The sequence below is a fragment of the Chenopodium quinoa genome, unplaced genomic scaffold, assembly GCF_001683475.1.
Source record: "Chenopodium quinoa cultivar QQ74 unplaced genomic scaffold, ASM168347v1, whole genome shotgun sequence".
NCBI lineage: Eukaryota > Viridiplantae > Streptophyta > Magnoliopsida > Caryophyllales > Amaranthaceae > Chenopodium > Chenopodium quinoa.
The window spans coordinates 2,297,582-2,366,450 of NW_018744988.1; the positions used below are offsets into that span (position 1 = coordinate 2,297,582).

Genomic DNA, 68,869 nt, shown 5'->3' on the forward strand with positions numbered 1-68,869 from the left:
TGTCTTTAGAAATTCAAATAACCAAAAATAAGGTAAATGGCACAATCTAATTACAGTTAGGGCATGTTCTTATACGTTTATTTTCATTTCAATTCAACTCCTAATTTCCTTCTCTTATAAAATATTCAGTTCAGTTCAATTCAGTCTATTAGAACAGACCCTTATAATTGACTAAAATTTTTTAGTAATTTAATTTTTCTCATATTAAAATCCATTTATCGAATGATATGGACTTAGTGACTTACCTACAGTAAACAATGTCAATGATATTGTACTTTATAATTTTATTAATTTATTTTTTGACTAGCAATGATGTAGTACTTCGTATAATCTTGAATTTTTTTTGTTATTTTCCAATATGACAACTTGACAAGTTCTCTAAAATCATACTATTAAAAAAAGCTACCAAACCTTAACCACCAGTCACCACTATATATTACAGTACAATATTCTTTTACTTATCTAGATTTTGATTTGATATCGAGTTCAATACTTTTTTTTTAAATATTTCAATGATCTTTAAAATGCTGTCGATTCGCTGAAAGTGATACTACTAATCTAGTACAGTAGATAAATTGGAATAATAATAATAATAATAATAATAATAATAATAATAATAATAATAATAATAATAATAATAATAATAATAATAATAATAATGTAGTCCATGTAAAATGCAGTATTGGGTTCGACTTCGACTTTATGCGACATTTGGGTCCATAAGGTCCATAGACATCTATTCTAGATTTCTAGCTTGAACAGTTTCAATTTTTTTTTAATTTTTTAATTTTTTTTTTTGTCAATTAAAGTTTTAGAGCTGGTATTCAAGACTTTAGGTTGAATTTCATCAATTAAAAAAAATTATTAAAAAGTTTTGTATGTTTTTCACACTGTTAAAATGCTACAAATTAACATAACATAATTACATACAACATCATAATTTAGCAAAAGTTTTGGGGAAATAACTTTGACGCTCCAAAAGTTGTTTTGACACTCGAGAGAATAATTTTTTGTGTTATATGGCCAATCCGATAAGAAAAATGACAAAATCTTTTAGACTAGGATTGCCAAAATCAATTTCCAGTGTTTGATGCATATCATACACTCTTATAATTCTTTTGTACATAGGCCACGGCCCACGGCTCGTTCCACATCCATGGCATCAATTGCCTCGCCAGCCTTCCCCGCTATTAATTTTGACTCATGAGTTTTGTCTGCTGTTATTGCCTATTGGCAACGCAGGCTGATGCACCAACACAGTGATGCGTTAGCAGACGGAACATAGTTTACATCATGAAGTTTAAGGGGGGCATGGTTGTACAAAACGCGGCAATTACTTCATTTCTTGTTTTGTTGCTGAGAAACATCGGGATTGTGGTTGTTTATAATCTTTATATGGATCATCTTCTGGTTAGTGCTGGTTACAAGGCAAATAGTCTAAACACCTAGTTTGATAGAGATTCTACCATGTAAATCGCCATTGATGTCCTAGGCATTAAACTTACCGAGTTTACTAAAAATTTCTGCAACACTTCCTGCACTCCCTTTACCGCTTTATTGTAAGACAGCAGCAGATCAAGATGCTCTTATTAGCCATTATACAGAACTAGTTCATGGAAGGATAAAAGAAGGTTATGGAGGGCTTTTTTTTTTTTACAATTTTCCCATAACTATACTCTGTATTACAACAGTATCAATAATTTTAAGAAACAAAAAATAAAACCAGTTACAATTTACAATTGGAAGGAAATGAATGCTAATGCAGATGTATAACTAGTACCCGTATTGTCTAAGTAAGAATTTGAGTGTAGCAATCATTTAAATATTTAATCATCCTAACAGCAAGATCGGTTTTGCTTCAGTTCTGCATGACTGCAAGAGATAGACCCCAATTAGAAAAATTTAAGTGTTTAGCCTATCACATAATAAAACCAACACTTAAAAATCAATTAGGAGTAATAAATTCGCAATCCTTGAAACAATTTCCTACAGGCAAGTTGATTTAATGAATGCAACAAGGAAAAGATAATAACATCAAATAAATAAAATGCAGCAAATCAGAAACACACTCATTGGCTCAGAAACACATTCATTGGCTCATTGCCTCACATTCCCTTCTTGACTAAGGCCGAACCTTGGTTTTTTAGGATCCAATGAAAAATTATTCTTCTGCCCAGGTGAATCAGGCATTTACATGTAAAGGATCCTTTGGGTGCACTGCATTTGTGCAGAAATCATCCAGTTAAGTGAAACCACAGAAGAGGCAGAACACCAGTCTTAGCGCCATATTCCTAAATGCCAGTCAACTATATGGTGCATCATAAAACCCCATCAGAGTTCACAAGGAACAGGGTGAAAAGGAAGAGAATTCAGCCATGCGGCTGCTCACCTCATACAGAAGATGTATAGGTAAGGGAATCCTTTAAACATCCTGATTTCTATTGTTAGGCACTTCAAATTCATTCGTATCCACGACATCCAAAATTTAGAATATCATCATAGCCAGGTACGTATATTCTTCCAAACTGGTGTTGATGGCAGTTGGCCAGAAATCCAGCCCAAAATGATTTTGGCCAAATGCCAATTATTCACTCAATATCCGTGTTTTGACTTGATGTTCAGGAAAAGATTACCAAGGTATTTTTGTTTCTTGACATCCTGAACACTTATATTAACTAATTGGTCCAACAACCACCATTTATATCAACTTAGCTATATTATAACTTCATACACCACTTCACCTCCATTTACCTTTAAGTCCACACATTATATTCCACTACCCTCATAGAGAAATGACACTGTAGTCAAAGAAACTTCTGAAGATGAAGATAGAGGGACAGGAATCATTGCCAATGTTATGCGAAGGGTCAGACTTCCACTTAACTAAAGATAAGCATTTATCTGATTTCTAAATAGTAGAAAAAGAAGTATTATGGGTATTGGCATTCAGAGGACGAGATACAATTTGTTTTGTTTAAAGATCTCGCCAAACTTGTTGATTGCTACCCCTGCTTTGGACCTCCCCTCTCCTCTCTAAAGTGTTTGTCTTAAGAAAAGACAGATAGGTATATTCACTAAATGCTGGGAATTTCACAATTTATCTCGCATATGGCCCAAAAATCACTTTGTTATTATTTAACAGGCAAGGCTAGCCTTAGTTCGAGTCTTTGACTTAATTGGAGATGACACAATCACAATGCTATGTAAAATGAGTGCCCCTAAATTGACTCATAAAGTGGTCGCAAACTCATTTTGCTAATTTATTATCAACAATATTCACAGCATCCAGGAATTCACTACATCTACAGCCAACCTTACAGATTGAGGACATAAAAACTCCAAAATTACGCCTTTCAGCAATCAAACCTTTCACTCACTTCTTGACAGTGCAGTATACATAGCAACTACTTAGTGGAAAGCAGTAGGGAGACAGCACAAATTTTATATATGAATCATTTGCAAATAAGTGAAATAAAGTACCTTTTAAAAATAGTCAAAGTCATAGGCCAAACCATGGCACCTGCCACCTAAGATGGATAACAAAACACATTGAGCAGATCAAAATGTCTAGTCATCTACAGCTTTATCCATAAAAGTGTGTTTGCCGCGAGCTTTCTGAACCTGCAGACAATTGATACTTAACATCACGTAAAGCAATAACATCACGTGCACTTTAACACACTTGCTGATGTTGTGTTAATGACTTTAAAGTCAGTACCTCCTTTTCCCATCCATATTTGACTGCAACGATGGCCAGAAGCAATATCTGTATCACACTCCCACCAAGCATTCCAGCCCAAATTCCCTGATCATTTGGAAGGGAAGAAAAGAAAAATAAAGGGGCATTGTCAGTCATCTCAAATACTCTAATCAGTAAATTATTTATCCTTATTTCTCATAACCTCCAAGGGTAGCATTTTATTATTACTCCCTCCATCCCAATGGATTTGCTCCAAAGAAGAATTGCTACTCTGTACTTTGTTATGTATTGGTTGGATATTGTTGATGAGCGAGGAATTGGTGTGACCAAAGTAGTGATGTGAGAGTAAAGTAGTGGACCCTTATGCCATTTACGATATGGAGCAAACTCAATGGGACATCCAAAAAAGGAATGTGAGGCAAATCTAGTGGAACGGAAAGAGTACCATTCAAAGCTGTATATACTCACCATTGACAAGTTTGGAGATTAGTTGATGCTAAAATTTTGACAAAATAGGAGATAGGAGTGCATAAAAAGCTTTAGTTACACTTAGGCTAAGCCCAGGGGAAAAGGACTTTGTGGGTGTGCATAATTAGTCTATTAGAAGTAGCTTAAGGATGGGGCCAGAGAATTTGTTAGAGGTGATAGAAGGAAAGGAAGTCAGAACGTTATATAGAGAGGATATCAGGGAGGACAATGAGAGTACTGTTGGGTTTATATTGCTTTAGCTCGTAGTTGAGACTTGAAAGTGTTCATCTACTCAAAGGACTGGGTTTGGGCTGTAATTCTCCTTAGCAATTATTTAATTGCATTAATACAATCACCAGTTTTCTTCATAATCCTGTTCTTCCTCACATCTAAATTCTAAGTTTACAGTCTATAAAAACTTACCATGTATCCAAAGTTAAGCACCCGTCCTATAAAAATCCCAAGAGGGAAGCCCACCAAGTAATAGCTCCCGATGTTTATATATGCTGCCAACGCTTGCCAACCTGATCCAACTGCTATGCCTGAGGAAAATCATTGAATATGTTAGACGATGAAAACAACACAGTCTCTTCAAAGCATTTTTCCAATAAATAAAAACAAATCACCTAAAAGAACTGGAGGGATGCTATTCAGGAAAATGGTGGGAGCCAGCAGATATGCTAACTTGCAGACAACAGAAATCACGGATGAATTAGGTGTGAAAATCATTGCTAGTTTGTCTGGGATAGCTAACACCAGTGAGGAGAATATCAGTCCTATGATTAACGATGTCAGCATACACACTTTGGCTGCAAACTTGGCACCACTGACATTTCCTGCTCCCAACTCAATGGCTACTCGAACGCTGTACACCAAGAATGAAATAATTCAGAACTTGACATTTCATTTTCTGTAGTCAATATCAAAACAAGAACATTGGAAATGTAAAGAAGTTACCCAGTGGCAGCAAGTATTCCAAGAGGAACCATAGACTCCCAGCCAAACAGAGTCACACTGTCAATGAAAATCCACCAAACCTAATTAGGTAAGCACTTTTCAATAGAATATTCCATCCATTCCATATTACCAGTCCTCTTAACAATTTTTCTTTTTTTTTTTTTTCGTTTTACAAAGAATTAGTATTCATATAATTGAATACTTTGCATTAGTTTTCTGTCTAGAATTACAATTAAATAAAAAAACTAGACAGTTTGGAGTACGAATTTCATCACCAACACAACTTCATAGACAATTGGAGAAGCTGATTAGACTAACAATATGCATTAAGCAAAGCAATGACAAGGATCCATGTCCAACCATATAGAGAGAGCATCAACAGCAACATGTGAGCTTCCAGCATCCCCAGACGCTATAACCAGCAACCGATAATAGACATTTTCCAATCTACAACACATTGAAAATAAGAGAAAAGATCATATAAATTATTTGCTCATTGACTTATAACACCTGCAAAAGAACATAACATTAAAAAATCGTTTCATCGATAGATTTAAATTAACTAATAAGAATTAACTCATTAACATAAGTGAATTTAATATCAGTCAAGCCTATAACTAACTAGTTTCAGATGGAAACCTTGAATAGAAATCATATCATGCAGAGCTAAACCATAGACCAAGTGCTAAATTAGAAAAGTAGATCATGAGTCAAAATACCTACAGGACCATGACACCAGAAGCCAAGGCAAGCTTGAAGAAGTCCCACAAATCAGTAAAAGCAAGCCATGAGAAACCACTCCATGTCTTAGGACACCCACCATAAAGAACATACCCATACATTATAAAAACTGAGAGCCACCAAGAAAAATCAAGAGTAAGGGCAGTCCCAATTATACCAACGCCAAGCTTATAAACAAAAAGCCAGCTAATAATGGCATGAACTCCCAGAGCCACAGCAGAAGACCAAGCAATAATAGCCATTTTTAGTTGACTCTGCAAGAATCTCTGAAATGAGAATTGAAATACAAAGCTCAGGTGCATGGGGATCAACCATCTTGCCACTAAGCCAGTTCGTTCTGCCACTTCAGCTGATTGGCCAAGAATCTTCAGTAGAGGTGCAGCAAATATGAACATGGGAAGCAAAAGAATTGCACAAAAAGAGAGAACTACACATGAGCGCTGCACGTAGAGGCCTAGCATGTGGTGCTGTCTAGCACCATAGGCTTGCCCACATAATGTCTCCAATGCAGTTGCCATTCCTATCTGAACATCATAAATCAATTTTTAAAAGTTAGCTGAGACCTTTCTTCCCCATCTTACATAAGCTCCAATAACATCTTAATGTTGCTGTTTCCCCAATTGTATTCCTCAATCCCTATGTCCTTGTGCCCATCATATTTGTATAATAAAAATATGGATATGGCTTATGAGGTTGTGACCATTTTTACATGCTATAAATTCATATTCTAATTTGAACAACAATGCTTGAATATTAAGTCCACTTAAGCTATAAATAACATAATGTGACAGGGAAAAAATCCCCTCAACAACTCTTTAACTAATTAACGATTTATTTTCCTTCATGTTTATATTATTAACACCTCCAATATTAGTAATATCAAAAATGGTTACTATAGGATTCGGAGATGTTGTATACTCCGTATGAGAGAAACAACTTATAATTGTTATCTAGAGAGATATATTTTTACCTTTATTATCCAAGGTTAATGTACCGTAGGAGATAATGAAATATTATCAATGAAAAGAAACAGGCTAGGTGTGAACATATATTAAAATGAATCTACTTTACACACAAGATCATCATAGTTATGAAACCTTTTACCATGAACAAACAACATTAGAGTCCCTAATTAACCTCAATCACCCACAATAGGCATCTTCAACCTACATGAAAAAACACACTCTTTTGTTAAGCATGAACCTCCTTAAGCACCCATATATAGACCTTACCTTAAATGTACCTAATTTCCTTAAAAATAAATACCAATAGAATAGCAACTATATAATAAGGAACTCTTCTCCATTACATATAATCGTGGATGTCAGCTAGCTTAGCAGGTAAGTAAAGTTGTAGATGATAGTCATTGGTTCCCAAGACCTAGGATCGAATAAAGTTCAAGACTTCAAAATGTAAAATCGAATCTTGTCAATATCATTGTCCGTTATCACTCTATACAAAAATCAACTAAAAACCCTTAAACATTTCAAAAACCCCAACAAATCCCACTTAGTAAATTTCATCAAAATCAATACAAAACCCTCAAATACAGCAATGTTGATAAAATTAAAAGACAAAAGAAGAGACAGAAAGAAATCATACCAAGAAACCGAAGCTAATGGAGATAAGAAAGGTGGTAGCAATGGAAAAAGCAGCAAGATCAAGGTCACTCAAATGACCAGCCAAAGATTGAGTGATAATAGTAAGAGAAAACATAGCAAAACGGCAAAAGATGGAAGGCCCAGCAATCTTCCATATCTTTTTGAGCTCTTCCCATGTCTTTCTCTCTTCTCCAATCAAATCATCTGTATTTGTGATTCTTCCATTAACCATATTGTTGGGGTTATTGGGGTGGAGCAACAATGGGTGTTGTTGCTCCTCTCTCATACTTTGAAATCTGGGATTTTGTCAATTTTCTAACTTCAATTTTGTGTTTTGTTTGTTGCTTCAACAAATGGGCATTTAGTTTATCAGTTTATGCGAATCAAGTGGCGGGTTCCGTGGCCTTCTTTTCGTTTATTACAAAATTTTGTAATTTAGTGTTCTCAATCTTTTGATGTTTGACATTTTTTTTTTTTTTTTACATATTTCAACATTGGTATCTTGTCTCTTTTAAATGCTATCATTTCAGTTTCACTAATCTATCCACATAGTTCTTATCTCTTTTAAATGTAACACTTTGACTTTTATAATATATATATACTCTACTTTGATTAGCATTGCTAAATTATATATAAGGAAAAATATAGTCGTGATCTTGTCAAATTCGTCTCAATTTATAATTTATTAATATCAAATTTTTTTATAATTTTTCTATATTTGTAATTTAAGATGTAGTATTAAAATTTTAAGGAATATGTCATATGTAGTAGCCTTAAGGTTATGTGTAGGTAGGTAAAAGAGGAAATTATTAATGAAAATATATTCATTTTTTTGGTGTTTAGAGAGCCACAAGGGCGAATGATGAAAATTGATCTTAAGATCACCTGGAATCGGGAGGGAAACTCTAACCACTTGAGCTATCCTCACTCTCAATGAAAATGTAATTTTGCTAAAAGCGAGTATTTACCCAAGTTGAAGCGATAAAACTCAACTGAGCCTAAGTTAATTGACCTTCATTTAGGGCCTGTTCTCATTGACTGAAATGAGCTGAGCTGATGTGAACTGAACTTATTATAGCTGAATTGAACTGAATATTTTATAAGAGAAGGAAATTAGGAGCTGAACTGAACTGAAAATAATCGTATGAGAACAGACCCTTAGTCATATGAAGACAATATTAAATGTACCAATATCATTACCAAATTTGTTTTGCTCATTGATTAAAATATTGTTTTGGTTATACTTGAGTATGTTCATATTTAACTATTTAAGGGGGCATTTGGTTCACATAATTAAGGTAGAAGGTATGGGTTTAGAATGATTTAAACTCATACCTTATGTTTGTCTTATGATTTTAAGAGTTTCAAACCCATACCTCAAACCCCCAAGGTATGGGATTTAGAAACCTTGGGGGGAGGTGGGTTTGGCTCATTCCCATACTTTTAGGTATCAAATAAAAGAAAAATGTTGCATTCCATAAGCATACCAAACATATGGTATTAAGAATCAAGTTCCAAACCCATACCACTATAGTTTCATTACTTATTCCAACCCCATACCAGTTTGCGAACTAAACGCCCCCTAAGAGCCTAGATCTAGGTTTTCAAGAAGCAGAAAAGAAAAAAGAGAACCACTATCAAATAAATTTAGAGGCCTTAAATTTCCAGAAGTTAAATCAGGTCAATTTTGGTTCTCTCAACATCGAATTATCTAGTTTCGATCATTGTTTGGTGTAGATATTTGTGTAAGAGTTGGTTTTTCTAATTATACTTAATAGAAGAAAGAAGCAGATTAACAGAGCATTATACATTCATTCAACAATGAACAGAATTGATTCCATCTACTTAAATTTACAAAATTGGAAGCTGTACCACTACAAATGTCACTAGAGCCACAAAGTTGCAGGCAAGAAATCAGATGTCCCTTAATCCTCCTAACCTAAGAACAACAATTAGTCAGCTTCTCTAATTCCAACATTCTTCCCCCCAAAGTAGCAACTTCTGCTCCTTTTATACTTTCCTGGTAGACTAATGAGAATCACTAGAATCTGCACGAAGAATGTTCAGGTAGTTGACCGGTCAAAAGGAACACGGACAAAGAGCCTTCCATGTAAGCTAACAACAGCAGAAGTATGTAGTGGATCTATCCTCACCGGAAAGATAACAATCTGAAAGCCATAAACCACACGGAATTAGTCAGATTATAACCCTTATTCTTCTTCCTCCTATCCCACTCTCTTGCAATCAGGCAAAAGACTGAGGGCTTAGGTGTAGGAAATGCAAGCAAGTTCGTTAGACCACTAATCTCTTTTCATCTGTCTAGACATGAGTGGCCGTTCCAGAACATAATTTCATGAATTCTTAGACATAATAAGAGATACTAATATATCTACAGACTTGATAACATAAACCCACCACTTAAGCCAACACATAGTGAAGCTGCGATGAGGCTAAATGATAAAACCATAAGATTAAATTTTCCAATGACATCACTAAATAATGATTTTACAAGCATGTCATAAGCGGAAAGATCTAACGAAAATTTGCCAAGAATGACACCACCTTTGCAAGGTCTTCCCAAAATAGAACAACCTTTGACACATATCCGCTATAAATGGAACAAAAAAACCAATGACCTGTTGTGCAAGTTATAATGGACACGTGTCATATTTTGATAGGTCAAAGATTTTTTAAAAACATTTTTCTTTAAAAATATTGATTTTAAATTTTTTAAAAAAAATTAACTTAAAATTAAAAAAAACAAAACTGAAATTAAAAAAAATAATAATAAAAAATAAAAAAATGAAAAAATGAAAAAATAAGAAAAAAGAAACCCCATCCTATCCAACCCCCTGCTAACAGCCACCCCAACCACCACCTCTTCCTTCCCCACCCCAGCCACCACCCTTTCTCCCTTCCCCACCGCCGTCTTGTGCTACAGACACCCTCCCCTTCCCCCTGCCGGAAACGACCCTCCTCCCCAACAGTACCGCCAATTACCTCACCATTTTTAGATTTGAAACCATTCACTCAAAACCTGAGACACACCTTTAAAATTTTGAGTTTGATGGCCTCACTTCCAGTTGACGGCGACGCATTGTGGGCAGTCATCGACTCTGCTGCCGCAGCTTCTGACTCTTCCTCCTCTCCCACCACCACCACCGTTTTCTGTAAACCATGATCAACCCTAAATCACACTCCCTATTTCAATTCTCCACCCAAACCTCGATTCATCAACCCTAATTCTCCTCTATATATCCCCAAATCTCCCCCAAATTACGCAATTAATAGCTCAATTAGGGTTTCTTCTGATAATGATATTCGCCATTTTCGTCGCCCGGAAAAGATGTCGAGAATTTCCTCCCCTTGTGTTTTATCAAATTTGCTCAACTCTTCAAAAACCGTGTTGGGTTCGATTAGGATCCATAATTGGACCAGCATGAGATTGGAATGAAGATATATTAGAGGCAATGGAAGACACTATTTCAAGTGAAGATGCACAAGAACTTTTTGACATCGCTTCTGATAAATTTCAAGAAATGGCAGCTTTGGCCTTGTTCAATATGGGCAATGTTCATATGTCCAAGGCAAGGAAGAAGGTATCCTTTTCAGAGGATCCTTTGGGTAGAGTAGCCCTGATTAGTGAGGAAGGAGGAGGTGGTGGTTGGGGTGGCTGCCGGCAGGGAGCTGGGTGGGGAAGGGTTTATTTATAAAATAAAATATTTGTAAAGTTTTTTTTTTAAAAAACAAAATTGTAAAAAAAAAAAAAAAAGTTGGCCACTTATATTGTGACACGTGTCAATGGTAGCATGTTAACCAGGTTACCAACAGGTCACGTTCCATTTATAGCATATATGTATCAAAGGTGGTTCTATTTTGAAATAATCAAAAGGTTGTTCCATTTACGAAAGACCGATGAAAGGTGGTATTATTCATGGCAAATTTTCCAAGATCTAAAAATCTGCAGGTTCTGGAAAAGCATGCTTTGAGGATGATCTAATGGACTTGTAATACAAAGCACTGAACCACTAAAATCAAACTCAGGGGTTGTTGCAATTTACCTTCCTAAATGGAGTGATGCCCCAGGGATTGTCAAGCTGCTCTGGCTGACCAGTGATGACCAGACGACCAGCAGGATCAGACTGAACGCGGACCTGAAGCATTAAGAGACAGAAAGAAGGTGAAGTTCATTTCATCAATTAAAATCAAGAGACACACCTTTTGAATAATATGCAAGAAAAGTGCACTGATCAGGATTATCCTGACATTGCACCTCATGAACCAAGCAACATGAGAGTCCTTTTAGATAAAGGAGGCCCTTTAATGAAACCACAATATTAAGGAATGCCAATGAGCATTTATTGATGTATGAATGATGAACAAAATTTAGATACCATACAAAGATGGAGATTGCAGATAACATTGCGAGGCCATAGCAGCCCAAGAAGCCCCAATCTTTTCACCAAATGTACAGATGCAAGCATGCAACTTGTATGCCTATGTGTTAGATTTGAACTTTACTTCATAATAACTCACTCTAACGTAGATATCTTATACTCCCTCCGTTTTTTAATACTTGCTCCACTTCCCATTTCTGACCGTTTTTAAATACTTGCTCCATTTCCTTATTTGGAAAGCTATTACAATATTTAATTCATTTCGCTCACCTAGTGGACCCAACATAATTCATATTTTTATTAATTTCATATTCTCTCTCCTCCAATTCTTTCTACTACTTTTGTTTTTTACAATTTTTTATTATTCCACCTACCCCACTACCTCCATATTTTATTACTTTATCCAATTTCTCCTAAAACTCCGCGCATAAAGAAATTGAGCAAGTATTTAAAAACGGAGGGAGTATACAACATACTCAGTACCACATAAAACTTCATAACTGCATTTCAAAACTGAGCAATCTCCCCATTCTTCTCCCTACATTGATATGCCTATTGACCATTGTAAAGCAAAGCCTATGATGCCCATATACCTAGCAACTTAAACCTTTCATGTATATATAATAAATATATTTGTGATGACAAAATAGCATTACCCAAGCGACCAAACCATATGAATTCTGAAGGTTCAAAAAAGAGAGTTTCATATTTAGTAAGTATTTTAATTAGTAAAAACAGACATTTTCAATCAGAAAGTGAAAACCTATCTGCAAATATAGGTGAATATTTTTATGGAGAACAGGGATGCAAGAGAAAGAGAACATCAAGCCAGAGAATTAAAAGGAAAACAATCTCATTCTACAAAAGCAAAATACAGTACCTCCTCTCGAAGAAGCCCAGGAACTAAGGCATAAACCTCATAACAATCTTTCTGCAAGAGAAGAGGAAGAAATACAAACCAAACCATCATCAGCAACAAGACGCACTTGCTTGGAGGGAGAGAAAGTTATAACTGAGTTATGTAGGAACTAGGAACCAGTCTTAGAAAACTCACACTTTCTTTGACATTAATTTTCACCCAATCAGCTGGGGGGCCGACATCCAGAACTGTTGGCACCGTCCTGAAATTAAGAGGGAAATGTGGTCCATTAGATACATAAGTCAGGTATGTTTGGCAAAATCAAACATAATACATAAATTCTATCCATCAGCTTTCTCCCCAAACTTTTTGCAGCTGGTTTCTGTAATATTTTTATTCAATTAATAGTCCTTAACATGTAGCAATTAAAGTTGTTACAAGTGACTGAGAGACTAAACAGAGGCAGATCTTTTAATATTTTGTTTGGTTTAGCCAGAAAGGATATACAAATGCTATGCTCAATCATGTCTATTTATTTTATAGGGTCTTCTGTATTTGTATGTATTGAGGAGAGGGACCAAAAGGGGTCTAAGAGGAGAGGGGAATCTGGGAATCTCAACTGTTTGTTTGCTTCAGGCATCTCATTTTCTGCAAGCTCCGGATTACTTGGTTTCTTCTGCTTTACACCTGCATCACATAATCATGCAAACATATCAGCAACGATTTCAGTTAAACGCGTACATAAAAAGCATGATAAGATCCAGCAATATACCAATATTTTTCAGATGCTTTTCACGTTTTTGTGAAGAATTGATGCTCTTATCCTGCAAGCAGAAAGCATTTAATGAAATCTCAGGAAAATGAAGATGAACAGAATATCAAATTATGAATCTCCAAACCAGAAAGTCAAAGCATCACAGAATCTTTTCACAAATATTGACTTAGAATTACCTAACATAAGTACATGCAAATAAAATTCCAAATAAAGTAAACTTAGTTACAAAGTGATATGTACTACATACTTATATTGCTGGTCAGAATTAGAGGCTTAAGGGAAGTAAGATATTCCGAGAATATACTACTTGAAATTGATTAAGATAAAATCCTCTACAAAACAAAAAAAATTTCACCATCCCCATGATCCAATGTGCTTCGAGCCTCCTCCACCAACCCAGGATGCCATCTACTACCACCAGTGCTACACTTCCTGCCATCACCCATTACCCTTGCCAGAATACCCTGCCCTTGTTGGCCCCATAAAGAAACCGCAAAAGCCCTTTACCAGTTACCGCATTCTGACAGCAACAGGTGAGCCATCGCCAGTGCATTCGACAAGATTAGGAATGTAGCAGAGCTGAGCCCAGCTCAGAGGACTCTTCAACTCTGCTTGGCTAGTCCAGCAAAGCCAAACAAATCTCTTAAATGGGTGAGGCTAAGCTCAGTCAGGTTCAGGTCAGCTTGCTAAAATAATTAAGTAAATATTTGCAATATATTTTTATACTGTAAAATTGTGATTTCTTTCTTTGACATCTATCATGTCATTAAATTTTCTAATAACAAAAATCAAAATCAAGAGCCAAACCTCAAGTTCAAAAGCTTGGCGAGCATTACATCCCCACTTAGCATTTTACACCTCTAAACAAGATTAATAGGAGGAAACAAAGGAAAAAAAGAGAAGGGGAGTTAACATTGTAAGGAAAAAGGCCTTGGGCAGCTTTGGAACAAGAAACTCTGAAATCAACAAGTATAAGAGATGGGGCTGAGAAAGAAAGCACAAAAGGGAAAGAATCTTAATTTTCTATGGGTTAAATCTAGGCGATGGGATGGGCATTGGCTTTGTTCCATGGACACATAGGCAAGAACTAAGAAGAGGAACTGAGGAGAATACAACATGTCATTGAGAGAAGGTAAAGGGAAAGGACAGTTTTTTAAATATTCTTTTTCGGTTTTTCCCCTTTTCCCTTCTTGTCCAAAATATCACATTGCTCAGCTATAATATATTTAAACCATTTGATGGAAGATTCTCAAAATACTTCTTATATACAGTAGTTCTATTCTATTGCCTACTAAATCCTAAAATGTGCCATCGTCTGTACCATATTACAATTCTTATGCATATACACCAAACGATGCTAAGTATTATAAAGCCAATTCTCCACCATTGTATACCTTAATAATGGGCTCCCCTACTTCTCCCAATCCAATGTCCCGCTGAGCATGCCAACCCTGCATTGCACGAGCAGCAGCATCTCTCCTCACCCTTCCTGAACTGGCTTGGTAAGCATTTCCCTAAAACGGAGATTCAACACATCAGAATTTTGCACCATATCATAAGTAAAGCTAACAACAGCAGTCTTAGTCCCAAGATGATTTGGAGTCGGCTAACATGAATCGTCATAAGGAATTGTCCACCAAAAAATGGAACAAAGATGCAAAAGAGATACTCCATTCCTTTTTGTTTGTCCCGTAATCCATTTTGGGATGTCCCTTTGAGATTGCTCCATTACCTTATTTCATAATTTTTCCCACTTTGCAACCCCTCTTACTCTCTCCCTCTACATCTTCATCAACCCCACTTGCAACCCATGTGCACAATTTTACCTTGCTTCTCAAAAGAATGAACTTTGCTCTATGCAACAATCAAATAGGGACGACGGATGGAGCAAAATGAAATTGGATGAAAATGATAGTGGACGAAAAATGAAAAAATATATAGTGAGCAAAAAAAATGAGGATAGCGTAAGGTGAAAACCCAAAAAGAGGATATTAAAATAAAATTTTGAAACAGTTTTATAAAGGACTAAGGGGTGATTAAAATTAAAATATAAAAAAGTTAAACAAGAGTAAATACACATAAAAAGTTTGAATAAACTTAACGAAGAAAAATAAACAGAGTTTGCAAAACACGATGGATTTAGGTAAAAGAAACGGAGGTAATACATTTAAATTATAGAACTTTTCCCTCTAATCCGTCCTATCCAACACCATATTTTCCTTAATCTCCAAAAGGCTCATATCATTCTCAATCACCCTCCAAGTTTTCTTAGGTCTTTCTTACCCCTCGGGATTCCATCACTTTTTCATTCTTCAAGTTTCCTTACCTAAGCCTCACTTGATCTCCGTCATACATGGCCAAACCATCAAAGGCAACACTCCCTCATCTTGTTCTCAATAAATATAAATCACAAAAAAATGTTACCCTAAATTCAATAAAATGGTAAGCAATAAAGTTGCAGCAATTCCCACAACAGTAACAAAAGACCATATGACTTGTCCTTAACATGGTTTGCCGGCTGTCTTTAACGTGAGATTTGAGACCAAACAAATCCCGGAATCTGATGAAGTATTCCCCTTCCTTATCTTCAATCCATGTTCTTTAAAGTGTGGAAGGGTCCAGAATGATTTTCCAAATTTCAACCACTAAACTTACCTTACAAATATAAAGGCACAAGACTACAATAATTTTTTCTAAAAAAAATACAATGCCAAAAGCTTGACATTTTTTCTGTTTTCTCATCTCGTCTTGCTTGCTGCACAATAGAAAATTCCTAGACCACCTTCTACCAGAACAAAGAATATAATAGCATCTACTTATCATGCTTAGATTGCTTTAGAAACGCAATAAAGGGGGAAAGAAAAAAAAAACTGATGCAATTTGAATGAGAGCTTTGTGCAGAGGTCACTCTAGCTCTAAAGGCCAGGAGCTAACCCAAGGAAACTACAACATGCAAAAGATTGCAGAGATTCCTACTCAAGGAAAAGCCACTCTGGTTGTACATGGGCTTATTTGAAGCAAAAGCCAACAGGAGATCACCTATTTTCCCAATCCGATGATGGAATGTGCTAATTTTTAATAAGAAAGCATCACAGAGCTTTCAGAAAAGGGTAAATCAAATATTTATGTATCACATTAGGACATAAAGAACTATAACTTTTTTTTGCAATTACCCTTTTTAAGGTTTGTAGGGATAAATAGCCTATACTACGACCTAGGAGTGGCATGAAAATGAGAGTTAAACACAAATTTTTTCTTTTTATTTTTACGTGTCATCTTTCCATCTAAGACTACCCGGAGATACACATTTAGATCTTCTACGGTTTCCCTTCCAAGTAAGTTTTGTCTTAGAGATTGCTCCTCTGACTTAAGGAGTTGAGGATACTTGGGATGAAAAAGAAAGCTAAGGCACCTATGCTACCAAAAAGTTAAAAAAAAAAATTAATAAATAAATAAGAGAAGGAAAGAAAAGAAACATATAAAGCCCAATAAGAGGCTTTATAAATATTGTCAGAATGATTAGCACAAAGTCAGGGTCATAAGATCCAAGTAAAAAGACTTAGCAATATATAGACTGAACTCATAGCAACTTGATTAAATGCGAAATTTGTAAGATGAGAAGAAAAAGAAAAAGAAAAAAAAAACACACACAAGTACACAACTACACAACCACTCTTTATAAGAAATTTTATAATCTTGAAGTCTACCTCATTTTCAGCAGATGGCTCAGGCATTGTTGCATCAGGAAATTCAAGCTCACCAATTTCTCTTTTGTGTTTTTCATATTCCAGAAGTGCCTGTACAGAAAGCAAAAGCAACGATAAATCCATTAAATCTCTGGTAAATTGTACAGCAGCTAAAACAGCAACATGGAGTCAGTAAACCAATTTGTAAATTGTAATTTAAGTATAAAATATAGTTATACTATATGTGTACCAAAAGAATTTCAGTTGAAGTATAAAAGTTGATTAAATCCTTCTTAGCTGCCTCAGGAAAAGTTTTCTACCTCTAGCTTTGAGACTTAATTGGTTCAACAAGAGGGTACCCAATTACACACTCAATTTCAGAATGCAAACCATGTATAAGTTCATCCTTGAGAACATATCCGCAATTAATGTTATACTAACTCCGTTTCTTACTATTTGCAACAAATGAATTTTTTTTGTCTCACAAATGATACCTCTCTGTTGCAAATAATAAGAAGCGGAGGTAGTAATATACAACCGAGATTGCACTTCGCACAATACAGTAAATCACAGAAGTACAGCACACAAGAAGAACGATAAAAAGGAGAATCATAGCCATATCTTTTTACAAAGGCATTACCTTCTCATAGAAAATTCGAAATGTCCAAGAAACTGTAGTGCAGGTCCTGAAACAAAGAAAATAATTTATATAAGTTATATGTAGAGAAAAACAGAAGAATAATATGCCTGACGTTGTACAAATTCAAGTCTCCCTGAATTATGAATAAACAGAAAGTCCAAAATAAAATGCAGTTTATTCACTTCAAAAACTGTTAACTTCTGACTTTTCCAGCACATACAAGCAAAAAATTGATAAACAAGGCATTTCTTACTTGGGCGGATGGAAAGATTCTCCAACTTGCCGCCACAGCTTGTATGTGGTAACCTGTGAAAGAAATGGCAATGACTTTAAAAACTTTCTATATGAATCCTTTGTTCATGAAAGAGGATATCCAATTTAATGTAACTAGGAATGTGAAATCAATCAATAGATCTACATTCGCCTTATACCATTACAAACAAACAAGAGCTTACAAACCCTTGCACTTACATTATAAGCGTGTAATAGGCTAACCTACAAAAGGGTAGTTTGGGTATTTTTAATAATATTAGTTTACCAGGTTAATATTCCTTGGTATAAATAGAGAGGGAGGGGAAAGAAAATGGTAGGCAGAAAGTTGGTGAGATCCCTTGAGAGAGTTATGGCCCAAAGCCATTGTTAGAGAGTTGTGAGCTAAACTAACTATTGGAGACCAATAGCTTGAGCTATTAAACATTTAAACCTATCTTTTGTAATCCTTGCCATTTTCAATCAATATCCAAGCTTTAATCTTTTATTGTTGCATTATTAAATCAGAAATATAAACCCCAAAAATCAGTTCATAACAAAGCGGAAGCTGAGAAAAATGACAATGTTAAACTAACTTGACGTAGGGTTTCCCATTTTGGTAAAGGTTACAATCATGGTCACAGTTGTGCAACATAGATTCATACTTTATAGTAGTGTCAAGCAACGCGTTGACATAGATGCTGCATGATTTTCATTTTTTTTTTTTTCAGGCTGTTTCAGCCAGTAATAAGCCTGCACCAACCTATATAACTCTAAATTGGTTGCACAGTTAACATCAGTTCTGTAAGTTATGATATGCAATGTTTGTTTCGTCATGCAATGGAAAAAAACTTAAACCGCAAATGCAATACAAGGTCCAGCATATCATTCTTGCACATCAATAATATGATGTAAAATTCATGTATAATATGGGGTAAAAAAACAAGAAAACATCCAGATCATGCAACACAGCACAAATAGAAGTACAAGGGGATAACAACTAAGAAACTTTATAGTCTCTAGAGCGGAAAGTTAGTGCCAAACCCTTGAAGAGCTAAAACATACATGAAAGCACAGTATATACTAAGAATGACAATATATAAGACTTGAAACAAAGAATCTGCAAAAGGAATCATACCCTGTCATATCCACCCAATTGAATCACAGCTCTCCACAACCTAAGCAGCACCGAAATAAGAAATTTCTTTGTCAGCTGACATGTTTCACATACTTCATATTTAACAAGTAGTAATTATTAATTAAGCAATTGGAGTGAGAGGCAAACAAGTAAAGGAGCATACTTAAGGCAATTTAGAGGCTCTCCATAAAACTTGTGGGGCTTAAATTCCATGTATCTTTCCTTATAAAAGGCTTCAAGCTCTTTGATGAACTCGGCTTGTTCTTCTTTAGTCCCGGCTTCCTCATCCTCTTCAATCATCTACAAGTAATTCAAACAAGGGATTGTTTCCTAAACCACATTCGATAATAACAAAACAAAAACAATAATGCCATATACCTTTCCAATTTCCAAGTACTAATAATTGATTATTCAATTCAAATCAAGGATTTAATTACCTTAAGCCTCTTGGCACCATTACTAGAGCGCCCACCACTGGCATCATGAAACGTTCTTATCAACGGTCTCCCTGAGGAGGACCGAGGCGTTGTAGGGTCCCCACCAACACCATTTTGGGTCTTGTTATCAGATGCTCCACCTGCTTCATGTTCTTCCCCGCCGCCACCGCCACCACGCGCCCTCTTCGACGAGTTATCAGTCCCATTGACACTCCCATTCCCATTCCCATTTTCATTTTCATTTCCATTTCCATTCATATTTCCATTCCCATTTGCAGGAGGGCTGGTTTGATTTTGGTCAGGTGAATCACTCTCTTCAAGTTCAGGTTCTTCCTCAGGACCATCATCTACATCCATCTCACACTGACTCCTACCCATTTCTTACTCCTAACAATAAAATAAATAAATTAAATTTTTTTAAAAAAATTTGTTAATCACCCACTATTATGAACAATAATTGAACCCCAAATTTTTAATTTAATTGTTATGCACTAATATCATGAACAATTGAACCCCAAAAAAATGTTTTTCCAATTAGGGGTTTAGTGGGTTCAACAAAACCCCCAAATCTGAGAATTTTCTGAGTTGTTCAGTATAAAAAAAATGAAGAACCAAAAAAAGAAAAACCCTTTTAAGGGGGCAACAAAAATAAGAATTTAGACAACAATTTACCTAAAAGCGAGTGACAATTTCTGGGTTTTTGCGATTCTGAATTCAATTTATGGGGAAAGTTTGATTTACCCAGAATTATTTTGCTCTCAATCTTCTTTGTTCATCATTCATCAAATAAGGGGAATTAAAAGAGAAGTTAATGAGGGAAATAGAGTGTGAAAATTTGGTTGAAAAGGCTGGGAAATTGAAATGGATGAAGAAATGTAGAGAAATACGTACGAAAATCGTAGTGTAAATGTGTAATGCTTCCAAGTTCCAACTATGAGGTCTGGGCATTCGGCAAGGTCGAATATTGCTTTAGAACAATTTTTTTTTTTTTTCAAAATTGGAAAAATCTTTGCCTAAACATAGAATAATATCAATTTATTAAATATTATTAATAATACATAATCAATCCATGATTTGGTCATAAATTTCTCAAATGATACATCAATTTAGAGAATGTAAAATTATCAATGTGGCCATATTGCCGCCACACCATGTAAAGACTTAGGCCGTGTTTGGTGAATAGCTAAAAGCTAAAACTGGTTATATTAGCTGATTTTGACTAGCTGATTGTATTAATTGATTTGACTAACTTATTTTAATAGCTGATTGTATAGAGTGTTTGGTAAATAGCTAATAGCTTAAAAGTGATTGAGTATGTGAAATAACCAAATAAGCTAATTGTGGGGTAGGTAGTTTAGGTAGGATTTTAAATTAAATGAAGGTATAAGTGTCATTTCACAATAATTAATGAATAAGCTAATTGAAAAAACTCCTAAAAGAAGTCTTTTCAAAAAGAGCTTAATTAGTGGAATAAGTTCTTCAAATAAGCTTCCCATCAAACATTTTGAATTAGCTTATTTAATAGTCAATAAGCTAATTTTGCTCAAATAAGTTGTTTACCAAACACAGCTTAATTATCTAACGTCCCGGCGACACTCGTTAGCTTTTACCTTTATAATTAGTATTTAACGCACATACTAGGGAAAAAATATACTTATTATATAATATAGATGTATAGTACTTCTTATATAACTACAAAATAGGTAAGTCTTGTAAGTGGCTAGCCACACGATATAGTCATATTGGTTTATAAAAGTAATCTTCATTTAAATGTATGAGTAGTCTCATTTTTTCATAAGAGTAACCCTATCTTGTTCATTGAAGTAACACAAATTCATTATACGAGTAAAATCAAATAATTTAATAATAAGTAACCCCATTTTGTTCATTCGAATAACGCACATTCTTTTGTTTTAAAAATTAAAAGAATAATTCCACATATTTAAGAGAGTAACCCCTTTTTCTTATTTAAGTAACTTACAACGTTAAAGTTACCTCATTTGCTCATCACCATGACCCCTATTACTTGTATGTGATTAGTGAGCCAGGATCTAATAAAGGTCTACCTTGCACCCATCTCAATTAGGTGAATGAGTTTAAGTTTGGCGGAGTGATTATATATAGATGAAAACGAGTAAAGGTTTGTTGGGTGATGGTGTTAATTTCGAGAATGTACTTGAAAAGTTTGAAGGCTTCTTCAGGGAAAAGTTTTCAGGCTTAACCAAAGTGGAGCTATATAGTATTGCTTGTAATTTTGTGGAAAGTAGTGTTTGTCGAACCTAGTTGGTGGTTCACTCAAACTCAAAGCTATTGGACTCAAATCCTCTACCTTGAACTTTGGTCAAACACCTGAATTTGGCCTATTGTAGCAATTCACATCTTTTTTGAAGTGATGTGAAACCTTCTTGTTCATTTTATTGTAATCATACTTAACACTATATATACTTATAAACGCTTAGTCCTTGTATCAGGGGATATGATGTTGAATATATGGGATAAAAAGAAAGACTCAGCTATTTTAGGTTTTAAGTTTGAAGTAAATTTTGAGGTGGAGATTTTCAATGGTGAGTTAATAATCACATACTACTTCCATAAATATTGTGGAAATTAACTATGCCCTTTAATCTAAAGAGTCCTAAGACCAATATCACACTAATTATGAGTTCAACAAACAATAATGATTACAAACAATAATGATTATAAGACTTCTAAATGGACGTATCCATAAGACCACAACCACTAGCCAACAACAGAGTACAAAATGGTTGTAGAAAATAATTTCTAAATGTGATAGTTACAGATAATTATTTGTATTTATATTTTAAGACGTTTTCTAATCCAATAGTTTGTTACTTGTCGAATATATATATAGGAGTAATTATATTTTAAAACTACTTTTATGATGTTATCATGATTTTAATTTGATGCTCTCGCGATCTCACCTCAATTTTATAAATCGCCATGTTGATATATAAACATGTTATTTTTTTGGAAATAAATTCATCACTTTAATTTGTATTACATATACACTTGCAAATTCACAACTTTATTTTATCCATAAATCTAATTGTATAATAAAAATTACAAAAAAAATAATATATAAAAAGTTTCTTCATTGAGAATATCCAACATCATTTTGTATAATAACATTTGTTTCCCATGATTTTTTTATTGGTTACAAGACAAATCAAATTTAATATACTCCGTTCATATTTACTTAATTTAAGTTCAGTTTAGTTTAGCTCCAATCAGTTCCAATTAGTTCAGTTCAGCTCCTAATTTTCCTCTCTCATAAAATATTCATTTCAGCTCAGTTTAGTTCAGCTCCAATCAATTCAGTTCAGTAAATGTGAACAAGCCCTTAATATATAAATATAAATAACAAAAAAGTCAAAGTTTTATGTGTATGTGTGTATATCTAATGGCTCAAGTTCCTTAAACTATCACTTTATAAGGCATCAAACATATATAACTTCACTCACTCTATGTCATACATAAAATTTGTTACAACTCACAAACCTTTTCAAGTCTATCATCGATTAAATTGTCTGTTTAAATTTCTAAAACATGCGCTATTTAAATGAGTTTTCCTCTAACCCATCTACACCACCTCCAACGTCCTATTACACGTATGTCTCACCACCACCACCAAATCATTACATGTACACCTCACCTCCTCCTCCATGTAGTCCCCCACATTCGGGACATCATAAATCATCTCCACCATCATGGCCACCTATAACTAGAGTACCACCAGTATCACCACCACCTTCGCCACTGCCCCCATATCCACACAACCCATCACCACCCTCATTATGGCCCCCATCTCCACACGACACGCCACCACCCTCACAACCATCTCCACTTGGCCCACCACCACCACGATCACCCCCACAACCATCTCCACATGGTGCATCACCACCATCACTATCACCCCCACAACCATCACCACCCGGTCATGGCACATCACCACCGTCACTATCACCCCCACAACCATCTCCACTCAGCCCATCATCACCACCATCACTATCCCCTCAACAACCATCACCACCTTCACTATCACCCCGACAACCATCACCACCCGGTCAAGGCACATCACCACCCTTGCCCTCAGCCTCACCACCACAAAATCATGGAATCCCCCCGCCAACATCATTACCACCATCAGCACCACCACCAAGGGGCCAACATGCACCCCCACCACCACATGGAGTGATTGTTCCTCCAGTATCCCCACCTCAACCACAAGGTGGAGGGCCTAGCGGCGTTGGTGGAGTTCCACCAAAGCCCGCAATCTACTCTTCACCACCACCTCCCACTTCACCTCCAGGGCAACATACTACTAACAACACTGCAATAATAGTGGGTGCATCTTTAGGTGGCTTCTTCTTCCTTGCGCTACATTAGCCATTTGCCTATGTTGTGTAGCTAAGAAATTGAAGAAGCCTACACATGTACCTCCAGCTGCTACCACAACTGAATAAACCACCTCCATCGGTTACGATGGCGGTGGTGCTGCTAGCCTGCTAGTGGAAGGCTGGAAGCGCGGCCGAAGGAAGTTACAACTAAGGTGGTACAAACTGTTTTTCCCGCCTACAGTATTGTTGTTGAAGCTACTAAATAAGCAAGAAGAAACTTCCTGAATGAGTGAATCTTTGACTTTAATTTTTGTTGTTGATAATTTCTGTTGTTTGTATGCTTGAGTTGTGATTATTTGGTTGAATTTCATTTGATCATGTTATGTTTATCAATTTGTATGCAAAATTCAATTCAATTATTTTGGTCATTTAAAATTGTAATAATGTAAAATTGAAATATGGCATCAAAGTTGGTTGAATGTTGGAGAAAATAAATAAAATAAATTGTTTTCTTGCAAGATAACAGCTCTTTTGGAGTTTTTTTCACATAAATTTAAAGTGTGTACCTAAAAAGAAATGTTTATTATTGTGGTTTATTTATTTATGGTTATAATTTATTTTCTTTAAATTTAAAGCAGGTTTAGGTAAAGTATGATAAGTACGGCAGTACGCCCCCTCAAAAAAATTAATTGTATGATAAGTACATTTTTAATTTTCAATTATTTCCTTGTCAAAAATTTTTTATATTTAACACTAGCACTACGTACAAGATGCGCAATTAATTAATAAATTATTTATTTTAATTAATCCTGATCACATATTTTGGACGATACCATTAGAATACTTAGATGCAAAAGTGTTATTTTTGTATTTATTCTCCTAATTACATTTCTATTCATTAGCTAGGATGTTTATGGTTGTATTTTTTCTACTCTTCTCAATCCATACATATTAAACCAGATCAAATCCTCCATATGATCTGATCATAAATATAATTGAATGATAAACCCTAAAATCAACTTTTAAAAACTTATGATTTGAGAGGATCAGATATTACACAATCAAATAGATTACAATTAAAATCATATATATGCTTTTCCTCATCTTAGGAAAAATATTATATTCCTTGATTTGGGCCAACTCAAATCCAGATTATCTAATTTTAACAAGTAGAATTCACACACTAGGTACTTTAAGTAAATGAATATTCTATAACATCCTATTCTATGATTCTATATCAGCATTTATATTTATAGATTCTAAATTGATTCTTTCCTTCTTTTTTTGTTTCTTGATATCTTTAGCCTCACCATAAAAATAAGAGATGAATCCCCAAAGTGAAAGAGCAAGAGATAACCCCTTCTCTACTTGAAACTTCTCATGGTAGAAAAACACGGCGGCTATCTCCGTGATCGGAAGTGCAACCGCTATAATAATTCCGGACAACAAAGAGGAGCCATAGTATATGACCCCGGCCGCCCCTAGGTAGAAGAATTGCCATAGAATTGCACTACATACTAGCACAACAAAGTACATGACAACCCCAAGTTTGTACACTTGCACTTCTCCTACATAACCCTGCATAATATAAAAGGACAATTTTTATTTAAACCAACTATAATAGACAAAAGCATAAAAGCTACTTCCTTTCTTTTTAGTTGACACGTTTTTTTTGTCACGTTTTCCAATGCACAAATTCAACTATTAATATCTTAATTGCCAATAAGAAAAAAAATTATAAAAAGTTGATATTGTGAAACTATATATCGTCACGAATCTAACAAGATCCCACGTAACTATGTTTTTCATTATGGATAAATCACAAAACACAGTCAAAGGCAAAGGCATATGTGTGAATAGTGCTAAAGTCAAAACGTGTAAACTAAAAAAACGGAGATAGTAAAAGTTAGTTAAGTGGTCAGATAATAATACGGCTATTAAAAAAAATGATTGATTACCTTGTAATCGCCGCTAGCAAGCATCCCAATAGTGCACATTGCAGTAGCAGAGAATGATAGCACAAGCTGAATCTCCATTACCAATTCATAGTTAACAGTTTGTTTAGCTCTTTTATAAGTGAGTTCAATCATAGGAAGCATAAGAGCGAATAAGGCAGAAGAAGCTAGGGTAAAGAAGAACCCTAAGTAATATTGAGCACTTGATTCGCCCGCGGGTTTATCACTGCTAGCATGAAGGGCTAAGACTATGGCTGCGAAGGTTAGGAGAGCAACCGCGTTTATTGAACATGCTGTGAATTTTTGCCTGACTAATAAGAAGGCAAAAACTGCTGTGAAGGCTAGTTGGGTTGCTAAGATTAAGGATGATGTTGAGACTGGTATGTGTTTTACTCCATATGCATAGAAGTAGTCTGCTGACCCTGCTACTAGTCCTGTTACATGGATGTAAACTTGGTTAAAAAGAGTATACACATACAAAATAATTATGGTAAATTGAGTTAATTATGCCTTTAAATGATAAATCATGTCATCTAGAGTAGTAGAGTGCAAATGAACAAAGAAAATAAGTATCGTCTAGTATATATCTATCTCTAGAGTAAAAGATTAATCGAAAATTAATTATTATTGCTAACTTATTGGTTTACTCGTCTCATTTTCCTACTTATTAAAGGGTTTCAATTTACTTGTCTCATTTTCTTATTTAGGGTGTCTCGATTTACTTGTCTCATTTCTTTCAATTTTTATTCTCTTGAGATGACCTCATGACACTCATCCACCCAATTTTTTTTCACTTTTGTAAAACTTGTGCAACTAAGCAAATAAATTGAGACGAAAGAAGTATCAAATACTGAAAATCCAACTAATCAATACCCATTTATTTGCACAAACCAAAACTATAAACCCGTTTCCAAATGACATTAATAACAAAATCAACTAGTTTAATTACACAAGATAACAAAGGACCAAACCATAACAATTAACAAAGACATTAATTCCTACAAAAAGGAAGGTGAAGGGGGAAAACTTACCAACAACAGCAGCAAAACAAAAAGTGCTAGGCTTGATGAAGAGGAGCTTGGCTTGCGCAGGATGAGCCGCGCGCCGTTGAAAATAAGCAACGAGGAGAGGAACAATCATCATAGGCCATCCTCCAGTTTCTAAGCAAGATGAAAGCCAAATACTCTTGCCACCATGTAGGTAGTACAACCTCATAATAAGTGGACCGCCGCTTATTCCTATTGCTAACATTATGCAATTTAGTATCAACAAATATTGCTTCATCTTTGGACTCATTGTTGGACTTTCTATTTCCATGTTTTCTCCAATGTTATCTCTTCCTAAGCCTTTAAATCTGCAATTTTTGTTACAACATTTAATAATAAGCCCATCTTTACCAGCCAATAAGGGTATGTTCGACTCACACGATAACATTTGAACTGAATATTTTTGTTTAGTGAGAATCAAGTCTCAAACTTCATTTTCTTTTGTATGGTTCCTTACCAGAAAAGTTACATAATAACGGAAAAAAAGTTAGAATAAGGGAAAGGGTGGCGGAATTGAGGAAAAATAGAGAAAAATGTAACATTCTTTAATTTCTAAAAAAGGAAAACTTCTTCCATCATTTATTAGAAAACTAGCTATTTTCAACTTGATAAGAAAATTGAGAAAAACTTTTCCTAATTAAAAATGAGAAGCTATCACATCTCAGTATAAACCAAGATGAGTATGTGCCAAATTTCCAACATCTTTGACAGCAATACTAACCAAGATGCGTTACAAATAATTACATATACTTTGTATTTACATGAATTTTATTTCATCATTTATCAAAAAAAACAATAATATGAACAGATATTAACAAGTAAAAATTTATGCACCACTCATTTTGATATCTAAGCAAAATAGTGCAAACATACACAAACCATAATACGAAGTACTTCCATAGTCTCTAAATGTTCTTGTTTTCAAAAGAACATTTAGAGACAAGGAAATACAAATTAGTGAAATAGTATACGCGTACCTAAGAAACACAAGACCTTCAATTAATTTGTCGTGTTTGGATGTAAAATTATTTTTAGCCTAGGAGCCACAACTTTTATTGTTTATATCCTTGGTAAATTATCACAAAAAAACATAATGGCATTTCAGTATACACCAGTGCACCACGTTTATGTGGGTCAGTTTTCTAAAACCATAATACAGATATTTTCTACTTTATGAGCAAAGATACAATATTATAATCTTATCTTAATAAGTATATCGCCGTAAGTCGCCGGTAATCACGTTTCTTTTGTGATATAAATACATATTCAATATGAGTATTTAATTTTACTTTGTAGAGAAAGTCAAATAAAGGTAAATTAAAGAAAGTACAAGTCGTTTTTATTATTGCTACGATTTTCCTTTTTAGAGTCTATTTTTCAATTTTCTTCCATCTATATTCAATGTTACTATCAAAAAATAAAATTATTGCATTTTTTTAGTGTAAAGAAAGTGCAGATAATATAGATGGGGTTTGATCCCACATCTTGATTAGTACCCCTTACCTCTAAAACAAAATTATCGCGGTCAAAAGATGAGCAAGAGAATTATAGTGAATATTGAATTTTAACCAAATAAGCTAGTTTAAATTAATTAGGCTAATTGATTATCTTTACATCATAAAAATAAAAGTTACGGAGTAATTGATTATTCACGTCGCATTATCATTCATAGCAGCTTTGAAACAGAATTGTTTTACAATCTACACTAGGGGAAATAGGGTTTTAATTTTAAAGCATTCAAAAGCCCAAATTGATTTAATTCAATTGGGATTATTATGAAAGTGTTTCCAATAAAGCGAAAATTGATTTCCCACTCATAATTAAAAATTTATTTCGTCACTCTTTTATAAAGCACTGTTTTGTTTATTGCACATGTTACAAAGTGGAGTGTTGAATTCAAAATTTCAAGTGTGAAAATAATTTCACAAAATATCATTCCATCAATTAAAAGATGACAGAAATTCGAGACGGTTATACACTTTTGTACTAGCTAGTGTTGATATTTGTTAGGTTCATTGGTTGCTCATGGCCTTTATTAAATGAGCCCAAAAAAGTATAAATTAGCCATAAAAAGATATTATTAGCCAGTGGGCTCAAAGCCCGCTACAATATTATTTCTAAGATCTAAATGTTATTATTTGCCACTTGCTAGTACTCCCCCTATTTTTATTTAAGTATCTCACTTTAATTGATAAGGGTCAAAGCAGTGTATATGGATATTGTCAAAGTTAAACCGACACTTAAATCAAAACGGAGGGAGTATTTGTAGATACTTCCCTATCAATAATTGTTTCTGACCTAAAACAATATCATATTTATTTTGGCCACGTAAATCGATAAAAAGTTTCCTACCAGTGTTTCATATCAAAGTATCATGTTTTCTATTGGAGTAATTATTTACATTAACTACCCGTTAAATTGACAATGATAATTATTCTATATGAGAGATGATAACGACTTTATATAAAACTAACAATAATAACATTCAAGACATTGATACGTTTCCTTATAGGTCCTAATAAGTTGAAACAAAATATAAGCAAAGAAACTATAGTACTACGTATTTGAAATACATGGCAATAAAGTTGTGACCATAAATTTTGTTAATTGTCATATCCATCCTTACTACTCCGTAGTAATTATCGCCTTTCAAACATATCATTCTAGCGGCGTGCAAGTGTGCAACCACAAAAACAAAACTACACCACAAAATTAAAACACTTCCAAACTTCCCACGAAATTTGAATTTTCCAAATCAATTATAACACCTTAACAATATTAAATATATAAAAAAGATTCAGTCTTTTTAATTAAAATTTTCAATAGTACTTACTTTTGCTAAGATATTACTTCTATTTTTATAATAGTGATAAAATAAATATTAATGGATACTCTTAGAGTTTTATTAGGAAACTAATTAAAAAAAGAAAAAGAAAAAGAAAAACAAGAGTCTTATTAGGAAAAGGAAAATTGTGGTAAGAAGACATAAAAACAAACAAGAAGCAAAATTAGGAAAAAGATAATTGTTACGGTTGCGTTGTTTTCTACTGAGTTGTTTCCACTATATTTTATTAAACATAAATACACAATTGCTGTATGACATTATGACACCTTTTGTTGCGTTAGAAAGAGTGTATTCTGAAATGAGAAATTTCATCTATTTTTGGATGATGATAATGGAACAAGTCTTTGTGGGGATGTACGGGAATCTTTATACTCTTAAACACACGTAGATGGTGAATCTCGAATTTGTGAGGTAATGTTAATTAAGTTTAACTAGCCTTCTAGCCCGTGCAATGCACGAGTTGTTCACGAAAATTGCATTATTAAGAGATAAATAAGGAAATATTGAGTACTAATAAATAATTATGAGTGTGATATGTAACTGAAAACATAATTGAACTATTGAAGAAGAAAAAATTTTGGGACTTTAATTCAAAATGAGGCTTATTAGAAAGAAGGTGAAGGGACTTAAATTAAAGAGAGAAAACAAAAAGAATGAATTGAAGAGGGGAGATGAAGATGAAGTGTTTAATGAAAGTGTTAAGACAAATAGTGTAATAAAAAATTAAAAATGTAAGATGACATGTGGCACATCGGGTTGAAAAAGAAGATAGGGAAGTGTAATAAAATGATGACATATGTTTTTTTGGTTTGAGTTTTTAAATACTAAATAAATATAGATTAAATTGAAATTATTTCAAATAAGTTCAATTAATAGGAATATACACTTCTTAAAATACTCTCTTCATTCTTGAAATTTTAATTTAGGGTTTGTTCCGATATACTGAATACAAAATGAATCGATCAGAGATGAACCGAACTAAACTAAATAAAGCTGAAATGAATTGTTTATGAGAGAAGGAAATTAGGAATCGTACTGAACTGATTGAAGTTGATCTAAACTGAATTTAGGCGGAACATAACAGGCCTATACTCTCTAATTTGGAGTGTTTTAAAATATTTCATAATAAAAAAAAACCCTTAAAGATACTCCCTTAGTTTTTTTTTAATGCATCGGTTTAACCGACATATTTGTCGAGACACAACTTTGACCATTAATATCTTTAATTGTCTATTGGTTGAAATTTTAACAAATTTATATTATGAAACTAGACTTATGACTAATCTTATGATATATTATATTATTATCAAGTAATAATAATATTTATTTATTCAATAGAGGTGAAAAAACAAAGTTAACCACAGTATGTGAATGGTGCAAAAGTCAAAGTGATGTATAAAAAAAAAGGAAATATTTTATGTCTCATAAATAATACCCATTTATTGCACATAATAAGAAACGGAGGTAGTACACTTTTGATTACTGACTCTCTAATGAAGACTAGCCATTATTTTCATTCCAAATGTGTATGTGTATTGTGATTGACCTGTGAACTCTAAGCAGTGATTCAATGAATGATCTCGAAAGAAATAGACGATGGAGGGTCGGCGGACCTAGAAATTAAAACACCCGAGAAAAAAAAAAAAAAAAAAGAATGATGTTACAAGGGGGATTCGAACCCTGATCTAAGTAAACCTGAAATTGCGCCCTTTTGACATATTGTTTCTAGTCCACTACCAACTTTTTTTTTTTTTGACGGGCACTGCTCAAATTTATTAATTGCAAATGTCAAAGAGTACAAAAGCCTGAATTCCATCAGGAAAATCCTCTAGCCATACACGATAGTCATCAAAACTACTACTTAAGCGAGCTAAATGGTGAGCCACTCGATTCCTAGTTCTTCGAACCCATGAAAAGGAGCAAGCCACACAAGAGGCAGCCATATGAAGAATATCCTTAATAATCAAGCCCATTGTAGAATCATCTCCCCTCCCTTTCTTCAAAGCATTAAAAACACTCTGACAGTCGGTCTCCGCTATCAAATTCCTATAGCCTGCATCCATGGAGACTTGAATGGCATGTCTTAAAGCTAGACATTCTGCTACTTCCACGTCCTTACCTCCTTCTACCTTTGTGCACGTAGCTAAGACCACATCACCCTCCATATCTCTAACTACTCCCCCTAACCCAACCCAATCAGTATAAAAAATCGTAGCATCCGAATTGATTTTGAAGATACCAGGACTTGGTTTCTGCCACTTAGAAAAGTCCTCATTCTCCTCCCTGTCATGCCCTCCACTCATCTCAGCCTTCTCACATTCATTTACCATTTGCAGAGCTTTATGAATAATTTCCCCCCTCTCCCATCTTCTCTTATCGAACACCCACGCATTCCTACTGCACCAAATCCCCATAAAGTACACCAGAAAATACTCCACCACCGTTTATCCTTACGAGCTTTGGCCAAATGACAACACCATTGTTTAAAACTATCACCATCAAAGTCACTTACATGAATTCTAAGAGGGGATTGAAGCCAAACAATACTTACACATGAGCACTTCACAAGTAAATGGAACACCGTTTCCTCATCATCCCCACACCTAGGACAGACAGGATCAATTTTCATTCTCTTATGTGAAGATGAGGCAACATTCTGCTTTTTCTCACTCGGAATCAGATTATAGGCACTTCGAACAGAGAAATCTCCATTTTTTGTATGCGTCCAAGACCACCTATCACCCACATTGAACATTGAAACCAGAGTCTTTCTTATAGCACTAGCTTCCATACTCGAAAACAGATTCTCCAGCGTAGCAGCATCCCATCTACCATCCTGTAAGAGTTCACTCACCAAATGCGGTCCCTGGTCAGTTGCTCTACTACTAATGTCAATTCGAAAGTCTGGAAGTGAAGGAACCCAGGGATCCTTCCAGATATCAACTGAAGCACCATTCCCCACCATCTTTCTCACGCCTTTTTTAAGCACCCACCTTGCACTAAAATAGATCTCCATGTGAAACTTGCTGCAGGGCTGACAGTTGCATCCAAAAAAGATGAATTAGGGAAATATTTCCCTTTCAATACCTTTGTCATCAAAGAGTTTTCATTCGTGAGAATCCGCCATCCTTGTTTAGCTAAAAGTGCATCATTAAAAAGCTTCATATGCCTAAACCCCATTCCTCCCTCTTTCTTCGGGTAGTACATCTTTTCCCACGCAATCCACATGAGCTTCCTCTCTTCCCCTCGTTGCCCCCAAAAAAACTGCCTACATAACTTTTCTATCACCTCAAGAATACACTTCGGCAAAGCGAAGCATTGCATTGCATAAGAAGGGATAGCTTGTGCAATGGCTTTGATAAGTACCTCCCTTCCCGCTTGAGAAAGAAAATTTTCTTTCCACCCTTTAAGCTTTTTCCAGAGACGATCTTGAATTGATTGGAAAATCCTCTTCTTTGACACTCCCACATAAGTAGGAAGGCCAAGGTATTTTTCATGGTCATCCACCGCCTTAAAGGTTAACTTCGTCTGAAGCAAATTTCTCTTTGCAAGCTCCATATTTCGGCTAAAGGACACCTCAGATTTATCCATATTCAATTTTTGTCCGGAAGCAGCTTCATAGATTGAAAGAATATCAAGCACTTCTTCTACCTCTTCTTCACAAGCTCTAACAAAAAGCAGACTATCGTCAGCGAAAAAAAGATGACTAATAGGCTCCACCCTTCTTCCAACTTTAATACCATGAATGCTTTTCTTCATCTCCGCATCCCTTAAGAGAGCTGACAATCCTTCGGTACAAATAATGAAAAGGAAGGGTGATAAGGGGTCACCTTGTCGAAGACCACGGCTCGGAGAAAACCATCTAGAAGGCTGCCCGTTGACCAAGATTGAAAAGGAAGTCGATCTCACACACCTCATGATCAACTGTACAAATTGACACGGGAAGCCCAATTTTTCCATCATTTTCTCCAAAAAGATCCATTCTACTCTATCATAGGCCTTATTCATATCCAATTTCAAACCCATGTAGCCTTTCTTCCCCGTCTTCTTTTTCCTCAAATAATGAAAACACTCATATGCCACTAAGATATTATCCGTGATAAGTCTCCCGGGGACAAAACCACTTTGTGTTTCATTGATAATGTGGGGAAGAACTACTTTCAAACGATTAGCAAGGACCTTCGACACCAATTTATATAACACATTGCAAAGGCTAATTGGCCTAAAATAAACAGGAGACTCACAAATCTTCTTTTTTCGGGATCAACACCACATGAGATTGATTATAGGAACCAATGTCGTCACCATTATTTAAAACCCCTAACACCATGTTGCACACATCCTCTCCAACAATGCCCCAATATTTTTGGTAAAAAATGGCAGACATCCCGTCAGGCCCCGGAGCCTTGGCGGGGTGCATTTGATCAAGGGCCACCTTCACCTCATTTCTCTGGAATTGCCCCGCAAGCATAGAAACCAAATCAGTCGGCACAGTTTGTGAAACTTTGTCAATGACCGGATCACAATCCACCTGGTTCCCCGAAGTAAAAAGCTGCTCATAGAAACTCGCAAACACCTCTGATATTTGCTCTTCTTTATCATAAGAAATACCACCTTCATCCTTGATTGTGGCGATATGGTTTCTGGCAACTCTTTATTTTGCTTTTTGGTGAAAGAAGGCCGTATTTTTATCCCCACTAGTGATCCAATCTTGCCTACTCCGTTGACGCCAATACAATTCCTCTCTCTTTTCAAGATCGTCCATCCGATCATCAAGGGATCACATCTCAGCTAGGACATCCTCCGTTTGCTCCTCCTTCATCAAAACTTCCATCCTACTCTTGCAATCTCGATTCTCCTTAGCAAAATCGCCGAAGTTCTTTCTGCTCCAAGCTTGAAGTTGAGAGGCCGTATTCCCAATTTTTGCAGCAACTCCCCCTCCTCTAGTCCAAGCCATATCAATTAATTCAGCACAATAAGGGTCCCGAGTCCACATCTCCTCAAATCTATACATCTTCTTCTTTTTCTTTTTTTCTTGAGCTTCAGTTTTTTTCTTCACGCATAGAAGAATTGGCAGGTGGTCAGATCGCCTCTTCGTGAGATGATGAACATAGGAACCCGGGAACATGTCTTTCCACTCTACATTAGCAAAAAAACGGTCTAGCCTTTCTCGCAGATTTGCCTCTCCGCCATATTATTGTTCCAAGTGAAATCGTGTCCCACGTACCCAAGGTCTACAAAATTACACACACTAGCAGCCTGTCTCAAAATCTCATCCTCCGCAACATTGAACACATTACCCCCTTGTTTTTCACATTCCATGAGCATCAAATTGAAATCACCTCCGCAAACCCATGGTGCATTATCCATACCAGCAAGTCTTTCAAGCAAAGCCCCTGTTTTAAACTTGTTTTCCTCTTTTGGGTGCCCATAAATTCCGGTAAATTTCCATTCATCACTGCCATCACTGATGATTCTAGTGTCGATATGATTCAAAGAGAAAGATTGTATAGAAACATCAAGACACGGTCTCCACAAAATAGCAAGGCTCCCTCTTCTTTTCCTACCTTCACCCTCACAACTTACAGCAAAAATATTCTCAAAACCCAACTTAGTTTTCACCCTGTCCATCTCAAAGGATTTCATCCTAGTCTCCGATAAGAAAATCATTTGGGGATGTTCAGTTATTACAATGCGTTTAAATGCATTCATTGCATAGGCACTCCCCAAGCCTCTGCAGTTCCAAGAGAGGATGAAAGTCATGGCTCACCGAGAGCCCATGACGTGGGGCCCGCCACTTCTTCAAGTCTCTGTGTAATATCCCTCCTCTTCACAGTAACTCCAGCTTCACTTTCAATCAGCTTCCCTTCAATTATCCCCTCCTCCCTCTCTACCCTTTTAACTCCAGAGCTCACTTTCCCCTCTCCAACAGCACTACTCCCTCCCTTTTCTAATTTTTTCCAGGTTCTTTTTTTCTTGCTACTTCCTTCATTCCCCTCATAGCTATCTAGATGCATCATTTCAGCCTCATTATCCTCCCCTTCTCCAATCATATCATCCCCTTTATTCATCTCTACATTCTCAACAGTATCCTCGACATCTGTGTAAATTGCTGTAGTAGCTTTAGTCACCCCAATCTCACTCATTTTTTTTGTCATCACCTGCACTGTCGGATCATGTTGCTTTTTCTCACTTTCTTTTGGTTTAGTAACAAAAAGCTTCTTTGCACAGGAGCTAGTCATCTGACCATGATAGTTTTCTTCAGAATTTTTATTCACCTTCCATGGGGATGCTTTTAACCACATACCATATTTAAGGACAGCCGCCTCCGAGTCTCTACATTCATCACAATCCTTTACTCCATGACCGATCATACCACAAAAAAAAAAAAAACAAAAAATGGGAGGTTTTTCATATTTTACATCAAAGGTATCTTCCATTCCACCCCTCATCTTTAGTTTAACACATTTACGCAGAGGTTTTCGAACATCCACTAACACTCTCAACCGAATTGATTTATCAATCCCCAATGAGGTCTAACTATCCATTTTGAGAAAGGTCCCAATTTTGTTACCCAGCTTTTCGACATTATTCACATTCAATCTGCTTTTGAATGGCAAATTATACACCCTCACCCACATAGGCAAGTTAAACACCTCTACATCAGACGGTTTCTCATTACTTCCAATTTCTCCGAGAACTAACGCATGACGGTCGAAATGCCATGGTTGGTCCTCAAGAACCCTTCCCTTATCTCTCCAATGGTAGAATTGGAACATGAAAAGGTTTTCCCAATACTACTAATATCGACACCGTGTTTAGGGTTCCACACCCCTTTAATGGTACTTATAAAAGCATTAACATTAACAGAACGTTCAGTCCAGATCTTACCTACTACGCTCAGTTCGACCCTAGCATCCTCATCTTCCTCCTCTTCTACGTCCCATTCCACAGCATCATCATCAGTTTGCTTGTCGATTGTGTCATTGTCCTCCAAAGGGCTACTCGTACTTTGATAACCACTCTTACTTGCTTCCTTCTCTTCTAGAACTATATTGTTTGCTACTACTATTTCTTTAGATGAATTCTCCATGGAAAAGCAATAAATCTTCTCGAAAATTCGAGAAGAAACCTTCACACAAAAGGAAAACCTAGAAACCCTAGAAAAAACCCTCCCAAGAGACGTGCTCTAGAGGGAACTCCACTACCAACTTAGCTAAAGGCAAAATTCTTCTTTATTTCTTACACTCAATTTTATATAACTATTTTCCCAGTTTTTTTTTTTTTTTTTTTTTTTTTTTTTTTTTTTTTTTCTGAAATTTTTTTCCTCTGCTTTTTATTTTCGAAAGTGAGGGGACAATGTTCCCCCTTGTTCCTTCGTAGGTCCGCCCATCAGGGTCCGTGATGTCATTGATTTCTCGCAATTTCACAACATCTTGTGTCTTAACAAAAATCTATTTCATAAACTAAATTTCTTAAAGTTGTCCCAAAATTATTTTTTAATTTTTCTAAGAATCAAAGCAAATTTGTGCACATGAGCTTTATAGAATTATCCATGAAAAGAGAGATAGAGAACAGTAAATCTTGACAATTACCACGTATAAATGTTGTTTTAGCAATTACCAATTTTTTTTTTCTTTATTATTTTTTATACTAGTACTACAAGTATTTTTTAAAACATCAAAACTTCCCACCTACTTGTCTCTGAAATGTGATTTAAAGTGAGGCTCACTAACTACTTTCTCATCTTATTTCCCTCCTTTTCTTTCTCTATCTCTCAATTTCTCATACCCCTATACTATATTCCTCTTAAAATAGGGGAAATACATAATAAACTGGTACACACGCAAAGTTTGCAAGTGCGACCCAGACCTTTTATCTAACATAAAGTCTATTTTACACATAAATAGATAAATTGGTACACACGCATAGTTTCGTTCTCCAGTATTGAAAGTTCAACATCCATGCTTTCATAGTCAGAAAGTCTCAACTGTTTCACATATGTTCATCACTTCGACTAAATGACATAAATGTTGTCAAAAAAAAAAAAAAAAAAGACTAAATGACATACATGCAAATGATCATCTTGCTATCAGAGTAACAGACTCACCTCAACTAGGGGTGAGCACAACCGGGTACCCGGTGAAAAACGAAGGAACTGGTCTTGGAACTGGTTTGTACCGGGTCCTAGATTTTGGAACCAGACCCGGAACCGGGTCCAGAATATTTAGAACTGGAACTGGAACTGGTGGTAACCGGTTCTAGAACCGGGTACCCGGTTACATATCCAAAGGAAAAATCAGATTTGATCGATAAACAGAAATTATATTTATTTAAAAAAAAATACAAACCTAAAAGTATTATATGAAAATTGTAGAAAATAAAGATGAAAAAAAGTAGATCTGAGCATTTAGAGAATGTACAGTAGCAAACTCGAGTTATATTACATAATCATGGCTTTTTCATAAATTTATTAGCCTGAAATCACACAAATCATCCCTAAAACTCAGAATAATAGAGTATGTAAGCTTGATTCATCTTTAATCTTCATCTGTTTTCGGCCTCTTCTTCACCACCTTTATCTTTTACCTCTTTCTATTGTACAAATAAAAATTAAGGATGGAAAAAAGTGGATTTAGATACAAGAATTTGGGAAAAAGATAAGAGTGGAGTGATTAATTTAAGTTGGGTGAAATAATCATCAAATTGGAGTTTGATGTTTGACGGATGAAAGTAGAAATTATGAGTGGTTTTTGGTGGGTGATGAAATGAAAAAAACATGAGTTAAAAAAAAAGTACTCCTTAAATATATGGTGACTAATTAGGTTAGAAATAAAGTGTGGGCTAGGAAATTATAAGGCCCAATAGATAATTATGCCCCATATATTCAGAGCAGGCCACGAATAACATATTTTTAAAGCAATGCAACCAGTTCCGGGTATCCGGTGGGTACCGGGTCCGTAAAATCAAGAACTGAAACTGGTACCAGTTATAACCGGTTCCTGATTTTTGGACCCGGACCCGGAACCGGTTGCACCAGTTCCAGTTCTGGACCCGGCGGGTCCTAACCAATTCCGGGTCCAAAACCGGGTACCCAATAATTTTGCTCACCCCTAACCTCAACCATATAATTCACATAAAGTCGTCATATTTATCACATGTATACCCGACTGCCGACATTAGCTAGCATCCACATAACTGCTACCCGCGAGTAGCTTCTAGCAATCTTGTCAAGTAATAATCGAGAAGAAGATCAAACTTATAGCCAGTGAGTGTAATTGATTCATGCCACACCAAAAATTAAGATCAGAACGCAATTTCCATTGTTCTTATCAGATAGAGGTATATCAAAATCAAATTCAATTTTTGATGTGACTAAATCATTTCCGTGAATGAGTAACATTTGTTATAGTCTATTTTATTGATAACATTAAACTCACTTGGAAAAAAATGGCATTATTTTAAAAGTTCAATACCCACTTGATGATAAATTTGACAAAAATTGAAATACTATCAAATTTAATTAAACAATATTACTTGTACTATGCAACAACCTTCTTCAACTAATTAATACACAAAAGATGCTCCTAAATTATTACACATATTAACATTATCTTACCTTCATAAAAGCATCGGAAAGTGTAATATACATAGCAATATCACTTTTTAAGTGTCCAATCTTTGAACAAATTCAACAATTTTAGCAACATACATTTCGTATTCAGGCAATTCTGGAGCACTGTAAAAGAAATGACCAACTTTTGGATACTCAATTAATTCCACTTCTTTCCCGGAGTTTCTCAACACATGACAATACTTCATTCCCCAATCTTGCAATATGTCTAACCCGCCAACAACTGTGAGTGTTGGCGGCAGTGGCGGACTTGGGCTTAGACCTGGTGGGTCAAGTGACTCACCAGGCCCAAAAAAAAAATTTAAGTTATTTTAAAAAAAAAAAAAAATTAAAATCAGTTTTCCCCAAAAACACCAAAATTCAGTTCAAGACTTCAAGCCCTAGCCTTCTTCTCTTCGCGACTTCGCCTCATCTCCATTCTTCAGTTCGCCTCTTCGCTTCGTCCCAGCCAGGCAGCCACCGTTCTCTTCGCCTGGTGGTCGGACGTCGGTGGTCGTGGACTCCGTCCTCTTCGTGGCTTCTCGCATAGTCGCATAATCGCATTTCGAAATCGCTACTCGCTAGTAAGTTGATTTCTAATTTTTATTTTTAATTTCTAATCTTCAAATTAATTCAGTCTAATTAGTTAATTTTATTAAACTTTGGTTTAAACTTTGGTTGATTTGTTAATTTGTAGTTGGCTGTGCTGCTGAATTGGCGAATTGTTGTCTTGCTGAGTGCGTGCCTCGGTGCCTGAGACTTGAGTGCTGCCGACTGCCGTGCTGCGGTGCTGGCCGACTGCCCGTGGCCCTATTGCAGTGCTGCTCCGCCTGCTCCGCTGCTCGCCTCCGCCTAGCAAGGTAGGTAATCAACTAATCATCAATTGATTCTTTTTGTGAAATCTGTTTTGTGTAATTGTGTTTTGTGTAATTGTGTTTTGTGTAATTGAAATCTCTTGAACTTATTAGTTATTACTTATGTGAAATCTGTTTTGTGTAATTGTGTTTTTGGAAGTGGACAGTAATTGGAGATGATTACTAATTGATGATGATGGTGTGGAAAAAGTCAGGGAGACTAGTTTTTTTGTGAGGGAGTTGGCTAGTTGATTGCTGATCGTTGGATTTGTATGATGTTAACTCCACACAGCTAAGGACATGATTCAGGTGGTGGTGGTTGGGGCGGGCATGTAATCGGTAGTTGGAAATTAGGGTGGTGGTTACAGTTTGGGAATGAGGGAGGTGAGTTTGTAGAGAGGAGAATAAATATGAAAAAATTGGCATTTTGGGGTAGAGGTTCTGGAAATTGCAGAAAATGGTGTGGAAGAAAAGAAGTGCAAAAGATGACGTAGTCGGTAAATGGTGGGTTATCTGATTTATTTTTACTGCAGTTTTTGTTTTATTTTCGTAAGTGTTAAGTGGAAGATTAAGAAAACTTGGAGGGTGACGAAAGTGATATGAGTCTTTTGGGGGTTGAGGAAAATATGGTGTTGGATAGGGTGGAGTGTTTTAGAGAAAGTACACCGAGGACATGTCATGACTTTATATATGTATATATACTCCTTGCAACTGAACTCATTGTGTTTTGCATATTTGATTATCGATTGTGACTCACCAGTCGGAAAATCCTGGGTCCGCCACTGGTTGGCGGGAACGACTCCAAACCCGAGATATCCTCGGACCCCGGCCCGAGTATATTCGCTGCCGGGTGGTCTCGGTCCGACCCGATAGGTAAGAATGCCTTCCAAGAGAAATCGGTCTGGGCTAAAGTCAAAACCGGAGGATTCTTCACCCGAAGTTCGGACTCTGTCCTTTTCTCCCCGCCAAAAAACGGTTGAATTGAAATAAGCCCGCGAATTTTAATCGTCTTGAAGTGGGTCCCACAAGCTCGTATCGCCACGTGGTGAATTATATTCCCGCCGGCACTATCTCCGGCGAGGAAACACCGGCTGACGTCAGCATTCGCCGAAAAAACTCCAATTTTCTCCCTCATCTCTTTATCGTCGAGGAGCTTCAAGACATCAAACCCGTCTTCATATTGCGCCGGCCAACGATGCTCCGGCGCAAGGCGGTAGCCGACGGAGATGACGACAGCGGAAACATCTCCGGCAATCTTCCGGCAAAAAGTGTTGTAAGGCATGGTGGAGGGAGCGAAGGAGACAAAGCCTCCGCCATGGAAGTAGACGATAACCGGAAGAGAAAGATTGGAGGGAGCATTGGCGGGAATAAAAATTCGAAACCAAAGATTACGGGAAGAGTCAATGGTATGATCATAGGAGGTGACACCGTTGACAGGGGTGGAAGAAGGTGGTGAGCGAATATCAGCGAGGTTTACGAGGAAGCGGTTGACGGTGCCGTCGGAGTGGTAGGCAAATTTGGTGATGAAAGAGTGGGCGGAGTATTGTAATTTGGTCATGAAAGAAAGGCCTTCACAAGTTGAAGTATTATCTTGTAGTTTATCTGCGCTCATGTTTATGTCAAGTTGAGTTTACTATTGTCTAAGAAAGATGTGGTGTAAGGATAAAACATGAAAAAAGGTAGTGTTGCAAATTTGCTAACTTACCTATTTATGAGGAAGTCATGATCTTGACGTTGAATCCCTCCAAAAATTAATAAATTTTAGATAAAAACATGATGGGTTGAAGATATTCAAATAATGCCAACCAATCAGGAAGGGTTTATCTCTCAATCAATTCATGTTGATTATATCACATTTTTAATGTAGAGTTGTAGTGACCTAAAAATAACCACTCCATATGTTCTACATGGGGGCCGCACCTAGTAGATTATAAAAGTAGGTAAAAGGAGAATGCGACAATAATGTGAGTCACTACAACAAAATAGCTGATTACCGATAACTTGTTACCGATGGCCACGGTAAACCAGCGGTAATTTTAAAATTTTGATAAATTTAATAGCCATCGAAAATTAACGATGGCTGAAAAACTTTGTCAGTGACCCAGGCCATCGGTAATTTACCCCGGCCATCAAATAGCTTTAAACTGTTGGTAAGAACGTCAGTAAATTATTTTATAAATATAAATAAAATATATGAATTTTAAAAAAGATATGTACTGATAGCTTTAAACCACCATTAATTTTTGACAAGTTTTTGCTTTTTCACCCTGTCTATTCACTAATTCTACAACTTCCTTCTTGTTACCAATCCCAAAATTTACAGATTTCCCTTTCTCTAACGTATCGAATCCTCGACTTCTGGATTAAAAATGACTACTAGAAATACAGATTGTTATGTATTCAAGTTGCCGATCAAAGGTTAAGCGTTCATGCAGCCAAGACCTCTTGAAGACTTGAAGATAAGAGTTTTTCAGTTTTGTTTTGTTTTCTTGTTTTGTAAGAGCAAATGAACTGAACTTTTCTTAGTCTGTAATTTTGTTGATTAAGCCTATGTTAAAAAAAAATTAAAAAAAAATGACAAGTTGCTTTGTGGTTAGTAGTCTTAGTACTCCATATTCTTTTGACAAGTTGGTTTAGCTAAATTTTACTGAACAAACAGAGCATTAATGCAGCAAGCAGTCGAACCTATAGGACCACCAATTCAGAGAGACAGAGACTAATGAAATGCTGATACGTGTTGCACAAAATAAATGCAACAATTAGAAACGAACTGAGTTTCTATTAATCAGGAGTATCGTCAAGCATACACAACTACACATTGATCGGTTGCTATAACACTGATTACGTACAGTATAACAGAGAACTTCCTGTATGTAAAAAATGGGCAGTTTATTTATTGGGGTTCCAACAAACACAAAAGGGGCAGTGACTTAGTGGAGAGCAACTATTAGTTTTGTAAGTTTTTTATTCTATAAAGAATGTCAAAATTTCTATACACAAGTATTTTGTAGCCCCGATTGCAGCAGCATGAACTTCTGAGTCAGACCAGAAGAGTAATGGCAAACTCAGCAAAAGAGAAGTAGAAATACCTCCAATCGACATTCCCGCAGTTTGAAATAATGAAGACAACGATGCAACAATCAGCAGGGAGGATTGTCCAACATAACCTCAAAGAATGATATTCTTCATGAGCAAAAGAATCAGCAGGAGCACCGACAACTCAAGCATTAATTTCGGCCTATTTCCATAATCAAGAATTTGCTTCCACCTGAAAGTCAACCAGTAGATAGCTGCTGATGAAGCCTGTTATCCATATCCAACATTTATATTATATATCAGAAGGGCATTAAGTAAATTAGCCTAGGAGACGTATTGTATGATTCTTCCCAATACATCATTAATCATTTAATGAACTAGATGGAAACATTGAGATCTTATTTTTATCAAGAGTTGCCTAAACAGCGAAAAAGAAGCTAAGAAAGAAAATGATTTTCAGAAAGGGAAGAAAAACATGTTAAAAAGCAGCTAAACTCCACAAGGGTCCTAAGGATAATTTTTCATGAATAAAGTGCAGTTTGATGGCAGCTGGTGTTACATACGTTTACTATAGCAAGAAGCTATCACAGCTGTTCATTGTGTCTGCAGGCAATTCATGTCTATAAAATCCCAAATATACCATCACGATGACTGCTGAAATAGAGCAGTCCCTAACTTGTAACAACTTGGTGTTGTATGTCTAAAGATATTCTGCATGAAGTTGCCGGACAACGCTTATCATGAAATGTAGGACTTCTAAATTTTGAGTACATGGACCTTGATAGTCTGCTTCAAAGATATTATTTCCTTTATTAAGGATGCACACAGCACAAAAGCCACATCAACAATAAAACTACCCCATCCTAAGAGGTAAAGGACCTTACTCTTTTGAGAGGCTTTTTTCCAATTGATATGAAGCAAATGTCTGTTAGTTAACATTAGTTAAGAAGCGCAGGCAATTTAAGATTGATGGACATGGTAAAGCAACAAAATAAACTAATGCTATATGGAAGGGCAGAGCCTAATAGTAGCCTCTCATGCAAGAGGCAACTACATATTTGCTATGGTGGTAAATATGAAATATGATCTGCACTAAATTACCATAATAGCATCAATGATTAACAGCTCAAGCCTCAAAGTGATGTCAGAGAGCAAAAATGTTTTTGTATGGCTCACCAACTTTCTTCGGAAGAAGGTTCTTCACGAGTAATTTCCTCCTCCTCAAACTCTTCCAGTATAGCTCTTTGGCGTTCATTTACCTTCCTATAAGAATAAAGAAAAATATACAAGCTACTAAGATCACTGTTAACACCAAACATGCACATTCCACAATTGGAAGAGCACTGATCAAAAGCAAATAAATTTCAACATAGCAAGTGATTAAGTCCATGTCAAAAAACATAAGATAAAAGGCATGATAAGGTACTACAATTTTGCTCGCAATTATTAATTCACAAGAAAACTCGGGCATTATGATATACTATGAGCTTAGCTTAATATGCATTGCATCACCATCCTTTTTTCAGAAGAGAGGAGAGACAGAGATGAAAACATGCCCCTTCAGATTTATGAAATGGAGATTTCAGAGCCTATTCCTTAGCTCCTAAATGCAGCCTTGGCAGTATGCCAGTATGGGGATTTATATATATACCAAAAACCATGAACAATTTATTATTTCTGCAATTTTTGTAACATAAATGTAAAATGTATAATTTATTTCAAGCACAGGTGAAAAGTAATCGAGTTCAACTTCAGCTCGAATCAAGTTTAAGTTGACGAGTTTCAAGTTGACGGGAACTCATTTCAAGTCAATTCAAACACAGCTCAACTTCTGACTGACTTGGTCAATTATCACCCCTACTGAATAACATCAGCAGAAAATTTTACCCTTAAGTTGTGATTCAATAACACACAAAATTCATAATATAGGTGGCCTTAAAAGAGCTAAGAGGCTTTTGCATAGCCACAGAAAAGGCCATATTATTAGTACAGTGAGTAACAGGTTCCCATTTAAGATAACCCCAGGGTACCAATGCAGGGATCAGAGGGGGCTAAGTTATCTTGCGGAAAGGATCAGGATAGACTTTTTTTTTCTTTTATATGTGTGGTTTCTAAAAATACGGAGATCGGCAGGACAACCAGGGCCTCTTTTATTAGAAAACAATGTAAAGTAATATAAATTATTGACAAGTTGTAGTGGTCGACACTACACAAGATATAGCCACTAAGCTGACAGCTCAAGTGCCACTTCAACAATCTACCAAGGAAGCCACTGGGGTTTGGTATTGGATGAAGGCAATTTCCCTGGTGGACCTTGCTGCCAGGAACAGGCTAGGCCTATGATTCTCCGGAACAGGTTAGTTGTGTGGGTTTAATGGCTTTATTTAATCAATATATTTGGAATCCCTCGACAATGGATTAGTTGTGAGGGTTAAAGTTCTTGTAACTTATCAACTGAACACAAGGAGCCAAAATTATAAAATTCAGAATAAATCAGAATTTGAGTAAGGAATGTGAAATCTTACTTAGGAAAGTTTATGCAGAAGCGAACATGTTGATCACCACGACTGACAAATAAACCATGCTTTGGCAGTCCTGCCACATAGATTATATTAATATGTTTCTGCTGATATCAAGTTAGTAAGAAAGGAAAACTAAATGGCTATGCAATTAGATAGTAAACACTATACAATTTACTCACCTTTCCCTCGAAGCACCAGAACCTGTCCAGGCTGAACTCCCTTGGGTATCTGAAAGAAACAGAAACTGGACAATAACACTTGAAAGATAGCTACAGGTATAAATTAATACTTGGATATTACATTAAGCATTACAATTAGTTGTCAATAAGAAAGAGATGAACAGAATTAAGTTACACGGCAAACAGTAACCAACCAGAGAGAAGGGAAAGGCAGACGATTAGTCCTTTTTTTTTTCCTTTTTTTTTTTTTGCATGTTCACGCATGTAGAGATAAGTTGCAATATGTTCTTTAAGGAGCTAAGGTGGTTCAAAAGAAAACTAAGGAAAACCATAGTATTCAATCAAATATGACCTGATCAAAAGGCAACAGTTCAATGAGAACCCAACAAAAAAATAAAAAAAAAAAGGGTCTGATCCAAATTCTAAACAAAAAAGCCAAAATCTAGAGAGGATTCCAATTTGCTACATGAGAGACCTACTTTTTTCTCCTAGTTACATGAATAGGTCATATAAGACTTAGCTCCATATGGATTTCTCTATCCATTTTCTACCTCCTCTATCCTATTCTTTAATACTCCACCCCAATTTCCAAAGAACTCATTTCCCAAAAGGATGATAACACCTCCAACTCAACCTACAACACGAAGAATGACAAAAGACTACAAAGTTAACCTGTCAACCCAATACTTCCAAGTTCCAATTAAATCCTATTTCCAGGCCAGTGCTGTCATACTCAAAATAAGTATTTGTAACAGTCAACAATCTTAGGTTTAGTTATTCAGTTGATTCAGAGTTAGTAAACTTCAATTCAAATCACATTCGAAGGACGAGATTTATATTCTATTCTGATTTAGATTAGGAAGGAGGTCCATCTTGTGTGATTAATCGAATTATAGTCGGACTCCATAAGATCCAAGCCGAATCCATCCATATCCACCCTTATGAGGACATATTACACAATCACTAAGCAACATGGCAAGTTTTTATTATGCATGTTGTGGACCAGGACAGAGAAAAGCTTTCCAATTATCAATCACCACAACATAGTACTTGTAATCTGAAGTAGCAATGTTGAATAGTGTTTCAATAAATGACAAAAACAGTGTTTTAAACCATGAAACAAATAATGATTAGCAAGGAAGCAGCTAATAAACACAAAGACACGCAAACAAAGGCAAAAAGGATGGGGACAGAAGGCGGGGAGAGGTTAGAAAGATAAACACAAATAGTTAAATGAGTTACAATGGAAGAGAATGTCTCACATCCAATGAAATTTTTCCTGCTAGAGTTGGCACCTCAACTTCACCACCAAGCATAGCCTGCAGGAATCAAACAGTCAGAGAAAACCCCTTGTTTTGAGTCCTTTGACAGGATCCAGAAGAACTTTTTAAAGGGTTTATATAGTCCAAATTACTACAAGTAAACAGTCGTTCAAGAAATTGAAATACAGCTCAAATCGAAACATTTAAAACACACATACAGCTTGCTTGATATTAATTACAAGTATAGGAAGTGATGAAAATTAGAGGGACTGGCATTAAATGTTGTGGTAAATCACTATGGAATATGCCACATGCTATGATAGAGAATACTACATTAATTACTAGTCTTAGAATTTAGGTAAAATTAAAGCAATTTGTTTATATTTTTTTTTTAATCAAAGATTATAGTCTATTTCTTTTCATTCAAATTATTATTTATATGGATGAACCCGATAGCAAGGTCTAAGAACAGAAACTTATTGAAAATGTTTTGTTTTTGGATATCTTTTCATTTAGAAAAGAAAAAAGGAAAGAAGATTTTAATCAATTCAAGTTACAAAAAGGTCGTACTAAAAATTAATGTCTGAAATAATGCATCTCCAGTTCTCTACTTGCAAACATGTATTTTCCTTCACTACTTACTGCTATCCCCATACGAGTGGTGACAGGAATTAATGAAGACATATATATATATATATATATATCAACTTTTCAAGTGGATATTTTTTACTTTGGACATGCACACGAGACATTTTGGATGATATTACACAAACTTTTTAATGTTTCCTCAAAATGTTACCCTCATAGCCAATGGACCTGTAAATGTGATGGATTTTGGTAAAAACAGAAATGTCACAGCAGTATTTACTGAACATATCAAGGTAACATTAAAAACTCAACTTCAGAAACAACAATATACCAAAGGAACTGTAACAGAAGCAGGTAAAAGCATCATTTAAAAGAAACGAAAAAAAGAAGACAACCAATAACAAAGTAATTAAACAATTACCTGTATAAAGCTTATAGTAGCATCCACATGAAGATCTGAACCATTTCTACTAAAATTAGGGTCATCTTCAACCTACATATGAAGAGAGAAATGGGGATGTTAAAAAAAGGCATTAAGGAAGCAATTAGAGGATCACATGTCAAGTCACCCTAAAAATATAGCACAGTTGCAGCAAAACAAGAAACTCAGGATAAGCAACATAACTAACATGTAGCAGCAGAAGAGGGGTGGGAGTGAATCATCACAATTAAGGAGTAGGAACTCAATTCAGAATCTATTCCTAAAGAATAGGTCATGGTTCTAATTTCAACCATCCCAAATTCATAGGCCACTTCCTAAATCAACCCATTAGACCATAATGATACATAGTGAAGAATATTTTTGGTGATATAACTCAGTTGTCTAAAACGAATGCCAATCAAATATGTTGTACTACTAGAGAAGGAAAGAGTATCAATCCTTCCTCTTCCTCCGTTCTTTTATAGTTGACACATTTTTTTTACCACGTTTTCCGTGCACAATTTTAACGATCAATATCTCTACTAATCAGTGAGTATAAATTCTAAAAAGGTGACATTACAAATGTATACAATAAAATGATTCTAACAAGATCCCACATGACAAAATTTTATTATAGTTGTACATCACAAAAGCTAATCAAAGCAGAACAGGTTATTAGTGTCAAAAGTCAAAATATGTCATTCAATAAGAACAGAGGAGTTATTAGTTTGCACACAGTACATGCTTTACACCTGCATTTTCACAAAACTCAGATAGCAGGATAGAAACTACTAAAAATACCTTTAATCTTATGTACAAATTTCCAGATGTTGCTCCTAGTCCCCCGGAGTTACCACCTTTAGGGATGTTGATAGTGTCACCAGAATCCACACCTATGCAATTAAACAAACCAAGGCATAAAGAAAATCAGTAGTTTCAGGGATAATGGCTAGAACCTGAACATTGGCAATAAATAGCAAAAAAAAAAAAAAAAACAAAATAGCCTAGATTTAAGCCCAAGTACAAGACCCTTCTCCCTACCCAACCACAATGCCCCCCCCCCCACCCAAAAAGTCCCCAAAAAAAAAAGAAAAAAAGAAATTCATTTTATCATAATAGTACGGAGTATAATATTCATGTATGTAGACCAAAAGTTTCACCAAAATCAATTTTCTTTTTTTACTAAAACTCGTGACGATTTGGAAGACCTGGAAGGAAATACACAAGTCAAGCTCATTTGTTAGTGGGACTATATTAACATGGCAGTACTTTCATACACTATTGTTAAAAAGAATTGATGAATACATACTTCCAAGAATGCATTACAAATTCGATAATCACGATTTCTAGAGCACTCGTCATAGCTTCCTAACTCTTAACTGAGAATAGAAAATGCATTTCAAATTCGATAATCACAATTTCTAGAGTACTCATCATAGCTTCCTAAATCCTAACTCTAAACTGAAAATAGTAAATTTTGTGCTTCATTTTGAGAAGCTCGATTCTAGATGTAGAGCTAAAACTTTCTTAAACAAAGGACTAAGAACTAGAACTCTATTACACGTATACTGGTAAGGAGTCTCTCCATTCTATTTCTAAAGATTGATCAGGAAAGAAGTACACAAGCAGTATTCATTACTAACCAGCTGGTATTGTAACGTTAACTTCCTTAACACCTTCAAGCACCCCATGTCCATAGCAATTCTCACATTTTTCCTGAAAAATAAATGTATACCCTGAAGTACTCAAATACAAAGAAAACATACTTCTTTCACTATGTGACATAAAAAGAATTATATTACTTACTGTAATAACTCTTCCTGACCCCTTACAAGAGCTGCAGGTTGATGAAAATGGAGGAATAGTTACCTGCTCAGAAATTATTTAATCAGCATATATTCTAATTTTGTAAGCACTAGACCAAATGCGGTAGAGCATCATAATGAGAAGAAAGAAAAAGGGTCATATTCATGGATCCAGATAAACTTACCCTCCCAATCCCACCACACGTAGGACAAATTCTAGCCTTCGCATCAATAGGATGGCCACGTCCATCTAAAGTAGTAAATAACAAGCCAAATCATGACAAAATCAACCTTGATACGTTCTAACTTCTAAAAGAAAATTTTGCATATATAAGTTAGTGTACAGAACAGTAAAATTAACAAAATCAGGTTATAAGAAGTTGCAAAATCCTTCTTTAAAATGAAGGCACAAACTAGAGCCTATAGTGCCAAGACTGCCAACTATCAATTTCATTATCAAAGTCATACCAAGATCCTGAGTTCCTGACCCAGCTTTCCTTATATTAGATTATAAGGAGATAAAGATAAAACCCCAAGACACTACATCAACAACTGCTTCCAGACCTTCGATTAAAGCAAAAGGAAATGATGCCAAATCTCAAAAAGATAAAATTTTCCCTTCTAAGAATTCCATCTCCAAACACATTACCTCAGGTTATTGGCTGTAGATAAGTCCTATTTCAGCCAAGAAGGGTTTTTCTGTGTGAATTTTAGTTATAAACAAAAAAATAAAAAGTGCATTCAGTATCAAAAGAACAGTAGAGGTTATTTAACTCACGGCAGGATTCACAGGGAATATATGCATCAAAAGACAGCTGCTTTGTGCAACCTTTTGCTGCCTCAGAAAATGAAAGTGAGAGCTCAACCTGAAAAGTTCCAAAAAGTTCAGCAATCATATTGTAAATGATAAGAGAAAATGAGAAACAGTATTCTTGACATTTGAACCTGAATATCATCCGCAAAATTTTCCACTTCATCTTGAAATATCTGCAACATGACACATTACTCAATGACTCAATCAATAATCCTTGAACAAGGCTTGATAATTGAAGAAATAATAGGTTCCAGTAATTCCAAACACACCACATATGCCCATACTCAAGAATAAGCACATACATACATATAGCTAAAGAAGATTTAAGAAATAGAACTGAGGCCACTAACTATACCTCAGAAAATATTTTATGGAATGAATCTGAGAAGTGGGTTTTATAAGCATGTCTAAACGCCTCGGCATCAGCAGAATCATAATGTACATTCTCTGGACCCCTGCCTCCAGAATTTTGCCTTGCATAGCCCGAACCTAAATTTAGGCTCTTGAGAGGGAAGAAAATAGACAATGTCGGTCATAAAAAATACACAGGGTTTCAATAATAATCACTATGATGTCTGCAAAAATTTTACTGCCAAGATAATCGATACTACGAATATTAAAATGACCAAAAGCATTAGATCACAATTTTACGAACACAGACTAAGTTAAAATGCTAAATAATGTCCTTGCTAATTTACCATATCATACTGTGCTCTTTTCTCAGTGTCTCTCAAAGTCTACAAGCATGCCACCATGGTGAAGAAGAAAGACCATTAGTTTACAGAATCCAATAAAGATGGACTTCATAATAGGTAAACTAAACAATGAAGATAGAGACCTCATAAGCATCTCTAATCTCTTGAAATTTTCTTTTTACGGAAGGATTGTTCTTATTTGTATCTGGATGGTACTTCTTTGCCATCTGCAGATTTTGTTAAGCAAAATTTAGACATTAAAAAATAATTAAATTTACAAATAAACAAATTAATAGCTACAATCAGGGGAAAGGGATCTTAATTAGAGGAAAATTAGAAAAATCCAGTCGAACCCCTAGAATTTATATACAGTATATCCAAATATCCAATCATGTAAAGTGGAAATTAGTATGGATATTGATATTGATATTTATATGTATTAATTTGTAAAGTATTTCTTGCAATTGATCCAAAACAGAAAAAATCTTCCAATATTCTCACAAAGCATTTCCTAGAAAGCCAGAATTATTATTTGTTTTCAGTCTGTTAAACAATTACAATTCAGCAAAACTCTTCAATACAATCAAAACATCACTGGTCACTCTAAACATCGGTAAAATCAAAGGCACAAATATTGCTCACACCATTCCCAAACATCCATATATGGTCAAATAGAACCAATCCCTAACATTTAACCAACAATCAACACAGATATACTCACCTCATGAAAAGCTTTTCTAATATCATCACGACCAGCATCTTTCGGAACCCCCAATATATCATAGTAATTCCGTTCACTCAACCGCAATGACCCTAGAGTGAACACAATCAACCCAAATAATCAATTTCTAAATCATATCATACAAGGAAAAAAAAAAAAAAAAAAACCCCAATAATACCACAAAATTTAATTAAATTTTCAGAACCTGTGGCATGAAAATAGCGCTTTGTCAATGGAACTGTATATACAGCTTCTCTAAATGGGTTCCCGTTAATCCCAGTTATATATCTATTACTGCAAAATCCTAAAATCAAGCAGTATTACAGAAAATCATCAATCAATCCTATAATAATTATACAGATAATAAAAAAGAAAACAAATTTGTGACCAATTACAGCTGAAATTAAAAATTAAAACAGAAATTAAGAGATAAAGGAATGATAATACACTTCTTCTATGAGCTAATAATGCTAGTCGACTTCCTTCAAATGAATTGCAATTGAATCCACGCGACTGCACATTATCAAATTGCATGAAGGAGCATAAAATTTAATCAAATTATAAAAATAAAACAAATTTAATTGATCACTTACATTGAAAATGCGGGTTAGGGATTTAGAGGCAAACCCAATTAGCTTAATTTTCCTCATTTTTGAAGATGAATTAAATGAACTAAACTACTAGAAATTCAAGAAAAATTATTATTCAAAAAAGTAGTTTATCTAGTAAGTTCTAGAGAGTAGTGAACATTTGGGATAAGGAAGAAAGGTGATTGAAAAGTGGAAAATGGTGAATTGAGGTTGTCAAAGAGACGACGAATTCTGGGCGCTTAACTTAGTTAGAGCTACTTGGCAATGGTAGAAGCTTGGAGATGAAGAAATGAATGAAATTCGAGTCTAGAGTTAATTCTCTCCTTGTCTTTAATTTTTTTTTCTTTTTTTAATTTTGGGGGGTTAGGGTTTAAAGGGTTTAACCTGTAGTAAAGAACAAAGATGGAGGAAGCTGGCTGAATGCCTGAGTCGAGTCGAACTAGTCCCTCGAAAAATGTCTCCTGCACCGTTGCACCCAACCCACAGTCCCACAGATTGACACGCGAGTATAGTAAGTTATATAGTAATAGAAACTTAGAAGATATAAGGTTTTATATAAGAAAATTAAATTATTAGCTTAGGTAATTAGGTTAGTACTCATATACGTTTGTCTTTAAATTTTTGACACACTTTGATCAGCATAATATTAAAATTTATTTGAGTTCATTTTACTTTAGGATAATTAGTATTCCGTAATCAACTTTTAAAATATATTTTTAGTGAGTAGTAGGTTTTTTTAAAATAAAATAAAATAATCACATAAATGTTTAGAACAATTAGATTTAATTTTACAATATATGTTATATACGAAGTATACTATAACAAAGTTATTTTGTTCGTTATGTATTGTTTTAAGATTAATACTCTGTACAAAGTATGCTACCAAAATGATTTTTCTTTAAAATTGATATTGATAATGTTATAATAATCTTGGAAAACAATATATTCCAATACCTTATTATTTTTTTAATCTATGTTAGTATTTTTGTAATTAAAAGTTTCCTAGTATACTATAACAAAGTTATTTTGTTCTTATAAACGTTATGTATTGTTTTAAGATTAATACTCCGTACAAAGTATGCTACCAAAATGATTTTTCTGTAAAATTGATATTGATATTTTTATAATAATCTTGAAAAACAATATATTCCAATACCTTATTATTTTTTTTTAATCTATGTTAGTATTTTTGTAATTAAAAGTTTCCTAGTATATATAGAATATATGTAAAAAATTTAATTGAGTAATATTGGATTAAATATGTTGTCAAAATGGAAATGACTATTATTATAGGTTATAAAATATATAGATGTCATTAAAATATGGCAAAAAAAAATTAAAAGGGAAAGGGAAAAAAAAGGCGGAAAATTTTTTAACCAGGAAATGACAAGTGTCATTCCTGGTTTCGCCTTTAGTATAAGCTTATTGATTGATTCATACTTTTAGGATTTAGGGACGGAGGGAGTAGTAATCAACATCATAATTGGACGGAGGGAGTAATAATCAACATCATGAATTTCTACCTTTGTCTGAATTAGTATATAGTACATGCCAATAAATTGATTAGCAAATGTGTAAAGTTATTATGGTTTTTTGAGCCAACATTCACTTGTTCACACATCTCCAATGGAAAAAAATAAAGAGCCAAGAGATGCTTCGGTTAGTGGCTTCAATCAACCCATCAATGTATTAAGGCACAAAACCAAACACTCCTGTGGAGCGCGAGTCAAATCAGAACCACTGAACCACCAACAATTGACTCAAAGGAGAGTATGAAAAATTAAATACCACAGTAGAGCTGTGGGATTGGTGATCACTATTCCAAAGGTCTAGGTCTAGGTCTACCCCATGGATTCCATTCTTGACAAATATGAAATAGAATGTAATGAAGCTCTTGTTTCTGTCCAAGCTATATCAGACACTAGTTTTCTAACAATTGTCATTGCTCAGCAGCAGCATAAATCAAAAGCTTTCTATTCATTTTGAAAGTTACAGAAATCTATTGTCTCTACAATGGCAAGACAAACTGAAAACAAATAATAAATACTAGTGAAGTACCTTAACTAGCTTCTGTAAGCATCAGTTCGATGTGATCTGTCAATTAACATACAATTTGGAGCCTTCGCAACTAACTTATTCCTATATGGCTCACACTCTACCTGCCATTATCAATATTACAATTAACTAATCTATTGCCTTCAATGGAGAATATCTGGCTCAACCACTAATTAGTAGCAGAATACAGTAATACAAAATTTGGAGATACAGGCATTAAAATTGAAATCCCCCTTGTGTGGCAACCAGAAATTGTCATTTCGTGAAACCTTCTATCTTATCCAGCAGAAGGTGAGAAAAAGGTAAAGGTAATGACTTCAAGCCTCTAAGAAACTCAACGTCCCTGATGTAACTTTCAGTCACAAAGCAATGATGTCTGGCATTCCAAATGAGAACCTTCACTTGAGAGATGCCAACGCCGATGAGACATTTTGAGAGATTCTGTCATGAATTGGAATCTGCACATAGGTAAGAGACGTCAATTTTTTTTCAAATCCTAGGTACACAAGAATACAACACTGTGAAGTACCTCTGTTTTTGGAATATCAAATTTGGAGCCTGTTATTGTCTCATATAAATATATATATCTGCAGTAAAATGAAAAAACACAATTGATTAAATTCTGATAAACACAAGAGTACAGTTGGAACCACAGTCAAGAACCAAACCAATGCTTATCTTTCAAAAAAAAAAAACATTATACAAAGATAACAAACTCCGTGCCTCACCAACAAAAATCCTACCTAAGCAGCACATTTAGCAATACACTTGATTTTACTAATGCACAGCCCTTTAATTACTTACTTCAAACAACTGAAGAGAGAGCTGAGAATTTCAAGGGATGGAACAACCAACAAAGGCTAAGAATATATACGGAATATACCTAAAGCCTACTGCACTCATTGTAGTAAAGGTTCATTCTATTGACATTATCACACTAAGGGGGTGTTTGGTATAGTAATTTTAGATGTAGGAAACGGATTCAATCAAGCGTTTCCAATTCTAGTTGTTTGGTATGTGTTAAAAGTAACAAATACCCTTTCCTAAGGGTAACAAAATCCCCCAATTTGTTACCCTTGACAAACTAGTGGAAACAAACTACGTTTCCTTACTGAATCACTAACTACTCAAATTGTTTCCATTCTACTACCAAACATATACTAAAGGTAACGTTTATCATTACCCTTTCCCCTACTTTTTTGAATCCTTTCCGTTTCATTTACAATATTTATACCAAACACCTCCCAAGGCATCCTTAGAAACCAACAGGAAAACCATATTAGAGTGAAAGGAATATTTTAAGGCTGAGTTAGATCTGGTAAGATTGAACCAGGAACACTTTGAACGTCTTTGAATGAAAGGGTGAAATTGTCCTGCCAAATGATTGTCAGTGTGACAGTAATGAAGAAAACTATGACCACAGTAAAACCAAAGCCAATGTAGAGGAAGAAGAAGAAAAGGAGCAGAAACTAGTATTAGTGGTCATTTGGTTAGAATAAATATAAATACAGGAGAAAGGAACTCCTTGAGGTGTAGAAAACAAAACTCAGTGAGTAGCATATTCTGAAAAGTTCTACTTCCCATAAGATAGGGGCACTAGTTACCTAGTCCCCCTAGGCAGGTGGCTCTTTCTACGACCAACCGCACAATTTTCTAGATTTTCCAAAAAGTGAAACTCCCTGAAATTTGCTAATTTGTGGGAAACGCAAATGTCATGGACTGGATGTCTGAAGATGGAAGCTAAGGGTAGAAGATGGTGGTTGGTGATAACAATCTGGAATCCGTTGCAGGAAGATCAGATTAAGAAGAGAGAGGTTTGTAAAAAGGATAACAGATTGCAATAGTGATGCAATTAAATTATACACTAAAGGGCTGAAAATCCAGCCAAGTGGCTTTACACTCCAAAACTACAAGCTAAGACAATACAAAATAAACTACTCAATTATCTGGTTATTGCTCCCACTGCCTCTATATACAATTATAATGTATCCTTTCTCCCACTCTTTATTCTAATTATTTCCCAAGTAGTTCCCCAAGCTACCTCATAACAGAATAATATTGACAAAATTGCCCCTCTTTCTAGGGCAGCCTATCACAACAACTCCCTACATAAAGCCAACGTACAACTTTAATGCAAAAAAATGTCATCCTAACCTCAGCAAGACCTTAAGCTACATCATTTGTACATACCAATCATCACACAGGGAGAGCCTAAAAGAGATTCATAATGACTTCCCCCCCCCCCTAACACACACACACACACACACACACATCTAATTTTGATATGAGGCTAAGAGAGATATAAAACATACCGCGAAGCTAGCTCACAAACAAGTTCTTTAGGAGCATCCGGAAGAACCTAAAAAGTGAAAGACACATTTGTATCAGCATATAATATCAAATATTTAAAGATAAGTGAGCACACATATAACTCTTAACTAGAGCTGCCAAAATGACTCACCTCATCTTCATATGGGTTACAATGATCTTTGAACCACAATCTCAAAAACTCCTGGAAAACCAAACCAAACAAACATGATTATCAAATATTCAAATTGTACTCCAGAAAATCAGGCCAGCACATAGAGTATATAGTGGATGATGGATGGGTAAACACTTTCTTCACCCAAAAGAACAATGACAGCTGCAAATGTCAAACTTTGATACCTTATCAACATTTTCAGGTTCAAGACCATTACGGAAACGTTCCTCGTAAGATTTCGCAATCCAGTATCTACTAGAATCAGGTGTATGCACCTAGAAAAAATAGGCAGATGAATAGAAACTGAGTAAGCTATCTCCTGTGATTATCAGTACATTGTAGGGGCAAATGCTGGAAGCTTTAATGACTAAATACTGACCTCGTCAACTAGAACAACTGTGCCATCACTTGTCTTCCCAAACTCATACTTAGTATCCACCAAAATCAAACCATGTTCCCATGCCACACGCTGAAATAAAAAATATGACAATTTAAAAAATCAAATCATTTGTACTACCCAGCTAAACAATCAAAGTTCTGAATGAGCTTGACTTTTCGAAGTTGTGAACTAGCAAGTGTCTAAGAAACTATAGACAATTCATCAACAAAAGTCAGATGTAGAATGACCTGTCCATACTCAAATAAATTCAGTGCTTTCTCTCTAACTTCATCAAAATCAGCTTTCGTCATTAGCCCACGTTCTATTATCTGCAAAATCAACAAATTTGCAACAAAACTACCATAAAAACCAAAAGTTTGGAATTCAATACAGGAAAATTTATTCAAGAAATACTATTTCATTGTATAATACCTCAAACAACAATAGCTTCAATGAAAAAAAGATTTACTGTTATAGTTATTTCATGTCCCGCAAAATAAAAGAAACGAAGTAGGAGAAGAAATTAAGGTCACAAAGAAGGTAAAGGACTATAGAGCATGGATGAAAGGCCTACATGCAAATATCCAAGCAATACTCTTGGGGCTTAAGAATTAAGGATAGCAACATACAAATAGTAACGGAAAAAAAATAATAAAAATAAAAAAAAAAATAAAAAAAAATTGGAAAATGCTGCATTACCTCATCTGGAGTAACAGGAACATCATGATCAGCCGCTTTAGTTGTTGGTGTAAGTATGTTTCTCTCTAAGCGCTGATTTTTTACCAGACCTACCAGATGATAGCATGAGTTTCTAGAGAAATAAATTACCAATTTATACTTAAGTGCTTAAGTGAAGCTAACCATCTGGCAGAGCATTCCCGCAGTAATTTCGAACACCATTATTGTAGACTGTCCACAATGATGTATCAGTGCTTCCAGTAACAAATCCTCTCACTGTAAAGAAGCATCAAACAGCACAGAGTCCACGTATTAAGGCATGAACATATGCAATTTATACCAAAACTTGAAAGAAGTTGAATATCACAGTACAGCTTACCAACAAATTCAACAGGGAAAATGGTACATTTTTTGGCTATTGTGACATTCTTATCAGGAACTGACAATACCGCATTTGGAGTGATATGATGAGTTTGGTCAAACCACCATAAACTTGTCTCATTTAATACCTGAAACAAGGAATTTGACCTCATATTACACTTGCAAACACCCATTACTCTCACTCATCAACTAAATACCAAAGTAATAAATAGTTAAATACCTGTCCTTTGAATGGGATTGAAGCTAGAACTCTGTCAAATGCACTTTGCCTGTCTGTAGTAACCAGAACAAGAAAATCACCTCCATCATATATGTCTCGAACCTACAGAGAGCTTATTCTGTCAGCAACTACTAGACCAAAGCAAAGAGCTCTTGATATTCAACATATCCAAGAGCTAGATGACATTAACTATTCACCTCAGCTATCCGATCAATACTATTGATTAGAAGTTCAGATTTTTCCGAACAAAAATAAACCCAAGTCTTGTGCACCCAACAATCAAAGACAGAGACCACATATGTAGGTCTTTTCACCAAACATTGAGACATATATTAATTGATCAGTCTTGTGTTTGAAATAAAATAGAAATGCCCACTATTTTCCACAAAAACTATAAAACCTCCAGGTAGCAGCAGAAATTGTGAACTTATTATCTCTAGTATTTGAAAACTCCATAATCAATCAATCAAAGCCTTAATCCCATAAGTGGGGTCGGCTACCACAAACCAAAAGTGATTATTCCGTGTAATCAAAATTTGACAAAGATCATAATTTTATTATTCGAACAGAAACATTTTAAATTAACTTAATATAAGCAGCAGAGAAAAAAGGAATTGAAGAGTTTTATACCTTGCCCCGGGTTTTAGACTTAAGGCCAGGAACAGTGAGATGAAGGTTGGTCTCAGAAAGACAATTGGTGAGAGACCCTTCAATAGCTAGCAAAACCTCTAAATTGGCATTACCCTGATTCAAAACATCAATTGACGAATCGGGTCGAGGATGATTTGGGGTTGACATGGTTGAAGAAGCATAAATTCCTTTGAATTTTCTCCTCAATTTGAATCCATTTTGACCGTAATTGCAATGGAAACTGTGATTTGGGGAAGAAAGAGGTGAAAAGTTTGTTTCTTTGAAAAGGGTTTTAGTAGGGTTTAAGCATCCAACACAATCCACCATTATTTCTCTGCAAACAACACAGTCAATTTTATGAATTCATGCATTTCTTCAACAAATAAGGTGAATTAAGATGTTAAATTAGAAGAATGAAACCCTAACATAAGATAAATTTGATTGAAATTGAGTTTTCGGAAGAAAATAAACATACGGGGAAAGGGGGTATGATCTAGTCGTTGCACTACGCTGCCGCTCGCCGGAGTTTAGTCGTCTTCCGGCGAACCCCGGCCGTTGTCTCTTGGCCGCTGAGGAGAAGGGAGGGGAGAGTAGCGTAAGGAAGTTCAGAATCTTGCTCAGCCAAACCAAAAAGAAAATGGGAAACCACAAAAATAAAATCATTTCATACTACGGCTATCTATCATTTCATACTATTGGATGGGGAGTAAAACATAATCACCCAAAATTGACCCTTTAATTCGGATTAACCCTAAGATTGAACCAAGTTGAAGTGTTGAACACCAAAAAAATCTATCAGTTATTACTCAATCTTATTTTTACAAAAATGAAATTAATTTTATTGAAATTTTTTTACGAATTTGAAATTAATTATGCTGTAGTAAAATTAATTTTACTGAATTAAAATTATTTTTATTGAATTTAAACGTTTATGGATTATTTGTTGCATTTTTATGAATTGAATTTTTTTTTTTAAGAACTTATTTTTACAAAACCATTTTTTTTTTTTGCTAAATTGAAATTGGACTAAATTTTTTACTAAATATTACAGAGTATTATCATAAGGTGAAGTGAACAAGGCCCATGTTATATATTGAATATATTTGTTACCATAATATCGATCCATTAAAATATCGTTCCATTAGTTAAGATTAGTCTTTATGAATATATATTAACGGTCAAATTTAGACACATGTACCAATTAAATGCGATTATTATGAAATGAAATGAGTATACTCCTCGGTTATATATTACTCCAAACATATGACGAAATACTTCCCCTAATATTGATCAATTGAGATTTAGAAGGAGAAACCGTTGTGTGAAGTCGATATTATTGTTAGATACCTAATAACTTCATGTATTCGTCGTTATTTCTGTTAACCTTCCAACTCATTATTAATTCTATTTTTTTAACAAAAATAAAAAATAAAACAAAATAAAACAAAATAAAACAAAACAACATAAAGAATAAATATATATTTTTAAAGTAAAGTCATATATAATTTGTGAAAAAATACATTAAAGACTTCTTCTCTCAACTTATTTCAAATACTTAATACATTTGTTGTCGAGATAAAATCTGATCAGATTAGACCAGACCAGAATATGTAGATAATACCATGTTAAAACTTTTAATCCTCGTTTACTTATCATTGCTTATTTGAAATTACGCATTACATTTTTTTTAATGAAAATTACAAATTTGAAAAGTATACAACAAGACGAAAATAACAAGATCCAATTAGTTTATGTTTATTCTTATATATCAGTGTGAAAATCCGATCAAATTTAAGTCAAATTAATATATCAGATATTCAGATCAAACTAAAGTAGAAAAAATTAGATAATAATTTGTATAATGTTTAATTAAGACTTATTCTTATTTTCACTTATTTAGAAAACTCAATTTATTATTCAACAAATTTTATTTCTTTATTCAACGCGTTTTGTGTGCAATTGGTCACACCACGTGGCCGCTTGTAAGAAAACAAAGTTTCCCTTATAACACTATCGAGTAACCTCTGTTAGCTCTACAATACTAACGAAGTAACCCCTGCACGCAATAGTGATCGAGTAACCCTGTAAGGATATAACACTAACGAAGTAACCCCATAATGAATGACCACACAGTGTGATTAGCCACATAAAATAATTTTTTCACTCCCCTTTCTCCTTGGCTTATACTATAGTAGAAATACACTCCTCAAAGATTAAACATAATTTTTTTTCTATCCCCTTTCTCCTCGGCTTATACTATAGTAGAAATAAACTCCTCAAAGATTAACCTATATATAACGGCGGATAACGCTAAAATTTGATCAAATCATACAATTCGTTTTAGAATAACAAGGTTTAGACTTTAGATCAAAAGAAAAAATAATGTGAATTAAGGTTACAAGCTAAGCGATACACGAAAATTCGTGTGTGGATATATCATACTCGATTCTTTGTTTTTTCTTTTAAAGGGGAAGGTTTTTTTTTTTTTTTCTTTTCTTTTTAGATGGTACTAGTTTTTTTTTTTTTTTGTTTAGAGGGTAGTTTTTTTTTTTATTTGAATAGGATTTTTTTTGTAAATAACCACCCCAAAATTTACCCTGTATTGAATTTACCACCCATTTTTTTCGAAATTAAAAATTACCACCCATTAATGTCAAAACCAGTAGATTTTACCACCCTTTTTCAATTTTGGCCAGTTTTCCGACTAGTTCAGCCAGTTTTTCGACTTAGGGCCCACAAAATATAAAGTCAAAATTATATTATAAAAAAAGAAAAAAAAACTCACCACTACCACCTCTGGAAGGCGGCATCTCTGCCACCTCCAACACCCCTCCCCTTCCCCGTTTCCATTTTTCGGCATCCATAATTCCTGCAATTTCCTCCACTCCTCAATCTCACCACCATCACAACCCACCTCTTAATCTCTTATATAGTTCTATCCATAGTTACCATTGTCAACCCATATTCTAGAATTATCAGCCAACTCTCTAAATCTCCTCCTCTTCAATTAATTACAAGCTACTCACTTGAAAATTTTATAAGTTTGTACATGCTTTAAATCCATTGTTGGTTGAATTAATTCAACAATCTTATCAAGCCAACAAATCAAAACCATAAAAACAAAAAATTAAATTAAAAAATAAATTGAAGAGTGCAATCAACCTTGGAATGAGTAGAGGAAGCGGCAACGTGAAGGTTTCGTGAAAAAGCGGCAACGTGAGGGTTTCATGAGAAAACGGCGATATGGGCAGGGGTATGTTGAGAAAGTGACGAAGTGGGTGGGGTTTGGTGGTGAAGAGGCAGTGTGGGCAGGGGTTAGGGGTGGAGGCTAGGAGGGGCTTGGTAAGGTTCGCCGATAGGAGTGGTGGTTGGTTTGGGTGAGGGTGGTGTGTCAGGTCGTTGATTTGGGTGGAGTGGCAGGAGATGGGAGAGCTGCCAAGGGCTGGGTTAAGGGGATTTTTTTTTAATTTTGATTTTTTTTTGAGCAATTATGTGGTGACAGTGTACCCTAAGTTAGAAAATTGGCCGGAATTGGAAAAGGGTGGTCAAATCTACATGTTTTGACATTAATGGGTGGTAAATTCAATAAAGGGTACATTTTGGGGTGGTTATTTACAAAAAAATCCTTTAAAGAATTGTAGCTTTTAAAAAGTAAAAAGATAAAATTGAGAAGATATTTTAAAAAAGTGAAATTTATCGCCCAAAATCCCGTTTCACATAGGATATTCAATTCAACTTGATTTCTGATTGTCTAAAAAATTGCCAAACTTTTGTGTAATTTTTTTTTTATTTTTTTATTTTTTTTATACGAAGTATACAGTTGTATATGCTCGTACTTCGTACAAGCATATCCTTATTCTTGGTAACTTTTTTGGTTAAATTTCACATTCCATACCAAAAATTTATTCCCAAATCTAACCTCCGCGCAACTTTACTCTGCTGTCCCCGCATCTTCACGTAATCTCTCACCAAATATCTCCCCTTTTTCTTCGTTCCTATTTCTTCAATCTTCCGTTTCTACAAACCCTCAATTTCTGATTTCCACCGCATTGATCCGCAGGTTTGTGCTTTTCTTGCCCTAGAAATCGATTTTCATTATTGGGTTTTTGCCGAAATTAGGGTTGATTGATTGGTTTATTCTTAATTCGATTCTAGATATATAAGTTTGGATTTTTATGGCAATGTTGTTGTTGTTGTTAGAATTCGAACAATTATGATGAATAAGAAGAAAAGAAAAGGAAGTGGAATTGATGATGATGATTGTGAAAACCTAATTAAGACCCCAATTAATCCGTTGCAATTGAATAATGAAGATAGAGGGTCGATTATTAGGGCACATTTATCGCTTGAAGGTTGTTCTAGGTTGAAGAAGAAGTGTAAAGAAGATGTGGGTAGTAATAATGTTTTTGATGGATCATCATGTGTTAGGAATAGAATTGTTGGGGTTTCGACTGTGCCCCCTTCGATTGGGTTGTCGTATGTCGAACCGAGTAGGGGTTTGAAGAGGAAGATTGGGTGTATTGATGTTGCTACACAAATTGGTAGTAGGAAGAATAAACTTGAGGATGATTATGTTATGATCAAGACTATAGGGCAGGGGAAATTCGGGTCGGTTTGGTTGTGTAGGTGTAAGGCCACTGGGCGTGAATATGCCTGTAAAACCTTGAAGAAAGGCGAAGAGACGGTGCATAGGGAAGTCGAGATAATGCAGCATTTATCAGGGCATCCTGGGGTTGTGATGTTGAATGCAGTGTATGAGGATTCTGATTGTTTTCATCTTGTGATGGAGTTGTGTTCTGGTGGGAGATTGGTTGATGAGATGAAGGAGAATAGGTGCTCGGAACAACGAGCTGCGCATATATTGAAGGAATTGATGCTTGTGATCAAGTACTGTCATGAGATGGGAGTTGTGCATAGAGATATAAAGCCGGAGAATATATTGCTTACAAGTTCAGGGAAGATGAAACTTGCTGATTTTGGCTTGGCTGTCAGAGTTGCTACTGGTAAATCTCTTAAAACTTGGAATTTTTTGCCGTTCAATATCATTAATCATGTATGTTATTTGTTAATTTGTTATCTTGATGATACATTCTGGTGCTTTCCCGTTGTTTTCTGCTATTGAATTTGAATGTTACAGGAAAAATAAGGTGTGCGATTTGAAATATGCGATCTTGAATATTGAAAAGGGTTAGATGTTGTAAGCTTGTGTACGATTTGAAGTATGTGCTTGGCAAGTAATAACTCATGTTGCCTGCACCCTGCGTAATGTGCTTTTGTGAACAATACTTGCATGACTTTTTAAACGATTATACCTATTGAAATTAGTAGCATGGAGCAATGCAATCATAACAATGCTGGCTGTAGATTGTCATTAATGTATCCAATTTGGGAGTTCAGTATCTGTAGATGGATTTTTGCTTCCCTAACTCTCTCTTAGACTCTTATCAGATGTTTGCTGCAAAATGTATTGCCTGTGGACTTGTCATTCGTTTGATTCGTCCATTGTGCAGTGTCCAAAATAACTGACTTGCCAATTGTTATTTGCTTTATACTTGCTAGGTTTTTAAAACTTGTGTTTCATCTGCAAATGCACACTGCATGCAATATCTGTTCATTTTGTTATGTGTGTTTTTTTTTCATGAGACATGGAGTATATGTGTATGATATTTTTGGGTGAATGGCACATAATTATCACTGCTGGAAAATAGTTGTGCGGAAGTAGTAGTGGGCTATTTTATATCTGGAGAGGAAATGTTACAAAATGGCGTTGATGGTAAACTACTTGAGTGGAACTTGATTATCCTGTATTCATTACATTGCTTCATATTAGATCATGTACTTATGTCGGGTGCATGCATTACCAACTTACAATAATTTTTACAATGTTTCTTGATTAATTTAGATAGTCCGATATTAATATACTAGATTTTCCCTTAGTTGATTTCTTGATACATTTGATACTAGATATATATACTAGATTTTTCTAGATACTTTGATTACATGATTTTTCTAGTTATTTTATACTACGTATTAGATATTTTCTTAAGGATAATCCAGGTCAGTCACTATCTTTTAAGCTGCAGTGTTTTGGTTCTGTGTGATGGTTTCTTTATTCTTTAGGTGTTGTGGATGCTATGCGTACTTTAGTCTCTTGAAATTTTGGCTTGTATTCATTTTGTGTATGTGAACAGGTCAGAGCTTGACTGGAGTAGCTGGAAGTCCGGCCTATGTTGCACCTGAAGTACTCTCCGGAGCTTACCGGGAGAAAGTGGATATCTGGAGTGCTGGTATTCTCCTTCATGCCCTTTTGACAGGCTCTCTTCCATTCCAAGGGAAGTCAATAGAAACGGTTTTTGAGGCAATCAAGAATAATAAATTAGATTTCCACTCTGGTGAATGGCTTTCAGTTTCCAAACTTGCACGAGATTTAGTTGTGAAAATGCTTAAGAGGGATGTTTCAGAAAGGATTTCAGCTGATGAAGTTCTTGGTAAGTGTTTTTTTTTTTTTTTTTTTTTTTTATTTTTTATTATTACTTATCTGTAAGCTCTTTTCAACAAACAAAGTTCTTGTTAATCTAATTGTGGGTGGGAGAAACTATCATAGGAAGTATGACAAGTTTTTTTCTTTTTTTTTTTTTTGACAAATAAGCTAATACGAGTAACAATAGTTTATATAATTTCGGATGGAAGAGTACTCTAATACAAGTATATGTTTTCCTTGATTTGTATTTTTCAGGGCATCCATTTATAATGTTCTATACGGAGAGGACATTAAAATCGCTTTCCATCAAGCCTAATTCAAGAAATGTATCAGTGACTCCTTCCCACCAATCAGACAAAACCTCGTTGGCTGAATCTCACAAACTCCTGCCTAGCTCTTGCCCATCAAATGAGAATTTAGATCCGGCTGTAACAACCAGGCATCTCGTTGCTTGTGATACTGACAAGCAAGATGACTGTGGTCTAATGGATGTACTTGTAGTAGCAATCTCACAAGTTAGGATTTCAGAACCGAAAAGAAGTAGGCTGTGCTTCTCCGAAAGCAGCTCAGTCCAACTGCAGTATTCTTCTAACAGCCTCTGTAAAGCATTCTAATTTAGTTGGCTGACATAGCTAACATTATTTTTCTCCTCTTAATATTGGATAGGGTGGTTGTAATTAGCTTTATGGAAGCTGTAGCATCAACTTAATGTCTCTAATCAACCTAATTGGCTCTGTGTAGTGAGCTCACTATCATTGTAATCCAAACAGTACACTTGATCATGTATATAAATCACTTGAATATGTTCATTGCAATCACCATACGTTAATACACGAACTCTATTGTAGTATTGTGAAGCCACAGTAATGGTGAATTCGCATCCCTTGTTAGTTATTACTACTGAGACAAATGACTGGATCGTAAAGTGACTGATTTATGTTCTTACTCTCTCGGTTCCTATTTGATGGTCATGTTTGGAATGTTTTTGTCGGAGAAAAGCATAACCACCAAAAAGGAGCGATAGAATACTACTCTTATTTGCGTATGATTTTGCTCTACCCTCTTCTCTTCATACGAGTCCTTTTATTTTCTTCATCTCTCCCCTCAATCCTTGATCGTATGGGCTTCACAAAATCTGCAAACTGCCTATGTATTGCTATATTAATGCTTTAGCAAAGCTTCTCTGATTATAACCTTATTTCCTTGATTTGGCTAAACAATAATACACCTCAACGTCCGTAAATACTGCATCAATTTGCTGTAGTCTTAATAAAATAGTCAGTAATGAATTAACGATGATTATTGAGCAAAACATGAGCATAACAAACTTGAATTGGGCCATACAAATATACAATACTATAGCAGTGATGTATGTTAGGGCGTTAGGCCTAGTTAATTTTTGTTGGCATGTGCTCATAGTTTATTAGATTTATTATTCTGTTTAATTTTATGAGGCGGCCCAGGTTACTTGAGCCGTTTATAACAGGGCATTTGCGTCCATTCAGCTTCAAAAGTAAGGGTTAAAATGTCCAATGCAAAATTGATACTTAACTGCTGTTATGTTTGCCGTTAACTTGCTTTGCTTAACCATAGTTACTTGCTGTCACACCTACCCAAACACATCAGACTTTAACGACATGTGTCTTCTTCTTCAACATTCCATTGCAAGTACCCACCATTGTACCATGAAACACGAGCAACTTTAACAACAAGGAGGCAAACTTTGAAGCAAGCACCACAATCAGCACCTCCTTTGAAAAGGGAAGGAAGGCCAGAAGCAAGTAGTTTGTCATTGAAATTCCAAGCTAAAGGTCCATAACCACAACTAACATACACCAACCTTAAGTCCTTAACCCATCTTTCCGGTGGAGAGGAAACTCAAAGGCCTTCAATGGCGGGGAGAGAGAAAACTCAAGGCTGCTTCAATGGAGTACTGTGGCAGTTGCAAGGAGAGAGAAATGTGATTTTAGAGGTAGTAAATCTTAACTCAAGTATAATTACCGTGCATTAACGGACGTGGTATGTTGTTGTTAGTATTATTTATTATTATTTATTGGCTACGCACAGACTCCAATGTAATTTAATTACAAGAATGCCATGTGCTAAACTTGGTTAATTATAAACTTGTATTTTCTCTAATTTTATATACTCTTTACTAAAATTAATCCATTGATTCCAAATTCATTTATGGAGTTAACATTAACAATGAAAAATAAAGTTTATCAGAATATATTCAATAACATGAATATAATATAAGTGAAACTAAGGTGAACTAATCATGATCGTACTGTGATAAGACCTATTAGTTGGACCAATTTAGCAATAAGAATTCCCTTTACCTCAAACTAACATACAACAATTAGGAATTCAGGACTGTAACTTTGCTTTTATTTCTGGTATAAAAGTAGAATACTATTGTAGATTAGTGAAGGCTCTGTTCTCATTGACTGAAATGAGCTGAGCTGAACTGAACTTATTAGAGCTGAACTGAACTAAACTTAAATTAATATTTTATAAGAGAAGGAAATTAGGAGCTGAACTGGACCAAACTAGACTTATTAGAGCTGAACTGAACTGAATTGAACTAAACTGAAATGAATATTTTATAAGA

At 35.2% G+C, this 68,869-nt stretch overlaps 8 protein-coding genes and 1 long non-coding RNA gene across 14 annotated transcripts; 3 read left to right on the forward strand and 6 right to left on the reverse strand.

Annotated features, from left to right (window-relative positions):
* Positions 1-1,596: 1,596 nt before the first annotated feature.
* LOC110706653 (protein DETOXIFICATION 27-like) lies at positions 1,597-7,930 on the reverse strand. 2 transcript variants are annotated; one of them, XM_021884602.1, is made up of 9 exons: positions 7,469-7,928; positions 5,849-6,390; positions 5,486-5,572; positions 5,126-5,182; positions 4,795-5,033; positions 4,592-4,710; positions 3,719-3,805; positions 3,481-3,621; positions 1,597-1,872 (listed from the first exon to the last, which is right to left on the reverse strand). In XM_021884602.1, the coding sequence occupies exons 1-8, from the start codon at positions 7,751-7,753 to the stop codon at positions 3,568-3,570; spliced, it is 1,470 nt and encodes a 489-aa protein (XP_021740294.1). In that variant the 5' UTR covers positions 7,754-7,928; the 3' UTR covers positions 1,597-1,872; positions 3,481-3,567. The 2 variants fall into 2 exon arrangements, with proteins under 2 accessions (XP_021740294.1, XP_021740296.1); XM_021884604.1 differs by lacking the exon at positions 1,597-1,872 and having other exon boundaries at positions 3,483-3,637; positions 7,469-7,930.
* A 1,329-nt stretch (positions 7,931-9,259) lies between these two features.
* Positions 9,260-20,688, reverse strand: LOC110706654 (AT-rich interactive domain-containing protein 5-like). Of its 2 annotated transcripts, XM_021884605.1 has the most exons (14): positions 20,321-20,688; positions 19,649-20,035; positions 19,375-19,511; positions 19,212-19,251; positions 18,078-18,130; positions 17,825-17,870; positions 17,206-17,295; positions 14,893-15,012; positions 13,496-13,547; positions 13,344-13,410; positions 12,919-12,985; positions 12,745-12,795; positions 11,529-11,621; positions 9,260-9,635 (listed from the first exon to the last, which is right to left on the reverse strand). In XM_021884605.1, exons 2-14 carry the CDS (start codon positions 20,024-20,026, stop codon positions 9,531-9,533), a joined length of 1,299 nt encoding a protein of 432 aa, XP_021740297.1. In that variant the 5' UTR covers positions 20,027-20,035; positions 20,321-20,688; the 3' UTR covers positions 9,260-9,530. The 2 variants fall into 2 exon arrangements, with proteins under 2 accessions (XP_021740297.1, XP_021740298.1); XM_021884606.1 differs by lacking the exon at positions 14,893-15,012 and having other exon boundaries at positions 20,321-20,685.
* Positions 20,689-23,215: 2,527 nt separating this feature from the next.
* LOC110706526 (extensin-like) lies at positions 23,216-24,055 on the forward strand. Its single transcript, XM_021884444.1, has one exon. The coding sequence runs from the start codon at positions 23,216-23,218 to the stop codon at positions 24,053-24,055; it is 840 nt and encodes a 279-aa protein (XP_021740136.1).
* A 1,038-nt stretch (positions 24,056-25,093) lies between these two features.
* LOC110706655 (purine permease 3-like) lies at positions 25,094-28,094 on the reverse strand. 2 transcript variants are annotated; one of them, XM_021884608.1, is made up of 4 exons: positions 27,985-28,094; positions 26,993-27,315; positions 25,965-26,395; positions 25,094-25,584 (listed from the first exon to the last, which is right to left on the reverse strand). In XM_021884608.1, the coding sequence occupies exons 2-4, from the start codon at positions 27,276-27,278 to the stop codon at positions 25,231-25,233; spliced, it is 1,071 nt and encodes a 356-aa protein (XP_021740300.1). In that variant the 5' UTR covers positions 27,279-27,315; positions 27,985-28,094; the 3' UTR covers positions 25,094-25,230. The 2 variants fall into 2 exon arrangements, with proteins under 2 accessions (XP_021740300.1, XP_021740299.1); XM_021884607.1 differs by lacking the exon at positions 27,985-28,094 and having other exon boundaries at positions 26,993-27,831.
* A 12,135-nt stretch (positions 28,095-40,229) lies between these two features.
* LOC110706657 (probable carboxylesterase 18) lies at positions 40,230-42,649 on the reverse strand. Its single transcript, XM_021884611.1, has 2 exons — positions 41,077-42,649; positions 40,230-40,317 (listed from the first exon to the last, which is right to left on the reverse strand). Exons 1-2 carry the CDS (start codon positions 41,929-41,931, stop codon positions 40,276-40,278), a joined length of 897 nt encoding a protein of 298 aa, XP_021740303.1. The 5' UTR covers positions 41,932-42,649; the 3' UTR covers positions 40,230-40,275.
* On the forward strand, positions 40,242-43,756 carry LOC110706658. The gene is made up of 2 exons (XR_002508380.1): positions 40,242-40,325; positions 42,643-43,756. It is a non-coding gene; the product is annotated as an uncharacterized LOC110706658 (long non-coding RNA).
* LOC110706656 (chaperone protein dnaJ 1, mitochondrial-like) lies at positions 43,460-53,561 on the reverse strand. Of its 3 annotated transcripts, none has more exons than XM_021884609.1 (19): positions 52,956-53,557; positions 52,812-52,875; positions 52,568-52,666; positions 52,363-52,454; positions 51,785-51,868; positions 51,645-51,683; positions 51,302-51,448; positions 51,078-51,119; positions 50,911-50,998; positions 50,318-50,382; positions 50,134-50,196; positions 49,971-50,043; positions 49,129-49,220; positions 48,328-48,399; positions 47,319-47,375; positions 46,057-46,105; positions 45,881-45,950; positions 44,532-44,618; positions 43,460-43,587 (listed from the first exon to the last, which is right to left on the reverse strand). In XM_021884609.1, the coding sequence occupies exons 1-19, from the start codon at positions 53,010-53,012 to the stop codon at positions 43,488-43,490; spliced, it is 1,440 nt and encodes a 479-aa protein (XP_021740301.1). In that variant the 5' UTR covers positions 53,013-53,557; the 3' UTR covers positions 43,460-43,487. The 3 variants fall into 3 exon arrangements, 2 of the variants coding, with proteins under 2 accessions (XP_021740301.1, XP_021740302.1); XM_021884610.1 differs by having other exon boundaries at positions 43,498-43,622; positions 52,956-53,560; XR_002508379.1 differs by having other exon boundaries at positions 43,503-43,587; positions 44,457-44,618; positions 52,956-53,561.
* Positions 53,562-54,905: 1,344 nt separating this feature from the next.
* Positions 54,906-60,544, reverse strand: LOC110706659 (phosphoribosylaminoimidazole-succinocarboxamide synthase, chloroplastic-like). The gene is made up of 13 exons (XM_021884612.1): positions 60,253-60,544; positions 59,778-60,111; positions 59,148-59,249; positions 58,926-59,055; positions 58,730-58,822; positions 58,568-58,656; positions 58,117-58,197; positions 57,869-57,958; positions 57,675-57,764; positions 57,469-57,519; positions 57,320-57,366; positions 55,537-55,594; positions 54,906-55,465 (listed from the first exon to the last, which is right to left on the reverse strand). Exons 1-13 carry the CDS (start codon positions 60,438-60,440, stop codon positions 55,406-55,408), a joined length of 1,413 nt encoding a protein of 470 aa, XP_021740304.1. The 5' UTR covers positions 60,441-60,544; the 3' UTR covers positions 54,906-55,405.
* A 2,197-nt stretch (positions 60,545-62,741) lies between these two features.
* LOC110706660 (serine/threonine-protein kinase PEPKR2-like) lies at positions 62,742-67,076 on the forward strand. Its single transcript, XM_021884613.1, has 4 exons — positions 62,742-63,837; positions 63,978-64,780; positions 65,969-66,265; positions 66,514-67,076. Exons 2-4 carry the CDS (start codon positions 63,991-63,993, stop codon positions 66,870-66,872), a joined length of 1,446 nt encoding a protein of 481 aa, XP_021740305.1. The 5' UTR covers positions 62,742-63,837; positions 63,978-63,990; the 3' UTR covers positions 66,873-67,076.
* The last annotated feature ends 1,793 nt before the right edge of the window (positions 67,077-68,869 follow it).

What these genes read in the sequence shown, in the direction of transcription:
- LOC110706659 (XM_021884612.1), bottom strand. Translation starts at nt 60,440, where the DNA reads ATGATTTTATTTTTGTGGTTTCCCATTTTCTTTTTGGTTTGGCTGAGC. An exon ending in TTTCCCTGTTGAATTTGTTG is followed by an intron (nt 58,823 to 58,925) that starts GTAAGCTGTACT and finishes GCTTCTTTACAG; the next exon opens with TGAGAGGATTTGTTACTGGA. An exon ending in AACCTGAAAATGTTGATAAG is followed by an intron (nt 57,520 to 57,674) that starts GTATCAAAGTTT and finishes TTGGTTTTCCAG; the next exon opens with GAGTTTTTGAGATTGTGGTT.
- LOC110706655 (XM_021884607.1), bottom strand. Translation starts at nt 27,395, where the DNA reads ATGTTATCGTGTGAGTCGAACATACCCTTATTGGCTGGTAAAGATGGG. An exon ending in TTGTTTTGCTGCTGTTGTTG is followed by an intron (nt 26,396 to 26,992) that starts GTAAGTTTTCCC and finishes TCCATGTAACAG; the next exon opens with GACTAGTAGCAGGGTCAGCA. An exon ending in TTGCTAGCGGCGATTACAAG is followed by an intron (nt 25,585 to 25,964) that starts GTAATCAATCAT and finishes TATATTATGCAG; the next exon opens with GGTTATGTAGGAGAAGTGCA.
- LOC110706526 (XM_021884444.1), top strand. Translation starts at nt 23,216, where the DNA reads ATGCGCTATTTAAATGAGTTTTCCTCTAACCCATCTACACCACCTCCA.
- LOC110706660 (XM_021884613.1), top strand. Translation starts at nt 63,991, where the DNA reads ATGATGAATAAGAAGAAAAGAAAAGGAAGTGGAATTGATGATGATGAT. An exon ending in GGCTGTCAGAGTTGCTACTG is followed by an intron (nt 64,781 to 65,968) that starts GTAAATCTCTTA and finishes GTATGTGAACAG; the next exon opens with GTCAGAGCTTGACTGGAGTA. An exon ending in TTCAGCTGATGAAGTTCTTG is followed by an intron (nt 66,266 to 66,513) that starts GTAAGTGTTTTT and finishes TGTATTTTTCAG; the next exon opens with GGCATCCATTTATAATGTTC.
- LOC110706654 (XM_021884605.1), bottom strand. Translation starts at nt 20,026, where the DNA reads ATGGGTAGGAGTCAGTGTGAGATGGATGTAGATGATGGTCCTGAGGAA. An exon ending in GAGCCTCTAAATTGCCTTAA is followed by an intron (nt 19,252 to 19,374) that starts GTATGCTCCTTT and finishes GGTGCTGCTTAG; the next exon opens with GTTGTGGAGAGCTGTGATTC. An exon ending in ATGCCTGAAGCAAACAAACA is followed by an intron (nt 12,986 to 13,343) that starts GTTGAGATTCCC and finishes TCTTAATTTCAG; the next exon opens with GACGGTGCCAACAGTTCTGG.
- LOC110706656 (XM_021884609.1), bottom strand. Translation starts at nt 53,012, where the DNA reads ATGAGGAAAATTAAGCTAATTGGGTTTGCCTCTAAATCCCTAACCCGC. An exon ending in ATTATTAGCTCATAGAAGAA is followed by an intron (nt 52,667 to 52,811) that starts GTGTATTATCAT and finishes GCTTGATTTTAG; the next exon opens with GATTTTGCAGTAATAGATAT. An exon ending in CTACTATAAGCTTTATACAG is followed by an intron (nt 47,376 to 48,327) that starts GTAATTGTTTAA and finishes TGATTCCTGCAG; the next exon opens with GCTATGCTTGGTGGTGAAGT.
- LOC110706657 (XM_021884611.1), bottom strand. Translation starts at nt 41,931, where the DNA reads ATGAGCGCAGATAAACTACAAGATAATACTTCAACTTGTGAAGGCCTT. An exon ending in GACCCAGGATTTTCCGACTG is followed by an intron (nt 40,318 to 41,076) that starts GTGAGTCACAAT and finishes CTACCTTGCTAG; the next exon opens with GCGGAGGCGAGCAGCGGAGC.
- LOC110706653 (XM_021884602.1), bottom strand. Translation starts at nt 7,753, where the DNA reads ATGAGAGAGGAGCAACAACACCCATTGTTGCTCCACCCCAATAACCCC. An exon ending in GGAATACTTGCTGCCACTGG is followed by an intron (nt 5,034 to 5,125) that starts GTAACTTCTTTA and finishes CTTGGTGTACAG; the next exon opens with CGTTCGAGTAGCCATTGAGT. An exon ending in TGCTTAACTTTGGATACATG is followed by an intron (nt 3,806 to 4,591) that starts GTAAGTTTTTAT and finishes CCAAATGATCAG; the next exon opens with GGAATTTGGGCTGGAATGCT.